Raw genomic sequence first — 72,089 nt, 5'->3', positions numbered from 1 at the left:
GGGCATCAAGGTATTTTGGGTTGTCTGAGAATTTATAGCACGACTTTTGATGCTCCTTGGTTGGGGTCTGAGCAGATTATTTGTTGCGATTGCAAACTCTAGACCCCCTCCAATTTGCATACCACCCCAACAGATCCACAGATGATGCAATCTCCATTGCACTCCACACTGCCCTTTCCCACCTGGACAAAAGGAACACCTATGTGAGAATGCTATTCATTGACTACAGCTCAGTGTTCAACACCATATTGCCCTCAAAGCTCATCATGAAGCTAAGGACCCTGGGACTAAACACCTCCCTCTGCAACTGGTTCCTGGACTGCCTGACGGGCTGACCCCAGGTGGTAGGGTAGGTAACAACACATCCGCCATGCTGATCCTCAACACAGGGACCCCTCAGGGGTGCAGGCTCAGTCCCCTCCTGTACTCCCTGTTCACTCATGACTGCATGGCCAGGCATGACTCCAACAGCATCATTAAGTTTGCATATGACACAACAGTGGTATGCCTGAACAATGACAACGATGAGACAGGCTATAGGAGGTCAGAGACCTGGCCGTGTGGTGCCAGGACAACAACCTCTTCCTCAACGTGATCAGGACAAAGGAGATGATTGTGGACTACAGGAAAAGGAGGACTGAGCATGCCCCCATTCTCATCGACAGGGCTGTAGTGGAGCAGGTTGAGAGCTTCAAGTTCCTTGGTGTCCACATCACCAAAAAACTATTGTCACAGTGCTGACTTTTGCCCAATACCTGCAGCAAAAGCCTCTACCCTCTGGCTGGGCAGAGTACTTTAGGATTTTAGTTACCTTGGTGTAACAAGGGCCTAGCTCCTATTTATTCGTAATGGCCCTTCGCGTGAGTTGGGTTTGTTCCTTTGTTCACGTTGTCACTCCCTTATTTTCCGGTCTAGTATGAGGCCTTGGATAGATATACTCCTATTTAAATATTCTAAGTCTTATGGATTCCTCCTATATTTCCTTACTTTCAAGTTTCTTTACCTCTGTATATATCAATACCTAACAATTTCTCCTATTAGTTATTATGCTCGTCAGCTAGTAGTCACTTGGAAACTAGTATTGGTATATGTTTTGACTCTCTTAAAAATATATTATTGTCCACACAATGAAATATTCTTTAGTGCAATCACTTTAACCTATAACCAGGGTCACTTTCTGTTCAGTGAGAGTGTCAAAGGTGTTTGCTCTCCAGATCGTTAATCTGGTCTAGTTGTCAAAGTTTCAAGCTTTTATTAAGTCACTCTGTTTTTTGTCCTATACACATTATTACAATTCAATGGTTATACAGTTTCTCAACACAACAATAATGCTCAATCAAACCTTAATGCTTTAAGCTATGCCAGATAATATTGCAAAACTTTAAATGCGTTAACACTTCTAACAATATTGACTAAATAGCAAAAATAGTTCAATTAGCTTAAATGCTCAGTCCCTTGGTCACTTTCCTGATATTGGTATTCTCACAGCAATGACACTAGATTCCGAATTCCAATATCTTTATACACTTCCAACTCTGTGTATGGACTCAATATATTGTAACTGGTACTTGGCTGTTTTTTCCCTTGAATTTTTAATCACCTCTGGTTCCTGGTGTCTAAAATGCGAACGCCCGCTTTGTCTGTGTGATCAAGAGGTGGTTAGACCCCTGTTTTTCGGAGACTCAGTCGGGTTCACAAAATTCAACCAGTTTCTTCAGATAGTGACCCAATAAGTACTTAAGCAAAATTATCCAGTTCTCAAAATATTAATATAATATAATATTGTTCTAGTCTATCAAAAAGCATATAGTGCAATAGTAAATTTACCTATGATGATTCTCCATATGAAGTCTTTCTCATATGTTAGTGAGGATCATACTGTCTTATGCTCTCTGTTCTCTTTATATACCTTTTTACATGGGAAGTTCCCACTGGCACTGTAGACCTACGTAACCTTAGACCTGTGTGTAAAACGGAAGCTTCCTATTATTACCCTTTAAGGTCATGCACTACTGACTCCCACATTGCTGCTTCCGTGTTACTGTTGGCTGATTCTACTCAATGATACCAGCTGGTTGTTTCTACCACTGGAGGTGGCGTAGGTGGTATGTCAAGCGTCAGCTGGGAGAAGTCTATGCTGGGTATCTCCTCTGCTTCCCCCTGCTGTCCAGTTTCTGCAGGTGCGGTCCATGGTTCCATGAGGTCCCGTGAATGCCCTGTGTTGTTGTCCCCATTGCTTGATGGAGTGGGCAGATTCTTTTCATCTCTTGTCACACCCTCTCCAGTATCTGAACACTCCTTTCTCTTAGTTCCTCGCCTCATTCTCCCCATTATAGTGTACCCCTAACATTAGCCCATCTATTCTCTGTACCATGCCATAGCTAACCTCCTGCCCATTTTCCATCTTCAACCAATACCTACTCTTGAGGTACTGACCATCACTCATTACTGACTTAATTGCTAATCTGCTGTTCAACACAATGTTTGCATATGACCCATCTTTGGGCCAGTCCTCTGTCATCTTCCGTATATTTACAGTACCCTAACTTATTACATGTTGCACCACAAAAGCAAGCTTTACAAAAATATGTAATAAGGCTATTCCCAGATCTTGTATCTCTAATTATTTTTCCTTTGGTTATGCTAAAACAACGATCGCACCGATGATTCCATCCTCCCCTGGTCCTGGCTCCATCCTGTGTAATATATTTCATTGTTTAGCCCTGATAACTCTATCTTCCCTGTTTGCCTGCCCCATTCTATTTCTTTACCATTATACACAACCCTCAACTTTACCTCTTCTCTGTCCTGGGTCATTTCCCAAGCCATCCCTCTTTTTACCATTACCCTCATTTTTGGCCAATCTCTGGCTTCCTCTAAGCAACCTAAACATACACTCTCCAAATCTTTCCCTCGCCAATTTAGCCTTCCATGTAGAGTCCCCTTCACACTAAATGCACTTCACACTAAATGCACACCCTCCACATAAGTCTAGTTCCCTGGTATCTTCCCAACACAACATATGCCCCTCGCCACAGTCATGTAGGTCAGGCCTATCCATTATTTGCCCATGTTCAATGAATGTCTCCATCCTAGCCATACACCATCCTCCTAGGATCTTTGTTTCCAGGTCTACCCGTTTTCTATCTGTTTCCCGTTGCTCTAGTCGGCCAGGAGACTTCAGATGTACTCTCTCGTATACCATAGTCCATATTATTAATCCTTTGCATATCTTCCACAAGAGTTTTAGCATTAACTTTAATAACTCTCTCAGTAGTCTAAGACTTATTTTTATTATTTTAAACAGGAATAGCCACACTTTCCTCAGTACTGCATCTACTTGGAGTCCCATTCTTTTTATGGTAATAGGGTAATCATAAGCGCTATGAATATCAAGATCCCTACTGGAATACTTATTCCTAGCCAGAATTTGTATTTTATTTCTTGCCACCATGAAGTGACCACCTTATTTACCGGTTCCACTATCATATAAATTGCCATTTTAGCCATCCCTGTGGTAAAACCTCCCCATGCTCTAGTTAACCAGTTCACTCCTAAAACATTACTCATAGTGGTGTCCTCATCTCTATAAAACGTTATGCCATCTGCTCTTTCATCCCAGAACCTTCTCTTCAATATGTTACAGTAGTTTTCCTGCCCCATAGTTTTTAACAGTTCCAAGTTTCGTTTAATTATACTGCACCCGCCTGATGCCGTACCATTGTCAAATAACTGTTTACACGTGGACATATTCCAAGTCAGGGTCATATTCTTATCCCAGTCTGACCTTTTTCCCCATGGTTCGTCCTGTTGTGGCCACATTAGTTTTATGGCCCATTCCTTATACCCTTCCATCAGCCACCGGGCGGTCATGGGTTCAAGGGTATATCTAGCCCAATCTGCTAGAGAGGGATCTGTTCTAAGGGTCTGATCCCTAGTGCTATATCCCCTTGGTTTACATGGAATGTAATGCCTCCATAGCATGCTAATTGTACCTATCCTCCTGTTAACGGAGTGGGATCTAACAGGCGTTTATCCCATCCCATTGCTCATTTTTTTAATTATTATTATTTATTTTTTTTACCTTTATTTAACCAGGCAAGTCAGTTAAGAACACATTCTTATTTTCAATGACGGCCTGGGAACAGTGGGTTAACTGCCTGTTCAGGGGCAGAATGACAGATTTGTACCTAGTCAGCTCCGGTTACTAGTCCAACGCTCTAACCACTAGGCTACGCTAACCACTAGGCTACGCTGCCGCCCTAATGGGTCAAATGTTTTGGACACCGTGGTACTCTTCATACTAGTGCTGGCTTCAAAGTTTCTAATGACTGTTTAGTTCATTATTAATGCCTTCCTAATCATTTTATCCATGGTTGTATTCCATTTTCCATCTTCCTATTGGGGGGAAACTATATCCACATTGATGCACATGTTCCATCCTGTCCTGTGCTCTTATATGCTTTATAATACCTCATCCAGCCAATACTCTGGAGTGGCACGCACCCCGTGCATTTACCATGTCTACCAACTTTTGGTTTGCTTCCTCATCCCTGCCTGAGAAGTCCGGAGCTACCCCCAGCATTCCAGGTGAAGGATAATGTCTCCCTGACCATCTATGGAAGTGGGGGATTCCTGATTCTTTCAATATGCCATGGGCTGAGATTCAATGGTATCGTGCCCAGGCCTCAGTTTTATTCGCGGGGGGGGGGGTCTAACCCATTGGTCATAATACTGTTGGGCGGCCTTCCCTCTTTTCCTATAGAACGGGTTATTTGGTTCTTGTCCCCAGTTCCATAATGGGGCTTTAGCACACATTCTTTGGGCCATCTCCAGGCTTTGTTGATCATTTTCTTTCAAACTCCTAAGGTCCAGTGTTGTCCATGGGGTTGACCTGGGTTAGGCCTACCCTGGGTTTGTATTATTCTGTGTCGTAAGGCATACCCATCCTGAGGTGGAATACGTTATCGGTTTTTCTCCTGGCCTGGCGGAGTGGGGAATGTCATGTCCCCACACTCCATATTCCATCCGGTGGAATCTATCTAATGGACCACTAGGAAATCCTGGATATCTATAGGTCCTATTTTTTGCATATGGTAAAATAATACCCTTGCTTCCTCCCAGTATTCTATTATCCCATGAGGAGGAATTACCAGTGTGTAGGTATAACACTATATCATTCAACCATTTAGTTTCAGGACTTGGTCCTGTAATTTGCTTCTGCGTGCTGCGCCTTACTCGGTACCTGGAGCTATTCCCTTTCAGGCATAGTATGTCTAGGCCTTCTTGATCCATACTCTGTTTTAGGCCTTCTGTCTGTGTTAGGTTAGTTTCTGTTTTGTCGCGCGCCAGTGTGGTCGGGGAGGCCACTTCCCTTTTAGCTCGCTATAGGGTGCAGCTAACTGTTGTGCTAGTATTATTTCCGCCTGGTTCACGGGGTGTTGTTATTGCTGCACTTGCAGATGCGTGACTTGTTGTCTATTTTCACTTATCCGAGGCCAACGTGTTGTTATTCTATTTGCTCTTCTCCGAGGCCGGGGTGTTGTTATTCTATTTGCTCTTCTCCGAGGCCGGGGTGTTGTTATTCTATTGCTCTTCTCCGAGGCCGGGGTGTTGTTATTCTATTGCTCTTCTCCGAGGCCGGGGTGTTGTTATTCTATTGCTCTTCTCCGAGGCCGGGGTGTTGTTATTCTATTTGCTCTTCTCCGAGGCCGGGGTGTTGTTATTCTATTTGCTCTTCTCCGAGGCCGGGGTGTTGTTATTCTATTTGCTCTTCTCCGAGGCCGGGGGTGTTATTCTTCTCTTCCGAGGCCGGGGTGTTGTTATTCTATTTGCTCTTCTCCGAGGCGGGGTGTTGTTATTCTATTTGCTCTTCTCCGAGGCCGGGGTGTTGTTATTCTATTTGCTCTTCTCCGAGGCCGGGGTGTTGTTATTCTATTTTTTCACTTTATTCAGAGGCCGGGGGGTGTTGTTATTCTATTGCTCTTCTCCAATTCTTTGCCGAGGGTGTTGTTATTCTATTGCTCTTCTCTTCTCCAAGGCCGGGGTGTTGTTATTCTATTTGCTCTTCTCCGAGGCCGGGGTGTTGTTATTCTATTTTCACTTCTCAGAGGCCGGGGTGTTGTTATTCTATTGCTCTTCTCCAAGGCCGGGGTGTTGTTATTCTATTTGCTCTTCTCCGAGGCCAACGTGTTGTTATTCTATTTGCTCTTCTCCGAGGCCGGGGTGTTGTTATTCTATTGCTCTTCTCCGAGGCCGGGGTGTTGTTATTCTATTTGCTCTTCTCCGAGTTATTCTATTTTTCCGAGGCCGGGCCGGGGTGTTGTTATTCTATTTGCTCTTCTCCGAGGCCGGGGTGTTGTTATTCTATTGCTCTTCTCCGAGGCCGGGGTGTTGTTATTCTATTGCTCTTCTCCGAGGCCAACGTGTTGTTATTCTATTTGCTCTTCTCCGAGGCCGGGGTGTTGTTATTCTATTTGCTCTTCTCCGAGGCCGGGGTGTTGTTATTCTATTGCTCTTCTCCGAGGCCGGGGTGTTGTTATTCTATTGCTCTTCTCCGAGGCCGGGGTGTTGTTATTCTATTTGCTCTTCTCCGAGGCCGGGGTGTTGTTATTCTATTTGCTCTTCTCCGAGGCCGGGGTGTTGTTATTCTATTTGCTCTTCTCCGAGGCCGGGGTGTTGTTATTCTATTTGCTCTTCTCCGAGGCCAGGCCATGGTGTTCAAAGCAGTCGTTAAACTGTGGCACTCAACACTCTCCCAAGGTGAACTGGCCGTACTTTGATCATAGATACATTTGATCTCCGTTATATTCTCTGCATCACCCAGCTGTCCCCTCCATTGGCTGCCTTTATATGAATTCCTATATTGTCCATTTTCACATGGTCTGATTAACCAGTACTGGTCCTTTTGTTATATTTACTATATACTGTGAGCGTACCAAGTAATTAGGCGTCACTCTAAAGCGGGAAGGTGGAATAAACGAGTCAGGAGTAGGTTTTTCTGATTGAACACGGTTCTCTATTGAGGGTATTTTGTCAACCAAAAACATTCCAACATAATCAATAAAAAATCTTCCAAGGAAAAAAACACACATCTTCTTCTCCAGATGAAACAAGAACACAATAGGATAATCTTTAAACTATAACAAACATAAATCACGGGTTTGTCACCATCTTCGTGGTTCTTTCAGCCCAGCTTCTCTCTCTCGGTGGCCATCTTCCAGAGATAGTTCTCTCTTTTATAGGGGAAGGAGAGTATCTCATTAGTACCGTCAGCTGTGCTTAATTGACTCTGGTTACCTTGTCTCCCATGCTTTGTTGGGCTACTATCCATGAGCCCAGCCTGCCCTCTAGTGGTCCTTCCACATACCTTCCCCCCCAGGACCGAACCGGAGGGTCGGGCGCCAGACGCACCGTCTTGGTCGCGTCGGGACAGCGCGTCTGCATTCCCGTTCCTCGATCCGGCCCTGTGGATGACATGGAAAGAGAACGGTTGTAAAGACAAAAACCATCTGGCTATTCTGTTGTTATTGTTTCTCTTACCAGCCATCCACGTGAGGGGCGCATGGTCAGTAACTAATGCAAACCTCCGACCCAGTAGGTAGTACCGGAGATAATCGAGGGCCCACTTGATGGCTAAGGCCTCTTTCTCTACGGTCGCATACCTCTGTTCCCGATCGCTGAGTTTCCTACTAATGAAGAGAATCGGCTTCTCTGCTTCACCTTCACTCTGAGCTAGTACGGCCCCGAGCCCTGTATCCGAGGCGTCGACCTGCACAATGAACTCTTGTGAGAAGTCCGGAGCCTGTAGAACGGGATCGGAACACAGGCCATCTTTTAACAATTGAAAGGCCTCTTCCGTCTCGTCTTTCCACTCTACCTGGTTTGGCAGGTTTTTCCTGATGAGGTTTGTGAGGGGTTGGCAATGGTTGCATATCCGGGGATAAACGGCGATAATATCCTGTTATCCCTAAGAAGGCCCGAACGTCTCGCTTGGTCCGGGGTCGAGGCCAGTCACGAATTGCCCTGGTCTTCTCTGCCTGCGGGCGTATTTTCCCATTCCCCACGGTATACCCCAGGTATTCCGCTTCGGACAGGCCCAGGCAGCATTTATTTGGATTGGCTGTCAACCCTGTGGCTTCCAAACTCACGAGCACCGCCCGTAATCGCAGGAGGTGACTATCCCAGTCCTCGCTGTGGATGACCACATCGTCTATGTACGCCGCTGCATACTCTTGATGGGGCCGTAGAATGGCATCCATGAGGCGTTGGAAGGTTGCAGCAGCTCCGTGCAGTCCGAAGGGCATCCTCACATACTGGAAAAGCCCCTCTGGGGTGGCGAAGGCAGTCTTTGGGCGATCCTCCGGAGCCACCGGCACTTGCCAATATCCCTTCGTCAAATCCAGGGTAGTGATGAACTTGGCCTTTCCTAAGCGCTCCAAGAGTTCATCCACGCGGGGCATGGGGTACGCATCGAATGTAGAGATGGCATTCACGCCCCTAAAGTCGTTGCAGAGTCTCATACTACCATCGGCTTTGGGGACCAGGACTATGGGACTGGACCACTCGCTCGTCGAGGGCTCGATCACGCCCATCCTCAACATCTCCCTCACCTCTTTCTTAGCGATGACTCGGCGAGCCTCGGGAATCCTGTAAGGGCGGATATGCACTTTCTTGCCGGGTTCAGTGTGGATATGGTGGAACAGGACATCTGTTTGTCCTGGGAATGGAGAGAATATTCGACCAAAGTTCATAATCAGCTTGTCTAGCTGTCTTGACTGCTCCGGTAGGAGAGTTTGGCCACGGCGCACCTGTGGTAGAGCCTCTTTTTTTTCTTTGCCCTCCAGGGCCATCAAAGCCACCTCCTCCTCTCGTCCATGGTACGTCTTCAGCAGGTTTATGTGATAGAGTTGGACCTTCTTCCTCCTGTCAGGTTGCTTGATGAGGTAATTGACCGGTGAGACCCTTTTCATTACCTCGTAGGGCCCCTCCACTGCGCCAGCAAGCGATGTTCGGCCGTGGGCACAAGCACCATCACTTTCTCTCCCACGGTGAACTCACGGGGGTCGCAGATTTATCATAGGTCCGGCCTTGGGTCCTTTGGGCCTTCTCCATATGCTCCTTGACTATGGGCCACACTGCTGACAGGCGGTCTCTCATCAGGGTAACGTGTTCTATTGTAGATCGAAAGGGGCATGGTTGGGTCTCCCAGGTCTCCTTGGCTAAGTCGAGGATTCCTCGACAGGGTCTGCCATAGAGCAATTCAAACGGAGAGAATCCAGTGGATGCCTGGGGTACTTCTCGCAGGGCAAACATTAAGTGTGGGAGAAGCATGTCCCAGTTTTTCCCGTCTCGGGACACCACTCTTCTCAACATGCTTTTAATTGTTTTGTTCAAGCGTTCACACAACCCATCTGTTTGAGGGTGGAATATGCTTGTACGTATCTGTTGAACCTGATATAACCGACACAAGTCCTTCATCAACCGGGACATGAACGGGGTTCCTTGATCGGTTAAGATAGTCTTGGGAAGGCCCACACGAGAGAACATCAGGAATAACTCCTTGGCAATTCCCTTTGACGACATGTTACGTAGGGGTATGGCCTCCGGGAACTTGGTAGCATAATCTATAACCACTAGGATGTACTCGTGTCCTCTGGCGGATTTTGGGAGGGGTCCTACGAGGTCCATAGCTATGCGTTCAAAGGGAGTCTCTATGATGGGGAGAGGAATCAAAGGGTTACGTAGGTGTGGCCGTGGGGCTGTACGTTGACATTGATCACACGTCTTACAATACCTGGCCACATCTCGGGTGACACGGGGCCAATAGAATCTCTGCATGATTCTGTCAATCGTCTTGTCTCGTGCCAGGTGTCCTCCTAGGACGTGGGAATGGGCTAACTGTAGAACTGTATCCCTGTATGGTCTAGGCACCATTAGTAATTCCTGGTTTTCCCCCCTTCGTCGTACGATCCAGTATAAGAGACCCCGCCTGATTGCATAGTAAGGAAGAGGGGGCTCACCTGATCCGTCGAAGTTCCTTCCGTCGATCACCTTCACCTTCCTCATGGCCTCCCTTAGGTCTGGGTCTCTATGCTGCGAGGTGCCGAACTGTCCCTTTAATTCCTGGGGCAGGTCAACCTCAGTAGAGGGATGTGGAGGTTGTTCCACATCCCCATCAGGGGAGACCGAGGAGAATCCCTTCCAGGTTCCCTCCTCGGATGGAGCTTCAAATATATCCCTTAGTGCCTGGTTGCTCCTTCCTTCCTGCGTTGTGTATAACCCTTCACAGGTGTCTTCGTCGGTGGTTTCCTGGAATATCTGTCGTAAACGTTGGGTCGCTATTTCTTCCTCTGCTGTAGAGGACGAGGACGCGGCTACGTCTCCTTGTAGTACTACTACCTCGGGCTTGGAGATTCTCTTCTTTCCTGTCCCCCTTCTTCCCGTGCATAACGTCATCTGCCGAAGCTCCTTATATAGGGGACAGTCTCTCCCGATCAATAATGGCACCTTCAGCTGGGGCACTTTCCCTGCCCTGACTGTACACCTTCCTTTTGGAGTGAGAATAGGCAGATTCACAGTGGGGTAATAGTGGGTGTCTCCATGGATACAGGATACGGCTACTTTGTCTGGTAGCAGTGTGGCGGAGGTCACCATCCGCTCCTCTACTAACGTAACCATACTTCCCGAGTCGAGAATAGCTACCACATCTTGTCCTTCAACTCGCACCGGAATCTCTGAGGCTGGGGCTATCTCTGCTAACCAACAGTGTTGATCCTGCCCCCTCACAACGGGATGTGTGGGGGTAGGCAGTGACGACTCCGTGACCATGGGCTCATCCTTGCTAGGACATTGTGGGGCATAATGGTTGGGAGACTGACACTTATAACACCGACCCGGCTGTGTGGTGGCTGACTTCTCCCACCTCCGGGGGGGGCTTGGATGTTTCGGTGGCGGGCGCGCCGGGGTGAGTCGTGGTACGGGATTGGAAGACTCCTTCCGTTCCTCCTTGTCACTTTTTAACAACTCCCCTGTAGACCGATATGTTTCCACCGCCTGGGCTATGTCATCGGCTGACAACGGGTTGGCTTGCCCCACAACCCTTTTTAAGTCACTGGGTAATTCTCTCAATATCTTGTCCACTACGAGAGTCTCTATCACATGTCCTACTCCCTTTCCAGGTTCTAGCCACTGTTTCGTCAGTCGTATTAAGGCGAAGATCTGAGCACGGACGTGTTGATCAGCTGTATAGGTCCATTGATGGAACTTTACAGCCCTATCTCTGGCAGTCAGCTGGTACCGGGACAGGATCTCGGTTTTTAGTCGCCCATAGTCCGGCTTCGCGGGAATCCAGGTCAAAATAGGCTTCCTGAGCCACCCCGGTCAAAAGAGGAGCTAATGCGCTAGCCCATTCTGTGGGCGGCCACTCTTCCAAGGTGGCCGTCCTTTCGAAGGTCATGAGAAAGGCCTCAATATCATCCTCCTTGGAGAGACGAGGTAAGATGGCGTGAGCAGCCGCTCTTGGCCTAACTGTAGGTTCTTCTCGTCGACTCAGCTGTTGTTGCAGGAGTTCTATGGTTGTCTGCTGTGCCGTGATCAATTGTTGTAGTAGGGCGTTATCCATCGTTTTTGAATGGTTCCTCCGGGTCTTCTGGAAGAATATTAATTTACTCACTTATCCTTGTCACTCGTCCACCTAGTGCCCGCATCCTCCACCAATGTGAGCGTACCAAGTAATTAGGCGTCACTCTAAAGCGGGAAGGTGGAATAAACGAGTCAGGAGTAGGTTTTTCTGATTGAACACGGTTCTCTATTGAGGGTATTTTGTCAACCAAAAACATTCCAACATAATCAATGAAAAATCTTCCAAAAAAAAAACACACATCTTCTTCTCCAGATGAAACAAGAACACAATAGGATAATCTTTAAACTATAACAAACATAAATCACGGGTTTCACCATCTTCGTGGTTCTTTCAGCCCAGCTTCTCTCTCTCGGTGGCCATCTTCCAGAGATAGTTCTCTCTTTTATAGGGGAAGGAGAGTATCTCATTAGTACCGTCAGCTGTGCTTAATTGACTCTGGTTACCTTGTCTCCCATGCTTTGTTGGGCTACTATCCAGGAGCCCAGCCTGCCCTCTAGTGGTCCTTCCACAATACCCTTGGAGTGTGTTACTGGTAACTGATTTCCACAACACCACTATGGTATTATTATGATCCCAGGTCAGATTCCAGTTCGTAATATTATATCTCGGTTTTAGCTTGACTGAAGGGTGTCCTGGACACAGTGAGTAATTTGTTATAGTGCATTGTACGGGTGTGCCCGTGGTATAGAGTTGGCACATTTTTCTTGTAGTATCTCTAGTCCATGTACTAATTCTCTCTTTTGTTTTACATACAATATCCCTAGGTTTAATCCTATTATTATGGCGGTGGGTACTAATATTATGGTGGAAAGGATACTTATCCACCAAACCCATCCTGTCTAACACTCCCTATGCCTGGTTCTATATTCCCCCAGTCTCATGCTTCCCCGTGGAGACAGAGGGGGTTCTAATTAGTTTTTTTTCTAAAGTTTTCTTTTTTTTTTTTTTTTTTTTTTTTTTTTTTTACAAATGAGGGACCTAGTATGGCCTCTATCCCTTTGTCTAGATGTGCCCTCTCCAGGGTCTTGTGTGTCTGGAGTTGGTTTCCTTTTTATTAGGTTAATAAACCTTCTCATTTTTCCTTGTGGATCAGGTGGAGCAGATTCATTTCTACCCCTTCCCTCACCAGGAGCTGCTTTCCTGTCCACCAACATGTGGCACGAGTATACACAGTCCAATTTGATCTTAGGGTCCTATGCAATGTATATTTGCCAGCCCAATTTCACCATATGCCTTTCTCTTTTGTCACCTCGGACGGGTTCTGTATCCTCTATAACCATAAGCTTAGAGACACAGCACATTGTCCTCTCTTTCCTCATTAACCTGCCCCAGTGACGTTCTCTCACTGGCTTATATGCTCCTTCCCACCAGCATCTTCTCATTACCCCTTGGTGGCCGTTTCTCTCATGGTTATTGTCGAATTCATATTCATCATCTTGTTTCCAGTCACGTCTGTTTGTCAGCATCTGACTTAGGTAATTCATTGGGTTCCATAGGGAAAATTTCCCGTCTACCATCATCCAACATTCTGGTTCTCCTTTACTGGTCCCATAAACCGTAAGGGGTACTGGATATCTTTCCCTGGCTTTTAGTCACTCTTCACTATTCCTATAGGTACTAGACCCTTTTGCCAACTGGAAAGGTCCTTGTTCCACCGGCCAGAGAGGGTCTTCTAGCCTTACTGGCGTAAGCAAGCTCCCTCTTAGTAAGACCGTATTTCCCTTAACGTGCTGATTTCTACACTCCATACAGCCTCTAGGTTGTATGATTCCCCTGTGGGTCCACATGCATAAGCATCTTTTAGGGTCCCAGGTTCCCGATACTACTTGGACTCCCCGTACACAATTCGTGAATACATGTAATCCACATGCTCTACACATGAGTATGCAGCCTACTCTTTTGTCTCTCGCCTTTCTCTCCGCTATCACTTCCTGTGGCCGATTGCCTAAGGCTAAGATTAGCCGGTCCTTGGTAATGGACCTCGGCAGTTGGTTCTCCACAGTTGTCACATGGTACAGTGCTCATATGTCCTGACCCTGTAACATCCATACACTTACGTTCTTGCCACAACACCTTTGTGTTCGCGGCCACCACCACCCCAACCTTGACTAAATCCTCATGCCAGGTGTGTGAGGCAACCCATATAGTATCTCTTTCTACTACCTTCAAATGATTAGATAAGGCCAAAACACAGCATATGTTTTCTGTACTAATGAAATCTCTCTTTTGGGAGTCCACATTTTATTTATTTTAATCATTTTAGTCAATAAGATTCTTGCTACGTAAGCTTAACTTTCTGAACATTCGAGACGTGTAGTCCACTTGTCATTCCAATCTCCTTTGCATTAGCGTAGCCTCTTCTGTAGCCTGTCAACTATGTGTCTGTCTATCCCTGTTCTCTCCTCTCTGCACAGACCATACAAACGCTCCACACCGCGTGGCCGCGGCCACCCTAATCTGGTGGTCCCAGCGCGCACGACCCACGTGGAGTTCCAGGTCTCCGGTAGCCTCTGGAACTGCCGATCTGCGGCCAACAAGGCAGAGTTCATCTCAGCCTATGCCTCCCTCCAGTCCCTCGACTTCTTGGCACTGACGGAAACATGGATCACCACAGACAACACTGCTACTCCTAATGCTCTCTCTTCGTCTGCCCACGTGTTCTCGCACACACCGAGAGCATCTGGTCAGCGGGGTGGTGGCACCGGGATCCTCATCTCTCCCAAGTGGTCATTCTCTCTTTCTCCCCTTACCCATCTGTCTATCGCCTCCTTTGAATTCCATGCTGTCACAGTTACCAGCCCTTTCAAGCTTACCATCCTTATCATTTATCGCCCTCCAGGTTCCCTCGGAGAGTTCATCAATGAGCTTGATACCTTGATAAGCTCCTTTCCTGAGGACGGCTCACCTCTCACAGTGCTGGGCGACTTTAACCTCCCCACGTCTACCTTTGACTCATTCCTCTCTGCCTCCTTCTTTCCACTCCTCTCCTCTTTTGACCTCACCCTCTCACCCTCCTTCTTTCCACTCCTCTCCTCTTTTGACCTCACCCTCTCACCTTCCCCCCCTACTCACAAGGCAGGCAATACGCTCGACCTCATCTTTACTAGATGCTGTTCTTCCACTAACCTCATTGCAACTCCCCTCCAAGTCTCCGACCACTACCTTGTATCCTTTTCCCTCTCGCTCTCATCTAACACCTCCCACACTGCCCCTACTCGGATGGTATCGCGCCGTCCCAACCTTCGCTCTCTCTCCCCCGCTACTCTCTCCTCTTCCATCCTATCATCTCTTCCCTCTGCTCAAACCTTCTCCAACCTATCTCCTGATTCTGCCTCCTCAACCCTCCTCTCCTCCCTTTCTGCATCCTTTGACTCTCTATGTCCCCTATCCTCCAGGCCGGCTCGGTCCTCCCCTCCCGCCCCGTGGCTCGACGACTCATTGCGAGCTCACAGAACAGGGCTCCGGGCAGCCGAGCGGAAATGGAGGAAAACTCGCCTCCCTGCGGACCTGGCATCCTTTCACTCCCTCCTCTCTACATTTTCCTCCTCTGTCTCTGCTGCTAAAGCCATTTTCTACCACTCTAAATTCCAAGCATCTGCCTCTAACCCTAGGAAGCTCTTTGCCACCTTCTCCTCCCTCCTGAATCCTCCTCCCCCCCCCCCTCCTCCCTCTCTGCAGATGACTTCGTCAACCATTTTGAAAAGAAGGTCGACGACATCCGATCCTCGTTTGCTAAGTCAAACGGCACCGCTGGTTCTGCTCACACTGCCCTACCCTGTGCTCTGACCTCTTTCTCCCTCTCTCTCCAGATGAAATCTCGCGTCTTGTGATGGCCGGCCGCCCAACAACCTGCCCGCTTGACCCTATCCCCTCCTCTCTTCTCCAGACCATTTCCGGAGACCTTCTCCCTTACCTCACCTCGCTCATCAACTCATCCCTGACCGCTGGCTACGTCCCTTCCGTCTTCAAGAGAGCGAGAGTTGCACCCCTTCTGAAAAAAACCTACACTCGATCCCTCCGATGTCAACAACTACAGACCAGTATCCCTTCTTTCTTTTCTCTCCAAAACTGTTGAACGTGCCGTCCTTGGCCAGCTCTCCCGCTATCTCTCTCTGAATGACCTTCTTGATCCTAATCAGTCAGGTTTCAAGACTAGTCATTCAACTGAGACTGCTCTTCTCTGTATCACGGAGGCGCTCCGCACCGCTAAAGCTAACTCTCTCTCCTCTGCTCTCATCCTTCTAGACCTATCGGCTGCCTTCGATACTGTGAACCATCAGATCCTCCTCTCCACCCTCTCCGAGTTGGGCATCTCCGGCGCGGCCCACGCTTGGATTGCGTCCTACCTGACAGGTCGCTCCTACCAGGTGGCGTGGCGAGAATCTGTCTCCTCACCACGCGCTCTCACCACTGGTGTCCCCCAGGGCTCTGTTCTAGGCCGTCTCCTATTCTCGCTATACACTAAGTCACTTGGCTCTGTCATAACCTCACATGGTCTCTCCTATCATTGCTATGCAGACGACACACAATTAATCTTCTCCTTTCCCCCTTCTGATGACCAGGTGGCGAATCGCATCTCTGCATGTCTGGCAGACATATCAGTGTGGATGACGGATCACCACCTCAAGCTGAACCTCGGCAAGACGGAGCTGCTCTTCCTCCCGGGAAGGACTGCCCGTTCCATGTTCTCGCCATCACGGTTGACAACTCCATTGTGTCCTCCTCCCAGAGCGCTAAGAACCTTGGCGTGATCCTGGACAACACCCTGTCGTTCTCAACTAACATCAAGGCGGTGGCCCGTTCCTGTAGGTTCATGCTCTACAACATCCGCAGAGTACGACCCTGCCTCACACAGGAAGCGGCGCAGGTCCTAATCCAGGCACTTGTCATCTCCCGTCTGGATTACTGCAACTCGCTGTTGGCTGGGCTCCCTGCCTGTGCCATTAAACCCCTACAACTCATCCAGAACGCCGCAGCCCGTCTGGTGTTCAACCTTCCCAAGTTCTCTCACTTCACCCCGCTCCTCCGCTCTCTCCACTGGCTTCCAGTTGAAGCTCGCATCCGCTACAAGACCATGGTGCTTGCCTACGGAGCTGTGAGGGGAACGGCACCTCAGTACCTCCAGGCTCTGATCAGGCCCTACACCCAAACAAGGGCACTGCGTTCATCCACCTCTGGCCTGCTCGCCTCCCTACCACTGAGGAAGTACAGTTCCCGCTCAGCCCAGTCAAAACTGTTCGCTGCTCTGGCCCCCCAATGGTGGAACAAACTCCCTCACGACGCCAGGACAGCGGAGTCAATCACCACCTTCCGGAGACACCTGAAACCCCACCTCTTTAAGGAATACCTAGGATAGGTTAAGTAATCCTTCTCACCACCCCCCCCCCTTTAAGATTTAGATGCACTATTGTAAAGTGACTGTTCTACTGGATGTCATAAGGTGAATGCACCAATTTGTAAGTCGCTCTGGATAAGAGCGTCTGCTAAATGACTTAAATGTAAATGTAAATCTAACAATAACCTGGGTTAATCTTAACTCAGTCTCATCAATAAAAGGCAGGTTTTAAACCACAACCATTAAACATTCTGTGTATATGTAATTCTGTGTGATTATTTAGGTATTTAGTAAATAAATAATTAAACCAAATTTTGTATTGCTGATTCAACTTGTTTGCCAGGGTTCGTGAACCAAGAATTTACAACTTTCAGATGAGACTAAACAAGGTGACGATTAATATTGACTGCCATTGAGGTAAAAGAAAACAAGGTCTTTAAGAGTTTATTCGGAAGATAACAGCTCTATAAACATTATTTCGTGGTGCCCCGACTGTCTAGTTAATTATTTACCTGATTAGCTTAATCAGGTAAAATTAATTACAGAGAAATTATTTTATAGAATAGCATATCACTATCAGCCAAAGACACGACAACCTTTACCTGCCTCTCTATACATTCCCCCCGTAATCTAGCATGGGTAGGATGGTCATCTGAATGAAACTGCAGAAAATAAACTCCACAAATACAGGTGTGCCAAGCTTGTAGTGTCATACCCAAGAATACTCGAGGCTGTAATCGCTGCTCAAGGTGTTTCAACAAAGTACTGAGCAATGGGTCGGAATACTTATGACACTTCTATTTAAAAAATAAATAATTTACCAAACATTTCTAAAAACCTGTTATTGCTTTCTTATGATGGGGTATTGTGTGTAGATTGATGAAGGGAACACACTATTTAATCCATTTAAAATCAAATCAAATCAAATTTTATTTGTCACATACACATGGTTAGCAGATGTTAATGCGAGTGTAGCGAAATGCTTGTGCTTCTAGTTCCGACAATGCAGTAATAACCAACAAGTAATCTAACTAACAATTCCAAAACTACTATCTTATACACACAAGTGTAAGGGGATAAAGAATATGTACATAAAGATATATGAATGAGTGATGGTACAGAGCAGCATAGGCAAGATACAGTAGATGGTATTGAGTGCAGTATATACATATGAGATGAGTATGTAAACAAAGTGGCATAGTTAAAGTGGCTAGTGATACATGTATTACATAAAGATGCAGTAGATGATATAGAGTACAGTATATACGTATACATATGAGATGAATAATGTAGGGTATGTAAACATTATATTAGGTAGCATTGTTTAAAGTGGCTAGTGATACATGTATTACATAAAGATGCAGTAGATGATATAGAGTACAGTATATACGTATACATATGAGATGAATAATGTAGGGTATGTAAACATTATATTAAGTAGCATTGTTTAAAGTGGCTAGTGATATATTTTACATCAATTTCCATCAATTCCCATTATTAAAGTGTCTGGAGTTGAGTCAGTGTGTTGGCAGCAGCCACTCAATGTTAGTGGTGGCTGTCTAACAGTCTGAAGGCCTTGAGATAGAAGCTGTTTTTCAGTCTCTTGGTCCCTGCTTTGATGCACCTGTACTGACCTCGCCTTCTGGATGATAGCGGGGTGAACATGCAGTGGCTCGGGTGGTTGTTGTCCTTGATGATCTTTATGGCCTTCCTGTGACATCGGGTGGTGTAGGTGTCCTGGAGGGCAGGTAGTTTGCCCCCGGTGATGCGTTGTGCAGACCTCACTACCCTCTGGAGAGCCTTACGGTTGTGGGCGGAGCAGTTGCCGTACCAGGTGGTGATACAGCCCGACAGGATGCTCTCGATTGTGCATCTGTAGAAGTTTGTGAGTGCTTTTGGTGACAAGCCGAATTTCTTCAGCCTCCTGAGGTTGAAGAGGCGCTGCTGCGCCTTCTTCACAACGCTGTCTGTGTGGGTGGACCAATTTAGTTTGTCTGTGATGTATACGCCGAGGAACTTAAAACTTACTACCCTCTCCACTACTGTCCCATCGATGTGGATAGGGGGGTGCTCCCTCTGCTGTTTCCCGAAGTCCACAATCATCTCCTTAATTTTGTTGACGTTGAGTGTGAGGTTATTTTCCTGACACCACACTCCGAGGGCCCTCACCTCCTCCCTGTAGGCCGTCTCGTCGTTGTTGGTAATCAAGCCTACCACTGTAGTGTCGTCCGCACACTTGATGATTGATTTGGTGGCGTGCATGGCCACACAGTCGTGGGTGAACAGAGAGTACAGGAGAGGGCTCAGAACGCACCCTTGTGGGGCCCCAGTGTTGAGGATCAGCGGGGTGGAGATGTTGTTACCTACCCTCACCACCTGTGGGAGGCCTGTCAGGAAGTCCAGTACCCAGTTGCACAGGGCAGGGTTGAGACCCAGGGTCTCGAGCTTGATGACGAGTTTGGAGGGTACTATGGTGTTAAATGCTGAGCTGTAGTCGATGAACAGCATTCTCACGTAGGTATTCCTCTTGTCCAGATGGGTTAGGGCAGTGTGCAGTGTAGTTGAGATTGCATCGTCTGTGGACCTATTTGGGCGGTAAGCAAATTGGAGTGGGTCGAGGGTGTCAGGTAGGGTGGAGGTGATATGGTCCTTGACTAGTCTCTCAAAGCACTTCATGATGACGGAAGTGAGTGCTACGGGGGGCGGTAGTCGTTTAGCTCAGTTACCTTAGCTTTCTTGGGAACAGGACAATGGTGGCCCTCTTGAAGCATGAGCTAAGTTGGGTCGGTTCAACCATAGGTTAACTACCCTTTCTGCTTACTTAAAAAAAAAACACTTCCAATCTTCTCCAACCTGGCTGGAATGGTATTTATTTTATTTTATTACCCCCTTTTTCAGGCTCCACAATCCCTCATTTATGAATTCATATTGTTAATCAGATATAATAAAACAGAGTATAAGTTTACTTAGTTACAGTTCTATTTATAATGGGGATATTGTTTAGTCATTTATCCATAGAATTCTGGGCACTATGAGTACCTTGTCATGCCGTACGGGTTGATGAATGTCTATCAGTCTTCCAATCATTAGTAGATGAGATTTTCAGGAACCTGCACGGGCAGGGTCTAGTGGTGAATATTAATGACATTCTGATTTATCCTGCTACACGTGCCGAGCATGTGTCCCTGGTGCGCAAGGTGCTTGGTCGACTGTTGGAGCAAGGGGTGGAGATGGAGGATGACCGCATTGCAGCCATGCGTAATTGCAGCGGTTTTTAGGGTTTGCCAACTACTACCGGAGGCTTATCTGAGGTTTTGGTCAGGTCGCAGCTCCCATTACCTCACTGCTGAAGGGGGCCCCGGTGCGCTTGCAGTGGATAGCTGAGGCGGACAGGGCTTTTAGTCACCTGAGGGCTCTGTTTACCTCGGCTCCCGTGCTGGCTGATCCGGATCCCTCTTTGGCGTTCATAGTGGAGAGTGGAGGTGGACGTGTCCGAGGCTGGGATAGGAGCGGGATAGGAGCTGTGCTCTCTCAGCGCTCAGGTACGCCACCAAAGCTACTCCCCTGTGACAGACGCACTGTCCCAGCTGTATGACACAGAGGAGCGGCCCATGGATCCCACTCCCATACTCCCGGCCTCCTGCCTGGTGGCGCTGGTAGTATGGGAGCTGAGGGTTTATGTTTCCTCCTGCTCGGTGTGCGTCCAGTGTAATGCTCTTAGGCACCTACCCAGAGGTAACTTACCTGTTCCACAGCGGCCATGGTCACACCTGTCGATCGATTTCCTGACCGATCTTCCCCCATCACAGGGAAACAATCCTGGTTGTTGTGGATCGTTTCTCTAAGTCCAGCCGTCTCCTCCCTCTGCTCGGTCTCCCTATGGCCCTACAGACTGCGGAGGCCTTGTTTACGCACGTCTTCCAGCACTATGCGGTGCCTGAGGATAATGTCTAATCGAGGTCCCCAGTTCACTTCAAGAGTCTGGAAGGTGTTCATGGAACGTCTGGGGGTCTCGTCACCTGCCCGTTACCCGAGAGTAACGGGCAGGTGGAGAGAGTAAACCAGGATGTGGGTAGGTTTCTGAGGTCCTATTTCCAGGACCGGCCGGGGGAGTGTGCAGCGTTTGTGCCCTGGGCAGAGATGGCCCAGAACCCGCTCCGCTACTCCTCCACTAACCTCACTCCCTTCCAGTGTGTATTGGGGTATCAGCCGGGTCCTTGGCATCAGAGTTAGACCGAGGCTCCTGCGGTTCCAGCGTGAGGAGGAAACATGAGACGCCGCCCATGTCCACCTTCAGTGCGCCCTGCTGCGCCAGAAAGTGGGCGCAGACCGTCACCACAGTGAGACCCTGGTGTTCGCACCGGGGGACCGGGTCTGGCTCTCGATCCGAAACCTGGCCCTCCGCCTGCCCTGATGGAAGCTGTGTCCGCGGTTTGTGGGGCCATTTAAAGTCCTGAGGAGAGTGAACGATTAGGTTAGTGATATGTTATAGGTTACAGCTTCCCCCCCGATTACGGCATTAACCCCTCGTTCCATGTGTCTCTCCTCAGGCCGGAGGTGGCTGGCCCGCTCCAGGAGTCTGAGGTGCGGGAGGTTCCTCCGCCCCCTCTGGACATCGAGGTGGCCCCGGCGTACTCCTTTCGTTCCATCCTGGATTCGAGACGTCGGGCAAGGGGCCTTCAGTACCTCGTGGACTGGGAGGGATATGGTCCGGAGGAGAGATGCTGGGTTCCGGTGGAGGACGTGTTGGATCCTTATCTGCTGCGTGAGTTCCACCGTCTCCATCCATCATATCCATGTAGACTAATAGACAGTACATAATACACTCCCACATTATATCCATGTAGACTAATAGACAGTACATAATACACTCCCACATCATATCCATGTAGACTAATAGACAGTACATAATACACTCCCATATCATATCCATGTAGACTAATAGACAGTACATAATACACTCCCACATCATATCCATGTAGACTAATAGACAGTACATAATACACTCCCACATCATATCCATGTAGACTAATAGACAGTACATAATACACTCCCACATCATATCCATGTAGACTAATAGACAGTACATAATACACTCCCACATTATATCCATGTAGACTAATAAACAGTACATAATACACTCCCACATCATATCCATGTAGACTAATAGACAGTACATAATACACTCCCACATCATATCCATGTAGACTAATAGACAGTACACAATACACTCCCACATCATATCCATGTAGACTAATAGACAGTACATAATACACTCCCACATCATATCCATGTAGACTAATAAACATAATACACTCCCACATCATATCCATGTAGACTAATAGACAGTACATAATACGGTCCCACATCATATCCATGTAGACTAATAGACAGTACATAATACACTCCCACATCATATCCATGTAGATTAATAGACAGTACATAATACACTCCCACATCATATCCATGTAGACTAATAGACAGTACATAATACACTCCCACATCATATCCATGTAGACTAATAGACAGTACATAATACGGTCCCACATCATATCCATGTAGACTAATAGACAGTACATAATACACTCCCACATCATATCCATGTAGACTAATAGACAGTACATAATACACTCCCACATCATATCCATGTAGACTAATAGACAGTACATAATACACTCCCACATCATATCCATGTAGACTAATAGACAGTACATAATACACTCCCACATCATATCCATGGAGACAAATATTTGATTTATCTTACCTTTATTTAACTAGGCAAGTCAGTTAAGAACAAATTCTTATTTTCAATGACAGCCTAGGAACAGTGGGTTAACTGCCTTGTTCAAGAGCAGAATGACAGATTTGTACATTGTCAGCTCGGGGATTCGAACTTGCAACCTTTCAGTTACTAGTCCAACGCGCTAAGACCATTTAAACAAGTGGTAATCAAAGTCTTATTGTGGAAAAAATGGGGTCCCTAATGAAAAAAGTTTTAATATCATTTAAACTGACTGTTGAATACCACTGATCTAAACTGACTGTTGAATACCACTGATCTAAACTGACTGTTGAATACCACTGATCTAAACTGACTGTTGAATACCACTGATCTAAACTGACTGTTGAATACCACTGATCTAAACTGACTGTTGAATACCACTGATCTAAACTGACTGTTGAATACCACTGATCTAAACTGACTGTTGAATACCACTGATCTAAACTGACTGTTGAATACCACTGATCTAAACTGACTGTTGAATACCACTGATCTAAACTGACTGTTGAATACCACTGATCTAAACTGACTGTTGAATACCACTGATCTAAACTGACTGTTGAATACCACTGATCTAAACTGACTGTTGAATACCACTGATCTAAACTGACTGTTGAATACCACTGATCTAAACTGACTGTTGAATACCACTGATCTAAACTGACTGTTGAATACCACTGATCTAAACTGACTGTTGAATACCACTGATCTAAACTGACTGTTGAATACCACTGATCTAAACTGACTGTTGAATACCACTGATCTAAACTGACTGTTGAATACCACTGATCTAAACTGACTGTTGAATACCACTGATCTAAACTGACTGTTGAATACCACTGATCTAAACTGACTGTTGAATACCACTGATCTAAACTGGCTGTTGAATACCACTGATCTAAACTGGCTGTTGAATACCACTGATCTAAACTGACTGTTGAATACCACTGATCTAAACTGACTGTTGAATACCACTGATCTAAACTGACTGTTGAATACCACTGATCTAAACTGACTGTTGAATACCACTGATCTAAACTGACTGTTGAATACCACTGATCTAAACTGACTGTTGAATACCACTGATCTAAACTGACTGTTGAATACCACTGATCTAAACTGACTGTTGAATACCACTGATCTAAACTGACTGTTGAATACCACTGATCTAAACTGACTGTTGAATACCACTGATCTAAACTGACCATCAATTAAATGAATACACAGTACTGTACATACAATATATATATAAAAGTATGTGGACACCCCTTCAAATTATTGGATTTTGCTACTTCAACCACACCCGTTGCTGACAGGTGTATAACATTGAGCACACAGCCATGCAATCTCCATAGATAAACATTGGCAGAAGAATGACCTTACTGAATAGCTCATTGAGTTTCAACGTGGCACCGTCATAGGATGCCACCTTTCCAACAAGTCAGTTCAAATTTTTGCTATGCTAGAGCTGCCTTGGTCAACTGTAAGTGCTGTTATTGTGGAAACGTCTAGGAACAACAACGGGTCAGCCTCGAAGTAGTAGGCCACACAAGCTCACAGAACGGGACTGCCAAGTCCTGAAGCACGTAACGCGTAGAAATCGTCTGTCCTCGGTTGCAACACTCAGTATCGAGTTCCAAACTGCCTCTAGAAGCAACGTCAGCACAATAACTGTTCATCAGGCGCCTCATGAAATGGGTTTCCATGGCCTAGTAGCCACACACAAGACTAAGATCACGTGTGCAATGCCAAGCGTCGGCTGGAGTAGTGTAAAACTTGCCACCATTGGTCTCTGAAGCAGTGGATATGCGTACTCTGGAATGATGAATCAAGCTTCACCATTTGGTAGTCCAACGGTCGAATCTGGGTTTGGCAGATGCCAGGAGAACGTTACCTGCCCCAACGCATAGTGCCAAGTATAAAGCTTGGTGGAGGAGGAATAATGGTCTGGGGCTGTTTTTCACTGTTAGGGCGAGACCTCTTAGTTCCAGTAAAGGGACATCTTAACGTTACAGCATACAATGACATTCTAGACGATTCTGTGCTTTTTGGGGAAGGCCTAATTGCCAAACATCAGTGTCGGACCTCACAAATGCTCTTGTGGCTGAATGGAAGCAAGTCCCCGCAGCAATGTTCCAACATCTAGTGGAAAGCCTTCCCAGAAGAGTGGAGGCTGTTATAGCAGCAAAGGGGGGTCCAACTCCATATTAATGCCCATGATGTTGGGAGATGTTTGACAAGCAGGGGTCCACATACTTTTGGTCATGTAGTGTAAATAAATAAACCAAGTGGAACTTCAGCTCTACAGGGGATGAAGGTAGTGTAGAGGTCACAACACTGTTTCTATGGAGGCTATTGTGGAGGAGCGTTCCATGGTGTCGTAGAATCGCAGGCAGGTCTTGTACTGCAGTAGCTTCTCTGCCAGGAGGCTGCTTCCTACTCCTCTACTCTGCACCACACTCAGGTCTAGGTACCTGGGACACAGAGAAGGAAAGACTGCTAGGGTGGATCTGTCTCAATACTGTCATCTCTCAATATCACCTGTCTCAATACTCTTAATACTGTCACCTGTCTCAATACTGTCACCTGTCTCAATACTGTCACCTGTCTCAATACTGTCACCTGTCTTAATACTGTCACCTGTCTCAATACTGTCACCTGTCTCAATACTGTCACCGGTCTCAATACTGTCACCTGTCTTAATACACTTAATACTGTCACCTGTCTCAATACTGTCACCTGTCTAAATACTGTCACCTGTCTCAATACTGTTACCTGTCTCAATACTGTTACCTGTCTCAATACTGTAACCTGTCTCAATACTGTCACCTGTCTCAATACTGTCACCTGTCTCAATACTGTCACAATACTCTTAATACTGTCACCTGTCTCAATACTGTCACAATAGTCTTAATACTGTCACCTGTCTCAATACTGTCACAATACTCTTAATACTGTCACATGTCTCAATACTCTTAATACTGTCACCTGTCTCAATACTGTCACCTGTCTCAATACTCTTAATACTGTTAATACTGTCACATGTCTCAATACTCTTAATACTGTCACCTGTCTCTACTGTCACCTGTCTCAATACTGTCACCTGTCTCAATACTGTCACCTGTCTCAATACTGTCACCTGTCTCAATACTGTCACCTGTCTCAATACTGTCACCTGTCTCAGTACTGTCACCTGTCTCAGTACTGTCACCTGTCTCAGTACTGTCATCTGTCTCAATACTGTAACCTGTCTCAATACTCTTAATACTGTCACCAGTCTCAATACTGTCACCAGTCTCAATAATGTCACCAGTCTCAATACTGTCACCTGTCTCAATACTGTCACCTGTCTCAATACTGTCACCTGTCTCAATACTGTCACCTGTCTCAATACTCTTAATACTGTCACAATACTCTTAATACTGTCACAATACTCTTAATACTGTCACCTGTCTCAATACTGTCACAATACTCTTAATACTGTCACCTGTCACAATACTGTTAATACTGTCACTTGTCTCAATACTCTTAATACTGTCACCTGTCTCAATACTGTCACCTGTCTCAATACTCTTAATACTGTCACAATACTCTTAATACTGTCACATGTCTCAATACTCTTAATACTGTCACCAGTCTCAATAATGTCACCAGTCTCAATACTGTCACCAGTCTCAATAATGTCACCAGTCTCAATACTGTCACCAGTCTCAATACTGTCACCTGTCTCAATACTGTCACCAGTATCAATATTGTCACCTGTCTCAATACTGTCACCTGTCTCAATACTGTCACCTGTCTCAATACTCTTAATACTGTCACAATACTCTTAATACTGTCACCTGTCTCAATACTGTCACAATACTCTTAATACTGTCACCTGTCTCAATACTCTTAATACTGTCACCTGTCTCAATACTCTTAATACTGTCACAATACTGTTAATACTGTCACTTGTCTCAATACTCTTAATACTGTCACCTGTCTCAATACTGTCACCTGTCTCAATACTGTCACCTGTCTCAATACTGTCACCTGTCTCAATACTGTCACCTGTCTCAATACTGTCACCTGTCTCAATACTGTCACCTGTCTCAATACTGTCACCTGTCTCAATACTCTTAATACTGTCACAATACTCTTAATACTGTCACATGTCTCAATACTCTTAATACTGTCACCAGTCTCAATACTGTCACCAGTCTCAATACTGTCACCTGTCTCAATACTGTCACCTGTCTCAATACTGTCACCTGTCTCAATACTGTCACCTGTCTCAATACTGTCACCTGTCTCAATACTGTCACCTGTCTCAATACTGTCACCTGTCTCAATACTGTCACCTGTCTCAATACTGTCACCTGTCTCAATACTGTCACCTGTCTCAATACTCTTAATACTGTCACAATACTCTTAATACTGTCACCTGTCTCAATACTGTCACATGTCTCAATACTCTTAATACTGTCACCTGTCTCAATACTGTCACCTGTCTCAATATTGTCACCTGTCTCAATACTGTCACCTGTTTCAATACGGTCACCTTTTTCAATGCTGTCACCTGTCTTAATACTGTCACCTGTCTCAACACGGTCACCTGTCTCAACACGGTCACCTGTCTCAACACGGTCACCTGTCTCAACACGGTCACCTGTCTCAACACGGTCACCTGTCTCAACACGGTCACCTGTCTCAACACGGTCACCTGTCTCAACACGGTCACCTGTCTCAACACTGTCACCTGTCTCAACACGGTCACCTGTCTCAACACTGTCACCTGTCTCAACACTGTCACCTGTCTCAACACTGTCACCTGTCTCAACACGGTCACCTGTCTCAATACTGTCACCTGTCTCAATACTGTCACCTGTCTCAATACTCTCAATACTGTCACCTGTCTCAATACTGTCACCTGTCTCAATACTGTCACCTGTCTCAATACTGTCACCTGTCTCAATACTGTCACCTGTCTCAATACTGTCACCTGTCTCAATACTGTCACCTGTCTCAATACTGTCACCTGTCTCAATACTGTCACCTGTCTCAATACTGTCACCTGTCTCAATACTGTCACCTGTCTCAATACTGTCACCTGTCTCAATACTGTCACCTGTCTCAATACTGTCCACAGTCTCAATCCTCTCCCCTGTCTCAATTCTGTCACCTGTCTAACTACTGTCACCTGTCTCAATACTGTCACCTGTCTCAATACTCTTAATACTGTCACAATACTCTTAATACTGTCACCTGTCTCAATACTCTTAATACTGTCACAATACTCTCAATACTGTCACCTGTCTCAATACTGTCACCTGTATCAATACTGTCACCTGTCTCAATACTCTTAATACTGTCACATGTCTCAATACTCTTAATACTGTCACCTGTCTCAATACTGTCACCTGTCTCAATACTGTCACCTGTCTCAATACTCTTAATACTGTCACATGTCTCAATACTCTTAATACTGTCACCAGTCTCAATACTGTCACCAGTCTCAATACTGTCACCTGTCTCAATACTGTCACCTGTCTCAATACTGTCACCTGTCTCAATACTGTCACCTGTCTCAATACTCTTAATACTGTCACATGTCTCAATACTCTTAATACTGTCACCAGTCTCAATACTGTCACCAGTCTCAATACGGTCACCTGTCTCAATACTGCCACCTGTCTCAATACTGTCACCTGTCTCAATACTGTCACCTGTCTCAATACTGTCACCTGTCTCAATACTGTCACCTGTCTCAGTACTGTCACAATACTGTAACCTGTCTCAATACTCTTAATACTGTCACAATACTCTTAATACTGTCACATGTCTCAATACTGTCACCTGTCACAATACTCTTAATACTGTCACCTCTCTCAATACTGTCACCTGTTACAATACTCTTAATACTGTCACATGTCTCAATACTCTTAATACTGTCACCTGTCTCAATACTGTCACCAGTATCAATACGGTCACCTGTCACAATACTGTCACCTGTCTCAATACTGTCACCTGTCTCAATACTGTCACCTGTCTCAGTACTGTCACAATACTGTAACCTGTCTCAATACTCTTAATACTGTCACAATACTCTTAATACTGTCACATGTCTCAATACTGTCACCTGTCACAATACTCTTAATACTGTCACCTGTCTCAATACTGTCACCTGTTACAATACTCTTAATACTGTCACATGTCTCAATACTCTTAATACTGTCACCTGTCTCAATACTGTCACCTGTCTCAATACTCTTAATACTGTCACAGTACTCTTAATACTGTCACCTGTCTCAATACTGTCACAATACTCTTAATACTGTCACCTGTCACAATACTCTTAATACTGTCACATGTCTCAATACTGTCACCTGTCTCAATACTGTCACCTGTCTCAATACTGTCACCTGTCTCAATACTGTCACCTGTCTAAATACTGTCACCTGTCTCAATACTGCCACCTGTCTCAATACTCTTAATACTGTCACAATACTCTTAATACTGTCACAATACTCTTAATACTGTCACCTGTCTCAATACTGTCACCTGTCTCAATACTGTCACCTGTCTCAATACTCTTAATACTGTCACCTGTCTCAATACTCTTAATACTGTCACCTGTCTCAATACTGTCACCTGTCTCAATACTGTCACCTGTCTCAATACTCTTAATACTGTCACAATACTCTTAATACTGTCACCTGTCTCAATACTGTCACCTGTCTCAATACTGTCACCTGTCTCAATACTCTTAATACTGTCACCTGTCTCAATACTCTTAACTGTCACCTGTCTCAATACTCTTAATACTGTCACCTGTCTCAATACTGTCACCTGTCCCAATACTGTCACCAGTATCAATACGGTCACCTGTCTCAATACCGTCACAATACTGTCACCTGTCTCAATACTCTTAATACTGTCACAGTACTCTTAATACTGTCACCTGTCTCAATACTGTCACAATACTCTTAATACTGTCACCTGTCACAATACTCTTAATACTGTCACATGTCTCAATACTGTCACCTGTCTCAATACTGTCACCTGTCTCAATACTGTCACCTGTCTCAATACTGTCACCTGTCTCAATACTCTTAATACTGTCACCTGTCTCAATACTCTTAATACTGTCACCTGTCTCAATACTGTCACCTGTCTCAATACTGTCACCTGTCTCAATACTCTTAATACTGTCACAATACTCTTAATACTGTCACATGTCCCAATACTGTCACCAGTATCAATACGGTCACCTGTCTCAATACCGTCACAATACTGTCACCTGTCTCAATACTCTTAATACTGTCACAGTACTCTTAATACTGTCACCTGTCTCAATACTGTCACCTGTCTCAATACTGTCACCTGTATCAATACTGTCACCTGTCTCAATACTCTTAATACTGTCACAATACTCTTAATACTGTCACCAGTCTCAATACTCTTAATACTGTCACAATACTCTTAATACTGTCACATGTCTCAATACTCTTAATACTGTCACCAGTCTCAATACTGTCACCTGTCTCAACACTGTCATCTCTCAATACTGTCACCTGTCTCAATACTGTCACCTGTCTCAATACTGTCACCTGTCTCAATACTGTCACCTGTCTCAATACTGTCACCTGTCTCAATACTGTCACCTGTCTCAATACTGTCACCTGTCTCAATACTGTCACCTGTCTCAATACTGTCACCTGTCTCAATACTCTTAATACTGTCACAATACTCTTAATACTGTCACATGTCTCAATACTCTTAATACTGTCACCTGTCTCAATACTGTCACCTGTCTCAATACTGTCACCTGTCTCAATACTGTCACCTGTCTCAATACGGTCACCTGTCTCAATGCTGTCACCTGTCTCAATACGGTCACCTGTCTCAACACGGTCACCTGTCTCAACACGGTCACCTGTCTCAACACGGTCACCTGTCTCAACACGGTCACCTGTCTCAACACGGTCACCTGTCTCAGCACGGTCACCTGTCTCAACACCGTCACCTGTCTCAACACCGTCACCTGTCTCAACACCGTCACCTGTCTCAACACCGTCACCTGTCTCAACACCGTCACCTGTCTCAACACGGTCACCTGTCTCAATACGGTCACCTGTCTAAATATTGTCACCTGTCTCAATACTGTCACCTGTCTCAATACTGTCACCTGTCTCAATACTCTCAATACTGTCACCTGTCTCAATACTCTCAATACTGTCACCTGTCTCAATACTGTCACCTGTCTCAATACTGTCACCTGTCTCAATACTGTCACCTGTCTCAATACTGTCACCTGTCTCAATACTCTCAATACGGTCACCTGTCTCAACACGGTCACCTGTCTAAATATTGTCACCTGTCTCAACACTGTCACCTGTCTCAATACTGTCACCTGTCTCAATACTGTCACCTGTCTCAATACTGTCACCTGTCTCAATACTGTCACCTGTCTCAATACTGTCACCTGTCTCAATACTGTCACCTGTCTCAATACTCTTAATACTGTCACAATACTCTTAATACTGTCACCTGTCTCAATACTCTTAATATTGTCACAATACTCTTAATACTGTCACCTGTCTCAATACTGTCACCTGTCTCAATACTGTCACCTGTCTCAATACTCTTAATACTGTCACATGTCTCAATACTCTTAATACTGTCACAATACTGTCACATGTCTCAATACTCTTAATACTGTCACCTGTCTCAATACTGTCACCTGTCTCAATACTCTGTTAATACTGTCACATGTCTCAATACTCTCAATACTGTCACCAGTCTCAATACTGTCACCAGTCTCAATACTGTCACCAGTCTCAATACGGTCACCTGTCTAAATACTGTCACCTGTCTCAATACTGTCACCTGTCTCAATACTGTCACCTGTCTCAGTACTGTCACAATACTGTAACCTGTCTCAATACTCTTAATACTGTCACAATACTCTTAATACTGTCACATGTCTCAATACTGTCACCTGTCACAATACTGTCACCTGTCACAATACTGTCACCTGTTACAATACTCTTAATACTGTCACATGTCTCAATACTCTTAATACTGTCACCTGTCTCAATACTGTCACCAGTATCAATACGGTCACCTGTCACAATACTGTCACCTGTCTCAATACTGTCACCTGTCTCAATACTGTCACCTGTCTCAGTACTGTCACAATACTGTAACCTGTCTCAATACTCTTAATACTGTCACAATACTCTTAATACTGTCACATGTCTCAATACTGTCACCTGTCACAATACTCTTAATACTGTCACCTCTCTCAATACTGTCACCTGTTACAATACTCTTAATACTGTCACATGTCTCAATACTCTTAATACTGTCACCTGTCTCAATACTGTCACCTGTCTCAATACTCTTAATACTGTCACAGTACTCTTAATACTGTCACCTGTCTCAATACTGTCACAATACTCTTAATACTGTCACCTGTCACAATACTCTTAATACTGTCACATGTCTCAATACTGTCACCTGTCTCAATACTGTCACCTGTCTCAATACTGTCACCTGTCTCAATACTGTCACCTGTCTAAATACTGTCACCTGTCTCAATACTGCCACCTGTCTCAATACTCTTAATACTGTCACAATACTCTTAATACTGTCACAATACTCTTAATACTGTCACCTGTCTCAATACTGTCACCTGTCTCAATACTGTCACCTGTCTCAATACTCTTAATACTGTCACCTGTCTCAATACTCTTAATACTGTCACCTGTCTCAATACTGTCACCTGTCTCAATACTCTTAATACTGTCACAATACTCTTAATACTGTCACCTGTCTCAATACTGTCACCTGTCTCAATACTGTCACCTGTCTCAATACTGTCACCTGTCTCAATACTGTCACCTGTCTCAATACTCTTAATACTGTCACCTGTCTCAATACTCTTAACTGTCACCTGTCTCAATACTCTTAATACTGTCACCTGTCTCAATACTGTCACCTGTCCCAATACTGTCACCAGTATCAATACGGTCACCTGTCTCAATACCGTCACAATACTGTCACCTGTCTCAATACTCTTAATACTGTCACAGTACTCTTAATACTGTCACCTGTCTCAATACTGTCACAATACTCTTAATACTGTCACCTGTCACAATACTCTTAATACTGTCACATGTCTCAATACTGTCACCTGTCTCAATACTGTCACCTGTCTCAATACTGTCACCTGTCTCAATACTGTCACCTGTCTCAATACTGTCACCTGTCTCAATACTCTTAATACTGTCACCTGTCTCAATACTCTTAATACTGTCACCTGTCTCAATACTGTCACCTGTCTCAATACTCTTAATACTGTCACAATACTCTTAATACTGTCACATGTCCCAATACTGTCACCAGTATCAATACGGTCACCTGTCTCAATACCGTCACAATACTGTCACCTGTCTCAATACTCTTAATACTGTCACAGTACTCTTAATACTGTCACCTGTCTCAATACTGTCACCTGTCTCAATACTGTCACCTGTATCAATACTGTCACCTGTCTCAATACTCTTAATACTGTCACAATACTCTTAATACTGTCACCAGTCTCAATACTCTTAATACTGTCACAATACTCTTAATACTGTCACATGTCTCAATACTCTTAATACTGTCACAATACTCTTAATACTGTCACATGTCCCAATACTGTCACCAGTATCAATACGGTCACCTGTCTCAATACCGTCACAATACTGTCACCTGTCTCAATACTCTTAATACTGTCACAGTACTCTTAATACTGTCACCTGTCTCAATACTGTCACCTGTCTCAATACTGTCACCTGTATCAATACTGTCACCTGTCTCAATACTCTTAATACTGTCACAATACTCTTAATACTGTCACCAGTCTCAATACTCTTAATACTGTCACAATACTCTTAATACTGTCACCTGTCTCAATACTCTTAATACTGTCACAATACTCTTAATACTGTCACCTGTCTCAATACTCTTAATACTTTCACAATACTCTTAATACTGTCACATGTCTCAATACTGTCACCTGTCTCAATACTGTCACCTGTCTCAATACTCTTAATACTGTCACAATACTCTTAATACTGTCACCTGTCTCAATACTGTCACCTGTCTCAATACTGTCACCTGTCACAATACTGTTAATACTGTCACATGTCTCAATACTCTCAATACTGTCACCTGTCTCAATACTGTCACCTGTCTCAATACTCTTAATACTGTCTCAATACTCTTAATACTGTCACAATACTCTTAATACTGTCACCTGTCTCAATACTGTCACCTGTTTCAATACTGTCACAATACTCTTAATACTGTCACCTGTCTCAATACTCTTAATACTGTCACAATACTGTTAATACTGTCACTTGTCTCAATACTCTTAATACTGTCACCTGTCTCAATACTGTCACCTGTCTCAATACTGTCACCTGTCTCAATACTCTTAATACTGTCACAATACTCTTAATACTGTCACAATACTCTTAATACTGTCACATGTCTCAATACTCTTAATACGGTCACCAGTCTCAATACTGTCACCTGTCTCAATACTGTCACCTGTCTCAATACTGTCACCTGTCTCAATACTGTCACCTGTCTCAATACTGTCACCTGTCTCAATACTGTCACCTGTCTCAATACTGTCACCTGTCTCAGTACTGTCACCTGTCTCAGTACTGTCACCTGTCTCAGTACTGTCACCTGTCTCAGTACTGTCATCTGTCTCAATACTGTCACCTGTCTCAGTACTGTCACCTGTCTCAATACTGTCACCTGTCTCAATACTGTCACCTGTCTCAATACTGTCACCTGTCTCAATACTCTTAATACTGTCACAATACTCTTAATACTGTCACATGTCTCAATACTCTTAATACTGTCACCTGTCTCAATACTGTCACCTGTCTCAATGCTGTCACCTGTCTCAATGCTGTCACCTGTCTCAATGCTGTCACCTGTCTCAATATGGTCACCTGTCTCAATATGGTCACCTGTCTCAATATGGTCACCTGTCTCAATATGGTCACCTGTCTCAACACGGTCACCTGTCTCAACACGGTCACCTGTCTCAACACGGTCACCTGTCTCAACACGGTCACCTGTCTCAACACCGTCACCTGTCTCAACACCGTCACCTGTCTCAACACCGTCACCTGTCTCAACACCGTCACCTGTCTCAACACCGTCACCTGTCTCAACACCGTCACCTGTCTCAACACCGTCACCTGTCTCAACACCGTCACCTGTCTCAACACCGTCACCTGTCTCAACACCGTCACCTGTCTCAACACCGTCACCTGTCTCAACACGGTCACCTGTCTCAATACGGTCACCTGTCTAAATATTGTCACCTGTCTCAATACTGTCACCTCTCAATACTGTCACCTGTCTCAATACTCTCAATACTGTCACCTGTCTCAATACTCTCAATACTGTCACCTGTCTCAACACTGTCACCTGTCTCAATACTGTCACCTGTCTCAATACTGTCACCTGTCTCAATACTCTCAATACGGTCACCTGTCTCAATACTCTCAATACGGTCACCTGTCTCAATACGGTCACCTGTCTCAATACTGTCACCTGTCTCAATACTGTCACCTGTCTCAATACTGTCACCTGTCTCAATACTGTCACCTGTCTCAATACTCTTAATACTGTCACAATACTCTTAATACTGTCACCTGTCTCAATACTCTTAATATTGTCACAATACTCTTAATACGGTCACCTGTCTCAATACCGTCACAATACTGTCACCTGTCTCAATACTCTTAATACTGTCACCTGTCTCAATACTCTTAATACTCTCACAATACTCTTAATACTGTCACATGTCTCAATACTGTCACCTGTCTCAATACTGTCACCTGTCTCAATACTCTTAATACTGTCACAATACTCTTAATACTGTCACATGTCTCAATACTCTTAATACTGTCACCAGTCTCAATACTGTCACCAGTCTCAATACGGTCACCTGTCTCAATACTGTCACCTGTCTCAATACTGTCACCTGTCTCAATACTGTCACCTGTCTCAATACTGTCACCTGTCTCAGTACTGTCACAATACTGTAACCTGTCTCAATACTCTTAATACTGTCACCAGTATCAATACGGTCACCAGTATCAATACGGTCACCTGTCTCAATACCGTCACAATACTGTCACCTGTCTCAATACTCTTAATACTGTCACCTGTCTCAATACTGTCACCTGTTACAATACTCTTAATACTGTCACATGTCTCAATACTCTTAATACTGTCACCTGTCTCAATACTGTCACCAGTATCAATACGGTCACCTGTCTCAATACCGTCACAATACTGTCACCTGTCTCAATACTCTTAATACTGTCACAGTACTCTTAATACTGTCACCTGTCTCAATACTGTCACAATACTCTTAATACTGTCACCTGTCTCAATACTCTTAATACTGTCACAATTGTCTCAATACTGTCACCTGTCTCAATACTGTCACCTGTCTCAATACTGTCACCTGTCTCAATACTGTCACCTGTCTAAATACTGTCACCTGTCTCAATACTGTCACCTGTCTCAATACTCTTAATACTGTCACAATACTCTTAATACTGTCACCTGTCTCAATACTGTCACCTGTCTCAATACTGTCACCTGTCTCAATACTGTCACCTGTCTCAATACTCTTAATACTGTCACCTGTCTCAATACTCTTAATACTGTCACCTGTCTCAATACTGTCACCTGTCTCAATACTGTCACCTGTCTCAATACTCTTAATACTGTCACAATACTCTTAATACTGTCACATGTCCCAATACTGTCACCAGTATCAATACGGTCACCTGTCTCAATACCGTCACAATACTGTCACCTGTCTCAATACTCTTAATACTGTCACAGTACTCTTAATACTGTCACCTGTCTCAATACTGTCACCTGTCTCAATACTGTCACCTGTCTCAATACTCTTAATACTGTCACAATACTCTTAATACTGTCACATGTCTCAATACTCTTAATACTGTCACAATACTCTTAATACTGTCACATGTCTCAATACTCTTAATACTGTCACCAGTCTCAATACTCTTAATACTGTCACCAGTCTCAATACTCTTAATACTGTCACAATACTCTTAATACTGTCACCTGTCTCAATACTCTTAATACTGTCACAATACTCTTAATACTGTCACTTGTCTCAATACTCTCAATACTGTCACCTGTCTAAATACTGTCACCTGTCTAAATACTGTCACCTGTCTCAATACTGTCACCTGTCTCAATACTGTCACCTGTCTCAATACTGTCACCTGTCTCAATACTCTTAATACTGTCACAATACTCTTAATACTGTCACCTGTCTCAATACTGTCACCTGTCTCAATACTGTCACCTGTCTCAATACTGTCACCTGTCTCAATACTCTTAATACTGTCACCTGTCTCAATACTCTTAATACTCTCACAATACTGTTAATACTGTCACATGTCTCAATACTCTCAATACTGTCACCTGTCTCAATACTGTCACCTGTCTCAATACTCTTAATACTGTCACAATACTCTTAATACTGTCACATGTCTCAATACTCTTAATACTGTCACCAGTCTCAATACTGTCACCTGTCTCAATACTGTCACCTGTCTCAATACTGTCACCTGTCTCAGTACTGTCACCTGTCTCAATACTGTCTTCTGTCTCAATACTGTCTTCTGTCTCAATACTGTAACCTGTCTCAATACTCTTAATACTGTCACAATACTCTTAATACTGTCACATGTCCCAATACTGTCACCAGTATCAATACGGTCACCTGTCTCAATACCGTCACAATACTGTCACCTGTCTCAATACTCTTAATACTGTCACAGTACTCTTAATACTGTCACCTGTCTCAATACTGTCACCTGTCTCAATACTGTCACCTGTATCAATACTGTCACCTGTCTCAATACTCTTAATACTGTCACAATACTCTTAATACTGTCACCAGTCTCAATACTCTTAATACTGTCACAATACTCTTAATACTGTCACATGTCTCAATACTCTTAATACTGTCACAATACTCTTAATACTGTCACATGTCCCAATACTGTCACCAGTATCAATACGGTCACCTGTCTCAATACCGTCACAATACTGTCACCTGTCTCAATACTCTTAATACTGTCACAGTACTCTTAATACTGTCACCTGTCTCAATACTGTCACCTGTCTCAATACTGTCACCTGTATCAATACTGTCACCTGTCTCAATACTCTTAATACTGTCACAATACTCTTAATACTGTCACCAGTCTCAATACTCTTAATACTGTCACAATACTCTTAATACTGTCACCTGTCTCAATACTCTTAATACTGTCACAATACTCTTAATACTGTCACCTGTCTCAATACTCTTAATACTGTCACAATACTTCTTAATACTGTCACATGTCTCAATACTGTCACCTGTCTCAATACTGTCACCTGTCTCAATACTCTTAATACTGTCCTGTCTTAATACTGTCACCTGTCTCAATACTGTCACCTGTCTCAATACTGTCACCTGTCACAATACTGTTAATACTGTCACATGTCTCAATACTCTCAATACTGTCACCTGTCTCAATACTGTCACCTGTCTCAATACTGTCACCTGTCTCAATACTCTTAATACTGTCTCAATACTCTTAATACTGTCACAATACTCTTAATACTGTCACCTGTCTCAATACTGTCACCTGTCTCAATACTGTCACAATACTCTTAATACTGTCACCTGTCTCAATACTCTTAATACTGTCACAATACTGTTAATACTGTCACAATACTCTTAATACTGTCACCTGTCTCAATACTGTCACCTGTCTCAATACTCTTAATACTGTCACAATACTCTTAATACTGTCACCTGTCTCAATACTGTCACATGTCTCAATACTCTTAATACTGTCACCTGTCTCAATACTGTCACCTGTCTCAATATTGTCACCTGTTTCAATACGGTCACCTTTTTCAATACGGTCACCTTTTTCAATGCTGTCACCTGTCTCAATACTGTCACCTGTCTCAATACTGTCACCTGTCTCAGTACTGTCACCTGTCTCAGTACTGTCACCTGTCTCAGTACTGTCACCTGTCTCAGTACTGTCACCAGTCTCAATACTGTCACCAGTCTCAATACTGTCACCTGTCTCAATACTGTCACCTGTCTCAATACTGTCACCTGTCTCAATACTGTAACCTGTCTCAATACTCTTAATACTGTTACAATACTCTTAATACTGTCACATGTCTCAATACTCTTAATACTGTCACCTGTCTCAATATTGTCACCTTTTTCAATGCTGTCACCTGTCTTAATACTGTCACCTGTCTCAACACGGTCACCTGTCTCAACACGGTCACCTGTCTCAACACGGTCACCTGTCTCAACACGGTCACCTGTCTCAACACCGTCACCTGTCTCAACACGGTCACCTGTCTCAACACGGTCACCTGTCTCAACACCGTCACCTGTCTCAACACGGTCACCTGTCTCAACACGGTCACCTGTCTCAACACCGTCACCTGTCTCAACACCGTCACCTGTCTCAACACCGTCACCTGTCTCAACACCGTCACCTGTCTCAACACCGTCACCTGTCTCAACACCGTCACCTGTCTCAACACCGTCACCTGTCTCAACACCGTCACCTGTCTCAACACCGTCACCTGTCTCAACACGGTCACCTGTCTCAATACGGTCACCTGTCTAAATATTGTCACCTGTCTCAATACTGTCACCTATCTCAATACTCTCAATACTGTCACCTGTCTCAATACTGTCACCTGTCTCAATACTGTCACCTGTCTCAATACTGTCACCTGTCTCAATACTGTCACCTGTCTCAATACTGTCACCTGTCTCAATACTGTCACCTGTCTCAATACTCTTAATACTGTCACATGTCTCAATACTCTTAATACTGTCACCTGTCTCAATACTGTCACCAGTATCAATATTGTCACCTGTCTCAATACTGTCACCTGTCTCAATACTGTCACCTGTCTCAATACTCTTAATACTGTCACAATACTCTTAATACTGTCACCTGTCTCAATACTGTCACAATACTCTTAATACTGTCACCTGTCTCAATACTGTCATCTGTCTCAATACTGTCACCTGTATCAATACTGTCACCTGTCTCAATACTCTTAATACTGTCACATGTCTCAATACTCTTAATACTGTCACAATACTGTTAATACTGTCACATGTCTCAATACTCTTAATACTGTCACCTGTCTCAATACTGTCACCTGTCTCAATACTCTTAATACTGTCACAATACTTCTTAATACTGTCACATGTCTCAATACTCTTAATACTGTCACCAGTCTCAATACTGTCACCAGTCTCAATACTGTCACCAGTCTCAATACTGTCACCTGTCTCAATACTGTCACCTGTCTCAATACTGTCACCTGTCTCAATACTGTCACCTGTCTCAATACTGTCACCTGTCTCAATACTGTCAAGTACTGTCACAATTGTAACCTGTCTCAATACTCTTAATACTGTCACAATACTGTCTTAATACTGTCACCTGTCTCAATACTGTCACCTGTCTCAATACTGTCACCTGTCTCAATACTCTTAATACTGTCACAATACTCTTAATACTGTCACATGTCTGTCAATACAATACTGTCACCAGTATCAATACGGTCACCTGTCTCAATACCGTCACAATACTGTCACCTGTCTCAATACTCTTAATACTGTCACAGTACTCTTAATACTGTCACCTGTCTCAATACTGTCACCTGTCTCAATACTGTCACCTGTCTCAATACTCTTAATACTGTCACAATACTCTTAATACTGTCACATGTCTCAATACTCTTAATACTGTCACAATACTCTTAATACTGTCACATGTCTCTTAATACTGTCACCAGTCTCAATACTCTTAATACTGTCACAATACTCTTAATACTGTCACCTGTCTCAATACTCTTAATACTGTCACAATACTCTTAATACTGTCACATGTCTCAATACTGTCACATGTCTCAATACTGTCACCTGTCTAAATACTGTCACCTGTCTAAATACTGTCACCTGTCTCAATACTGTCACCTGTCTCAATACTGTCACCTGTCTCAATACTCTCAATACTGTCACCTGTCTCAACACTGTCACCTGTCTCAATACTGTCACCTGTCTCAATACTGTCACCTGTCTCAATACTCTTAATACTGTCACCTGTCTCAATACTCTTAATACTTTCACAATACTGTTAATACTGTCACTTGTCTCAATACTCTTAATACTGTCACCTGTCTCAATACTCTTAATACTTTCACAATACTGTTAATACTGTCACATGTCTCAATACTCTTAATACTGTCACCAGTCTCAATACTGTCACCAGTCTCAATACTGTCACCTGTCTCAATACTGTCACCTGTCTCAATACTGTCACCTGTCTCAATACTGTCACCTGTCTCAATACTGTCACCTGTCTCAATACTGTCACCTGTCTCAATACTCTTAATACTGTTACAATACTCTTAATACTGTCACATGTCTCAATACTCTTAATACTGTCACCTGTCTCAATACTGTCACCTGTCTCAATATTGTCACCTGTTTCAATACGGTCACCTTTTTCAATGCTGTCACCTGTCTTAATACTGTCACCTGTCTCAACACGGTCACCTGTCTCAACACGGTCACCTGTCTCAACACGGTCACCTGTCTCAACACGGTCACCTGTCTCAACACCGTCACCTGTCTCAACACCGTCACCTGTCTCAACACCGTCACCTGTCTCAACACCGTCACCTGTCTCAACACCGTCACCTGTCTCAACATACCTGTCTCAATAATGTCACCTGTCTCAATACTCTTAATACTGTCACAATACTCTTAATACTGTCACCTGTCTCAATACTGTCACCTGTCTCAATACTGTCACCTGTCTCAATACTGTCACCTGTCTCAATACTGTCACCTGTCTCAATACTCTTAATACTGTCACATGTCACAATACTGTTAATACTGTCACATGTCTCAATACTCTTAATACTGTCACCTGTCTCAATACTGTCACCTGTCTCAATACTGTCACCTGTCTCAATACTGTCACCTGTCTCAATACTCTTAATACTGTCACAATACTCTTAATACTGTCACATGTCTCAATACTCTTAATACTGTCACCAGTCTCAATACTGTCACCAGTCTCAATACTGTCACCTGTCTCAATACTGTCACCTGTCTCAATACTGTCACCTGTCTCAATACTGTCACCTGTCTCAATACTGTCACCTGTCTCAATACTGTAACCTGTCTCAGTACTGTCACCTGTCTCAGTACTGTCACCTGTCTCAGTACTGTCACCTGTCTCAGTACTGTCACCTGTCTCAGTACTGTCACCTGTCTCAGTACTGTCACCTGTCTCAATACTGTCACCTGTCTCAATACTCTTAATACTGTCACAATACTCTTAATACTGTCACATGTCTCAATACTCTTAATACTGTCACCAGTCTCAATACTCTTAATACTGTCACCAGTCTCAATACTCTTAATACTGTCACCAGTCTCAATACTCTTAATACTGTCACCAGTCTCAATACTCTTAATACTGTCACAATACTCTTAATACTGTCACATGTCTCAATACTGTAATACTGTCACCAGTCTCAATACTGTCTTAATACTGTCACCAGTCTCAATACTCTTAATACTGTCACCAGTCTCAATACTCTTAATACTGTCACATGTCTCAATACTCTTAATACTGTCACAATACTCTTAATACTGTCACATGTCTCAATACTCTTAATACTGTCACCAGTCTCAATACTCTTAATACTGTCACCAGTCTCAATACTCTTAATACTGTCACCAGTCTCAATACTCTTAATACTGTCACAATACTCTTAATACTGTCACCTGTCTCAATACTCTTAATACTGTCACAATACTCTTAATACTGTCACATGTCTCAATACTGTCACCTGTCTCAATACTGTCACCTGTCTAAATACTGTCACCTGTCTAAATACTGTCACCTGTCTCAATACTGTCACCTGTCTCAACTCTTAATACTGTCACAATACTCTTAATACTGTCACCTGTCTCAATACTGTCACCTGTCTCAATACTGTCACCTGTCTCAATACTGTCACCTGTCTCAATGTTCTTAATACTGTCACCTGTCTCAATACTCTTAATACTGTCACAATACTGTTAATACTGTCACATGTCTCAATACTGTCAATACTGTCACCTGTCTCAATACTGTCACCTGTCTCAATACTGTCACCTGTATCAATACTGTCACCTGTCTCAATACTCTTAATACTGTCACATGTCTCAATACTCTTAATACTGTCACCAGTCTCAATACTGTCACCTGTCTCAATACTGTCACCTGTCTCAATACTGTCACCTGTCTCAATACTGTCACCTGTCTCAATACTGTCACCTGTCTCAATACTGTCACCTGTCTCAATACTGTCACCTGTCTCAATACTGTCACCTGTCTCAGTACTGTCACCTGTCTCAGTACTGTCACCTGTCTCAGTACTGTCACCTGTCTCAGTACTGTCACCTGTCTCAGTACTGTCACCTGTCTCAGTACTGTCACCTGTCTCAATACTGTCACCTGTCTCAATACTCTTAATACTGTCACAATACTCTTAATACTGTCACATGTCTCAATACTCTTAATACTGTCACCAGTCTCAATACTCTTAATACTGTCACCAGTCTCAATACTCTTAATACTGTCACCAGTCTCAATACTCTTAATACTGTCACCAGTCTCAATACTCTTAATACTGTCACAATACTCTTAATACTGTCACATGTCTCAATACTCTTAATACTGTCACCAGTCTCAATACTCTTAATACTGTCACCAGTCTCAATACTCTTAATACTGTCACCAGTCTCAATACTCTTAATACTGTCACATGTCTCAATACTCTTAATACTGTCACAATACTCTTAATACTGTCACATGTCTCAATACTCTTAATACTGTCACCAGTCTCAATACTCTTAATACTGTCACCAGTCTCAATACTTTAATACTGTCACAATACTCTTAATACTGTCACCTGTCTCAATACTCTTAATACTGTCACAATACTCTTAATACTGTCACATGTCTCAATACTGTCACCTGTCTCAATACTGTCACCTGTCTAAATACTGTCACCTGTCTAAATACTGTCACCTGTCTCAATACTGTCACCTGTCTCAACTCTTAATACTGTCACAATACTCTTAATACTGTCACCTGTCTCAATACTGTCACCTGTCTCAATACTGTCACCTGTCTCAATACTGTCACCTGTCTCAATACTCTTAATACTGTCACCTGTCTCAATACTCTTAATACTGTCACAATACTGTTAATACTGTCACATGTCTCAATACTCTCAATACTGTCACCTGTCTCAATACTGTCACCTGTCTCAATACTGTCACCTGTATCAATACTGTCACCTGTCTCAATACTCTTAATACTGTCACATGTCTCAATACTCTTAATACTGTCACATGTCTCAATACTCTTAATACTGTCACCAGTCTCAATACTGTCACCTGTCTCAATACTCTTAATACTGTCACAATACTCTTAATACTGTCACATGTCTCAATACTCTTAATACTGTCACATGTCTCAATACTCTTAATACTGTCACCAGTCTCAATACTGTCACCAGTCTCAATACTGTCACCAGTCTCAATACTGTCACCAGTCTCAATACTGTCACCAGTCTCAATACTGTCACCAGTCTCAATACTGTCACCTGTCTCAGTACTGTCACCTGTCTCAGTACTGTCACCTGCCTCAGTACTGTCACCTGTCTCAGTACTGTCACCTGTCTCAGTACTGTCACCTGTCTCAGTACTGTCACCTGTCTCAGTACTGTCACCTGTCTCAGTACTGTCACCTGTCTCAGTACTGTCACCTGTCTCAATACTCTTAATACTGTCACAATACTCTTAATACTGTCACATGTCTCAATACTCTTAATACTGTCACCAGTCTCAATACTCTTAATACTGTCACCAGTCTCAATACTCTTAATACTGTCACCAGTCTCAATACTCTTAATACTGTCACCAGTCTCAATACTCTTAATACTGTCACCAGTCTCAATACTCTTAATACTGTCACAATACTCTTAATACTGTCACATGTCTCAATACTCTTAATACTGTCACCAGTCTCAATACTCTTAATACTGTCACCAGTCTCAATACTCTTAATACTGTCACCAGTCTCAATACTCTTAATACTGTCACCTGTCTCAATACTCTTAATACTGTCACATGTCTCAATACTCTTAATACTGTCACCAGTCTCAATACTGTCACCAGTCTCAATACTGTCACCTGTCTCAATACTGTCACCTGTCTCAATACTGTCACCTGTCTCAATACTGTCACCTGTCTCAATACTGTCACCTGTCTCAATACTGTCACCTGTCTCAATACTGTAACCTGTCTCAATACTCTTAATACTGTCACAATACTCTTAATACTGTCACCTGTCTCAATACTGTCACCAGTATCAATATTGTCACCTGTCTCAATACTGTCACCTGTCTCAATACTCTTAATACTGTCACCTGTCTCAATACTCTTAATACTGTCACAATACTGTTAATACTGTCACCTGTCTCAATACTGTCACCTGTCTCAATACTGTCACCTGTCTCAATACTGTCACCTGTCTCAATACTGTCACCTGTCTCAATACTCTTAATACTGTCACAATACTCTTAATACTGTCACAATACTCTTAATACTGTCACCAGTCTCAATACTGTCACCAGTCTCAATACTGTCACCAGTCTCAATACTGTCACAATACTGTCACCTGTCTCAATACTGTCAACTGTCTCAATACTGTCACCTGTCTCAATACTGTCACCTGTCTCAATACTCTTAATACTGTCACAATACTCTTAATACTGTCACATGTCTCAATACTCTTAATACTGTCACCTGTCTCAATACTGTCACCTGTCTCAATATGGTCACCTGTCTCAACACGGTCACCTGTCTCAACACGGTCACCTGTCTCAACACCGTCACCTGTCTCAACACCGTCACCTGTCTCAACACCGTCACCTGTCTCAATAATGTCACCTGTCTCAATAATGTCACCTGTCTCAATAATGTCACCTGTCTCAATACTCTTAATACTGTCACAATACTCTTAATACTGTCACCTGTCTCAATACTGTCACATGTCTCAATACTCTTAATACTGTCACATGTCTCAATACTCTTAATACTGTCACATGTCTCAATACTCTTAATACTGTCACCTGTCTCAATACTGTCACCTGTCTCAATACTGTCACCTGTCTCAATACTGTCACCTGTCTCAATACTGTCACCTGTCTCAATACTCTTAATACTGTCACAATACTCTTAATACTGTCACATGTCTCAATACTCTTAATACTGTCACCAGTCTCAATACTCTTAATACTGTCACCAGTCTCAATACTGTCACCAGTCTCAATACTGTCACCAGTCTCAATACTGTCACCAGTCTCAATACTGTCACCAGTCTCAATACTGTCACCTGTCTCAATACTGTCACCTGTCTCAATACTGTCACCTGTCTCAGTACTGTCACCTGTCTCAGTACTGTCACCTGTCTCAGTACTGTCACCTGTCTCAGTACTGTCACCTGTCTCAGTACTGTCACCTGTCTCAGTACTGTCACCTGTCTCAATACTCTTAATACTGTCTCAATACTCTTAATACTGTCACAATACTCTTAATACTGTCACAATACTCTTAATACTGTCACCTGTCTCAATGCTCTTAATACTGTCACAATACTCTTAATACTGTCACCTGTCTCAATACTGTCACCAGTATCAATATTGTCACCTGTCTCAATACTGTCACCTGTCTCAATACTCTTAATACTGTCACAATACTCTTAATACTGTCACCTGTCTCAATACTGTCACAATACTCTTAATACTGTCACCTGTCTCAATACTCTTAATACTTTCACAATACTGTTAATACTGTCACTTGTCTCAAAACTCTTAATACTGTCACCTGTCTCAATACTCTTAATACTGTCACAATACTCTTAATACTGTCACATGTCTCAATACTCTTAATACTGTCACCAGTCTCAATACTGTCACCTGTCTCAATACTGTCACCTGTCTCAATACTGTCACCTGTCTCAATACTGTCACCTGTCTCAATACTGTCACCTGTCTCAGTACTGTCACCTGTCTCAGTACTGTCACCTGTCTCAGTACTGTCATCTGTCTCAATACTGTCACCTGTCTCAATACTGTCACCTGTCTCAATACTGTCACAATACTCTTAATACTGTCACAATACTCTTAATACTGTCACCTGTCTCAATACTGTCACCTGTCTCAATATTGTCACCTGTTTCAATACGGTCACCTGTTTCAATGCTGTCACCTTTTTCAATGCTGTCACCTGTCTCAACACGGTCACCTGTCTCAACACAGTCACCTGTCTCAAAACCGTCACCTGTCTCAACACCGTCACCTGTCTCAATACCGTCACCTGTCTCAATACGGTCACCTGTCTAAATATTGTCACCTGTCTCAATACTGTCACCTGTCTCAATACTGTCACCTGTCTCAATACTCTCAATACTGTCACCTGTCTCAATACTGTCACCTGTCTCAATACTCTCAATACGGTCACCTGTCTCAACACTGTCACCTGTCTCAATATTGTCACCTGTCTCAACACTGTCACCTGTCTCACTACTGTCATGTCTCAATACTGTCACCTGTCTCAATACTGTCACCTGTCTCAATACTGTCACCTGTCTCAATACTGTCACCTGTCTCAATACTGTCACCTGTCTCAATACTGTCACCTGTCTCAATACTGTCACCTGTCTCAATACTGTCACCTGTCTCAATACTGTCACCTGTCTCAATACTGTCACCTGTCTCAGTACTGTCACCTGTCTCAATATCACCTGTCTCAATACTGTCACCTGTCTCATCTGCACAGAGTATATTGATACTTTGCTCAGGTCACCTCAAGGTGTCAAGGAAATTCTCAAATTTGTATCACTGAAAATCTTGAACACAAGATTTAAAGAAATAAAATGGCTTCCTCATCTCCTTTGACTCATCTGCAATGACTATATTTATAGATGAGAGAATCTCATACTGCACCTGTAAGATATCCACCAGAACACCAGAGTGTTTATGGTCATCAACAAGGCTAAGAAGAAGAAAAAATGCTCCAGATTCCCTTCATGCAGGGTGTTTGGGTACCAGTTACCTGTAGTTGGACAGGAGAACAGTACTATCAGTGGCCATAGGACTTAATCCCAATAATGCAGACAGACCCACATCAACCATTCCAACATGAATGTATGTTCCTCTTCAGTTTCTATGGTTACGATTATGCATCTGATAGAGAAGCCTTTACCTCCAGAGAGTTGGTAGACCAGCTGGATGATGAGGGCTCCCAGGAAACAGCCCCCTCCGTAGGACAGGGTGAGGAAGTGCAGGGAGATGCCTCTGATATGACTGGGTGTCAGGTGGAAGGAGATCACAGAGCCTGGAACAGAGAAGAGAGGAAGGCTGGGAAGAGGAATACGCCTTCATTCGGTTCAAACATCCCTTGTCTGTCTGGAATACACCAGTAGAGGTCATCCTAACCGTAGCTTCCAGAGTTCACAATACTATCCTCCATGTTGGCAGTTGGTTCCTGACTCTCCAGATTCTAATGTCATCCCAACGACATACAGTTGAAGTCAAAATATTACATACACTTAGGTTGGAGTCATTAAAACTCATTTTTCAATCAACAAATTTCTTGTTAACAAACCATAGTTTTGACAAATCGGTTAGGACATCTACTTTGTGCATGACACAAGTAATTTTTCCAACAATTGTTTACAGACAGATTATTTCACTTATAATTCACTGTATCACAATTCCAGTGGGTCAGAAGTTTACATACACTAAGTTGACTGTGCATTAAAACAGCTTGGAAAATTCCAGAAAATGATGTCATGGCTTCAGAAGCTTCTGATAGGCTAATTGACATCATTTGAATCAATTGGAGGTGTACCTGAGGATGCATTTCAAGGCATATCTTCAAACTCAGTGTCGCTATGCTTGACATCATGGGAAAATCAAAAGAAATCAGTCAAGACCTCAGAAAAAATTGTAGACCTCCACAAGTCTGGTTCATCATTGGGAGCAATTTCCAAATGCCTGAAGGTACCACATTCATCTGTACAAACAATAGTACGCAAGTATAAACACCATGGGACAACACAGCCGTCATACTACTCAGGAAGTCAATGCGTTTTGTCTCCTAGAGATGAACATACTTTGGTGCGAGAAGTGCAAATCAATCCCAGAACAACAGCAAAGGACCTTGTGAAGATGTTGGAGGAGCCTGGTACAAAAGTATCTATATCCACAGCAAAACAAGTCCTATATCGACATAACCTGAAAGGCCGCTCAGCAAGGAAGAAGCCACTGCTCCAAAACCGCCATAAAAAAGCCAGACTACAGTTTGTAACTGCACATGGGGACAATGATCATACTTTTTGGAGAAATGCCCTCTGGTCTGATGAAGCAAAAATAGAACTTGTTTGGCCATAATGACCATTGTTATGTTTGGAGGAAAAAGGGGGAAGCTTGCAAGCTGAAGAACACCATCCCAACCTTGAAGCACGGTGGTGGCAGTATCATGTTGTGGGGGTGGTGCACTTCACAAAATAGATGGCATCATGAGGTAGGAAAATTACGTGGATATATTGAAGCAACATCTCAAGACAATAGTCACGAAGTTAAAGCTTCGTCGCAAATGGGTCTTCCAAATAGACAATGATGCCAAGCATACTTCCAAAGTTGTGGCAAAATGGCTAAAGGACAACAAAGTCAAGGTATTGGAGTGGCCATCACAAAGCCCTGACCTCAGTCCTATAGAAAATGTGTGGGCAGAACTGAAAAAGCGTGTGCGAGCAAGGAGGCCTACAAACTCGACTTAGTTACACCTGCTCTGTCAGGAGGAATGGGCCAAAATTCACCCAACTTATTGTGGGAAGCTTGTGGAAGGCTACCCGAAACATTTAACCCAAGTTCAACAATTTAAAGGCAATGGTACCAAATACTAATTGAGTGTATGTAAACTTCTGACCCACTGGGAATGTGATGAAAGAAATAAAAGCTGAAATAAATAATTCTCTACTATTATTTCCAACATTTCACATTCTTAAAATAAAGTGGTGATCCTAACTGACCTAAGACAGGGAATTTTTACTTGGATTTAAAGTCAGGAATTGTGAAAAACTGAGTTTAAATGTATTTGGCTAAGGTGTATGTAAACATCCGACTTCAAATGTCCATTGACATTATAAATGTTACACCCAGTTTGTCTCTGTGTACGAACAGTGTAGCAGCAATAGGTGTGTCAGAAATACATGCTGGCTCTCCATCACTCACAGGAAGGGGTGACAAGGGCCTCAGCCAGACCCAGTAGGATGTACTGGGGAGCCAGCTGGATGCAGGCCATGGAGGACACCTGGAGCACCTTCCCTGACAGGGCCTGCTCCGTCAGAGGATAGCCCTTCCTGTGGACCTCAAACAGGCCAGCTACCAGGACAGACAGAGCTGCAAAGGCATGACCCAGTGCTGAGAGAGGAGAGGAGGGAGGGGAGAGGCAGAGAAACAGAGAGAGATATGGAGAGAGAGACATTAACATTGACTGAGTCACTGATGAGGGTGGTATTTGTGCATGTGTGTGCATGCTTGTGTGCCTTGTGTATCTGTGTGTGTGCCGTGTATGTACGCCATGTGTGCATGCCTACTGATGACTCTGGCGGGGGTGAAGGGTGTTTTCTCCATGGACAGGTAGCAGGAGGTGACACACTCCATGAGAGGGGCTAGCAGCAGCAGAGGTAGGATGCTGATGAGGTTCATGGCACCGATGGGCAGGAGGAAGCCATTCAGGTGCAGGTTAGAGTTCATGGTCTGAATGTAGTAACCTGATGGAATCTGTGGAAGAGGTCAGGCTAATAACAGATTCTATGGCATCTTTTTTGATCATAAATAAGCATTATAGATTTGCCTTTTTTACCCCGTATATCTGAAAAATGATGTATTTGCACTTTCCACTGAAATTAAACAAGGACCTGAAAATGTTGTAAATATCTCATGTGAAGCATGTTAGTGAAGAGGCCTGATGTTCTCCATTACATTGACCTGCCTGAGTGATGCAGGCGCGGTACAGTATCTGCAAGCCGTACAGAGGGAAGAGCCTTGCCAGGACCTTGACGTTCTCCACGTGTGTCTCACTGTAGCACCCCCCGTTGTTCTCCTTGGCGCGGTCCAGCCAGCTGGCTACGTCTCCACTCAGGTGGCGGTAGTGCAGGCAGCACATCTTCAGAGAGTTCAGGAACACCCCCAGAGTGGTCAGCAGGGAACTGCCTGCACAACAACCAAAATGTAAGGTTCTAAATAAACAGAGTAAAAACTAACTGACAACTAGGGAAAGCTCAAACCAAGTTTTTTCACCCAATGGGTCAGACAGCTGAACAGACAAAAACATGTTCCCAACAGCACAAGTATATATAGTCGGGCTTCCCGGGTGGCGCAGTGGTTAAGGGTGCTGTACTGCAGCGCCAGCTGTGCCACCAGAGACTCTGGGTTCGGGTTCCGGGTTGGATGCGTGCTGTGTTAAGAAGCAGTGCGGCTTTGTTGGGTTGTGTATCGGATGACGCATGACTTTCAACCTTCGTCTCTCCTGAGCCCGTACGGGAGTTGTAGTGATGAGACAAGACAGTAGCTACTAACAATTGGATACCATGAAAATGGGGAGAAAAAGGGGTAAAATTTAAAAATTTATCCATAGCAATAACAATGAGCCAATGAGGCACTTTTTTCACCTGACATAGAGAATGTGCTCTCTCGTCAGGACAATGTTGTTCAGAGGAGCTAGCCAACAATCACTTCAAACTGTGACTACACTTTGTTTTGTTTGACCTTTTTTCAAATGACATTTCTTTGTATTCTGTGTATACATAAATAATTTTGCTAGCTGATTCGTGATTTCGACTGGCTGAGAAACTCCGCCTGTCTGTCTGTCATGTTCCGACTCCCTACATGTTCATTACTATGGGACAGCTGGAGATTGAATTTGAATATTGAAACAAAGTTGCAAATGTCGCAGAGGCAGACAGCAAGGTTTATACAAATCCCCGTTGTTGAAAACTAAATGTTAGTCTAAAATAAAATGGGAGATAATGTCTAGATGCATTTAATAGTGGAGATCAAGTTTATAAATTGCTTGGCTGGGCTGATGAGAAAGTGGATTGCGCAGTCAGATGGAACACAGTAAATAGGCATTTTAACATAATAGATTTAGCCAGTGGTAACTTGTGGAATAGACACCGGCTGGAAAGCGGTTTTAACCAATCAGCATTCAGGATAAGACCCCCCCCCCCGTTGTATAATAGACCGCAACAACCACATCAATACTAGAATAGACCACAACAACCACATCAATACTAGAATAGACCACAACAACCACATCAACACTAGAATAGACCACAACAACCACATCAATACTAGAATAGGCCACATCAATACTAGAATAGACCACAACAACCACATCAATACTAAAATAGACCACAACAATCACATCAAAACTAGAATAGACCACATCAATACTAGAATAGGTCACATAAACATAGGTACATACATACACTGTAACACAAAGGTGAGACTGTCTGAGGTTGTGTTAACCTTTCTTGGGCCTGAAGGTGAGGTTAAGGTTGTGTTACCTTTCTTGGGCCTGAAGATAAGGTTGTTGCGGACCATGTGTATGGCGATGAGCATCAGCAGCACAGACATGAAGGGGATGAGGAATCCCAGGTTGTTGGCCACTGACTGCTGGATGTAGGCGATACCCAAAAACACTATCGTCGAGTTCAGGTTCACCAGCCAGTAGAACCTTAGAGGACAACATTACAACCAGGCTTGAGGGGAAACGTTTTGGAATGAAATGCAGGCCCTGTGATCTCCACATTAATCTTGGTACCCTTAACCAAATCAGCTAGTCACTGAGAGACTATATATCATCACAGAGACTGGCAAAAGATATATCAAAATTGATCTTGTTACAAATACAATATACTCTAAAGAGCGATGTATCAAACTAAAATACAAAATACTTTTGTAGTTGTAGTTAGATAAACTACAAATACATACAGGTAAATACATTTGCATGTACACACCTTCACTACAACATTCTCAGTAATGTTAACATTTAGTTGTTTTACGTGCTTTGACTGTAATATGTGGTTGTTTATCTACTGTACCTTAGTTGAATGCCTTGTAAGATGCTCTGGTTATGAGTGTCTGCTAAACGACAAACATTAACATTTAAATTTGAAAAAATTATCAATCACAAAGCACACTGGGTATTATTATTGGCCTTCTTATGGGTGCGGAGGTCATTATTTTAATACCCAGCATGCTTTTCAACTGTTCTTTTTTACTTTGACATTTTTTACATTTAGCACAGTGATTCTCAACTGGGGGTATATATATATACATGTTTTTAAAATAAAACATTATGTTGAAAGGTAAACGGTGCACGGCTTATTGTTGCTGACTTTACACATGCAGCTTGTCCAGCAGTGGTGAGCTAGCTACGTTCGGCCTCTTGAGGGTTTTCGCGCTGCACACACTCACTGAACAAAACAATAACGTTCTCACCCCCCCCACACACACACTGATGCAAAGAAATTACAGATTTCTCAACACACACGATACAAGAAAGGCACATTGCGCATCATACCTTGCGGCACAGCACATTGCTAAGCGCAAAAAAGCCCACACCAGCAGAGAAGATCTCATACTCCCTGCTGATTTATATCTGCACTGGTATCTTGGGAGAGTCAGCCACCAACAAACTTAAAACCATACCCCTATCCAGTAGCAATTTTAGCATGTAAATATTGGTGGGGCAAACATCCTCCCCCAAAATGTTTTGATGCATGCCAGCAAACACACAACACAACACTAAACAATACATTAATTGCACTATAACGGGGACCAACAGTGCCCACACAATTAAAGCTGTCCCAACAGCAGAGTCCCAACAGCAGTCCCTACACCTTACCACTGCTACACTTGGCTATCAGCGGAGCCTTGTCTGGCAGCGAACCAGTTCATTCCTTTTAAAAAACATAGCTGGTATGACTGACTTGCTTAAACAAATGTGGTTTTAACTGACAATTGAGATGTACAAAGTATGGCATAAGGGGACGACGAGCGGATAAGAGGCAATCCGTAATTTAGATAAAGACATTAATGAGCGAGCTAGGACGGACGTAGTCGTTATAACTATTTTTTCAGCACTTTTGAAATGTACAGCGACAGAATTCAGAACATTGGTCATTCTTATAGTATTCTCCTTGTACACCAAGTCAGAACCGTAGGATAGATAAAGGGGGCATATAAGTAGACAATGAAAGCTCTTACGATATTCAATGATTAATGTTACATTTCTCTAAAACATGTTATAGGCTACATGTGCACCACCAAGTCAGAACATTAGGCAGAATTAGGAGGGCACACGGGACCAAATGATTAGGGTGAGGCACATGGGCTACTAACAGCTTACTACACAACATACAATTAGTATTACTTTCTTATCTACAGTATACATAACTCCCTGGCATATTACATCATTTATGCAGCAGCATACAATACATTTTTGGACTCACCTTATTGTGCTGTGCTCACTTGAACAGGAAGGTAGCGCTGTGGTCCTTTGTGGGCAAATTTTGTCATCAAACTTTGTCATCAAAGTCCAGCATTCTCTGGATTTATGGTGCTTTCAAGACAACTGGGAACTCTGAAAAAAACAAGTTTGAATCATGATGACGTCAGTGATCTTCATGTCGGCGCTCTAGAAAGAGGCCCAAGTTTCCGACTTGCAATTCCGAGTTGGATGACTGTTCAAAAACCTATTTGCCCAGTCGGAGATCGTTTTTTTTCAGAGTTACCAGTTGTCTTGAACTCACTGAAGTAAGATTTCTCAGTTCTGATTTTCAGGTTGTTTTGAGTGCTGCAGAAGTCATGCTCGATTGACACCATGGCCGATATTGATTGTTTATTCATTTAAGGTAGGAAAAGAGACCCTTAAACCAAGATTTGGACCACACACCCACTCCACTGAATAACAGGCTAATGATTGCTTTGCAATGCTTGCAGTTAGCCACTGACTCCTTCCAAACCACTCACTGTTGAATTTGCGATTTCAACTTGTTGTGTAATGTTTATGTCCAATGGTCGGTGAGCACAGATACGTTTTTCTCTACATTATTTCTCTTCATATGACAAGGATTAAAAAGGATTTGCCAAAAGTTTGTCGACTTGATTCATGATGATGACTGATAGCCTGCTAGCTAAGAATTTGAGCCTTCTTGGATGGGCACTTCTAATGTAACTCTATGGCAGCACCCAAGGGGCTTAAACTTTCGAGCTTGAAAATACAAATGACATTGGAGTGTAGTTCAGTGTTATTAAAATTACAATATACATATTTCAAATACATGTAACAGAAATACTGTGTGTGTGTGTGTGTGTGTGTGTGTGTGTGTGTGTGTGTGTGTGTGTGTGTGTGTGTGTGTGTGTGTGTGTGTGTGTGTGTGTGTGTGTGTGTGTGTGTGTGTGACCACCATGACTGCTAACACACCTACCTCCTCACCAGTCAAATCCATCAAGTATGCTAGGGCTTCTGTGTTTGATTATTGAATAGCTGAATTGTTGAATGGCTCTAGGGTGCATTAGGTAATACTGTATATTTGTAACTAATTGACCTTATGTTTTCATATTTTCATTCATTTCTCTACTGAGACTCTAGCAGGGTTGAATTACTCATGCAATATTATAGAGATGTCTTTGTATTCCATTTGTGAATTTGAGAGCAGTTACATTTCCCCAGACCCAGTCCTCAGCGTTATACTGGACCAAGCAATTCAGTCTGCGATAAGAAAGGTTTCCATTGGGTTGAAACACCAACTCAGGATTTTTTACATTTTTTATGTATTGTCAAGCCGGTCCAGCAATTCATTCCGTGGTAAGAAAGCATTGCAGGGGCTGGCTTTCCCTGAAATGGGTTTTAGAAAATCAGGTGGAAACAAGCACTGTCATTATCTGGGCACAGGGGAACTAACAGAATATTCTAGACACCCTGCATGTGCAGAAAAATCGACTTGGCAAAGCCAGAGCCACTTTCAATTGGTGCATTAGTATATTACCTTAAGATAGCCACGTGAGACAGCAACATATTACAATCGTATTAAGTATATTTTCCATCAACAAAGTATTTATAAAAAAATTACATCTACATTTAGATTTAGTTAATTTAGCAGACACTCTTATCACACCATAGTTCTACCAGACTTCTGATACCATTGCAGGGTGAAAGGGTGAATGGGTTCACAAGATGTGAACCATGATAAAAAAGATAGCATAGAAAAGTATTTTGAATTTTGAAAATACAAATTACAGTAGTGTAGTTCAGCCCAGCATAATTCAAGTGAACTAAGTAATTCAAAAACGTATTTCAAATATGTAACATAAACACTGGCATAAATATCTGCCTACTACCCAACACTGTTACATTTCCTTATCAAAGAAACCACACCCCCTGTAGATACAGAGTACACAGTCAAGTAGGAAGCCACCCCCTGTAGATACAGAGTACACAGTCAAGTAGGAAGCCACCCCCTGTAGATACAGAGTACACAGTCAAGTAGGAAGCCACTCCCTCTCCTCTGGTGTAGAGCTCAATGAAACAGAAAGTCATCTTTGACACTGCCATTGCTTAACCTATGAGAGAGAGCACCAAAATGGCTGAAAATCTAGAACTGAAGGATCCGGTTACTTTTCCCTTCAGACACAGCTGTATGCAACGTCATCTTCTTAGTTTGACTTCCATCCAAACCACATCCCTGTAGACACAGAGTTTCACAGCCCAGTAGGAAGCCACTCCCACAATGAAACAGAAAATAATATTTGACAAGCTGTTGCTCATCTTTCGGGTGAAAGCACTAAAATGGCTGACAATCAGGAACTGTTCTGTTGCTCCGTCTGTCTGGATCTACTGAAGGATCCGGTGACTACTGCCTGTGGACACAGTTACTGTATGGGCTGTATTAAAGAAAGCTGGGATCAGGATGATCTGAAAGGTGTCTACAGATGTCCCCAGTGCAGACAGACCTTCACTCCAAGGCCTACTCTGAAGAGAAACACCGTGCTGGCTGAAGTGTTGGAGAATTTGAAAATGGCAGATTTCCAAGGTACCACTCCTGCACACTGTTTTGCTGAACCTGAAGATGTGGAGTGTGATGTCTGCACTAGGAAAAAACTCAAAGCTGTCAAGTCCTGTCTGGTGTGTCTGGCCTCTTACTGTGAGACTCATCTCCAGCCTCACTACTATGTGTCCCCACTAAAGAAGCATAAGCTTGTCAATGCAGTGACAGATCTACAGGAGAAGATTTGCCCAAACCATGACAAACTGCTGGAGGTTTACTGTCGTACCGATCAGCAGTGTATCTGTCTGCTGTGTTTGATGGATGAACATAAAGGCCATGATACAGTGGAAGCTGCAGCAGAGAGGACTGAGAAACAGGTAAAATGCTGAATATTACTCTCCCATTATATGCAGTATACTTGTTTACATAAAGACTTGCATCATTATTGGACGGATCAAACCACATGACATTAATGTCAACCGATTCAACAAAAAATGTAATCTATTAGCATGCCTTCAATGTAATATCCACCATTATAGAGTAGCAAGTGCAATATAACCCAGGCCAAAAACTAGAATCTATTAGCATGCCTTCAATGTAATATCCACCATTATAGAGTAGCAAGTGCAATATAACCCAGGCCCAAAACTAGAATCTATTAGCATGCCTTCAATGTAATATCCACCATTATAGAGTAGCAAGTGCAATATAACCCAGGCCCAAAACTAGAATCTATTAGCATGCCTTCAATGTAATATCCACCATTATAGAGTAGCAAGTGCAACATAACCCAGGCCCAAAACTAGAATCTATTAGCATGCCTTCAATGTAATATCCACCATTATAGAGTAGCAAGTGCAACATAACCCAGGCCCAAAACTAGAATCTATTAGCATGCCTTCAATGTAATATCCACCATTATAGAGTAGCAAGTGCAATATAACCCAGGCCCAAAACTAGAATCTATTAGCATGCCTTCAATGTAATATCCACCATTATAGAGTAGCAAGTGTAACATAACCCAGGCCCAAAACTAGAATCTATTAGCATGCCTTCAATGTAATATCCACCATTATAGAGTAGCAAGTGTAACATAACCCAGGCCCAAAACTAGAATCTATTAGCATGCCTTCAATGTAATATCTGCCATTATAGAGTAGCAAGTGCAACATAACCCAGGCCCAAAACTAGAATCTATTAGCATGCCTTCAATATAATATCCACCATTATAGAGTAGCAAGTGTAACATAACCCAGGCCCAAAACTAGAATCTATTAGCATGCCTTCAATGTAATATCCACCATTATAGAGTAGCAAGTGTAACATAACCCAGGCCCAATACTAGAATCTATTAGCATGCCTTCAATGTAATATCCACCATTATAGAGTAGCAAGTGCAACATAACCCAGGCCCAAAACTAGAATATATTAGCATGCCTTCAATGTAATATCCACCATTATAGAGTAGCAAGTGCAACATAACCCAGGCCCAATACTAGAATCTATTAGCATGCCTTCAATGTAATATCCACCATTATAGAGTAGCAAGTGTAACATAACCCAGGCCCAAAACTAGAATCTATTAGTATGCCTTCCATGTAATATCTGCCATCATAGAGTAGCAAGTGCAACATAACCCAGGCCCAAAACTAGAATCTATTAGCATGCCTTCAATGTAATATCCACCATTATAGAGTAGCAAGTGAAACATAACCCAGGCCCAAAACTAGAATCTATTAGCATGCCTTCAATGTAATATCCACCATTATAGAGTAGCAAGTGCAACATAACCCAGGCCAAAAACTAGAATCTATTAGCATGCCTTCAATGTAATATCCGCCATTATAGAGTAGCAAGTGCAACATAACCCAGGCCCAAAACTAGAATCTATTAGCATGCCTTCAATGTAATATCCGCCATTATAGAGTAGCAAGTGCAATATAACCCAGGCCCAAAACTAGAATCTATTAGCATGCCTTCAATGTAATATCCACCATTATAGAGTAGCAAGTGCAACATAACTAGAATCTATTAGCATGCCTTCAATGTAATATCCGCCATTATAGAGTAGCAAGTGCAACATAACTATAATCTATTAGCATGCCTTCAATGTAATATCCGCCATTATAGAGTAGCAAGTGCAACATAACCCAGGCCCAAAACTAGAATCTATTAGCATGCCTTCAATGTAATATCTGCCATTATAGAGTAGCAAGTGCAACATAACCCAGGCCCAAAACTAGAATCTATTAGCATGCCTTCAATGTAATATCCGCCATTATAGAGTAGCAAGTGCAACATAACCCAGGCCCAAAACTAGAATCTATTAGCATGCCTTCAATGTAATATCCGCCATTATAGAGTAGCAAGTGCAATATAACCCAGGCCCAAAACTAGAATCTATTAGCATGCCTTCAATGTAATATCCACCATTATAGAGTAGCAAGTGCAACATAACTAGAATCTATTAGCATGCCTTCAATGTAATATCCGCCATTATAGAGTAGCAAGTGCAACATAACTATAATCTATTAGCATGCCTTCAATGTAATATCCGCCATTATAGAGTAGCAAGTGCAACATAACCCAGGCCCAAAACTAGAATCTATTAGCATGCCTTCAATGTAATATCCACCATTATAGAGTAGCAAGTGCAACATAACCCAGGCCCAAAACTAGAATATATTAGCATGCCTTCAATGTAATATCCACCATTATAGAGTAGCAAGTGCAACATAACCCAGGCCCAATACTAGAATCTATTAGCATGCCTTCAATGTAATATCCGCCATTATAGAGTAGCAAGTGCAACATAACCCAGGCAGGTTCATCTCTCACTAAAACATAAAGGGTGGGTTTCCCAGACACCAATTAAACCTAGTCCTGGACTAAAAACAAGCATTAAGTGGCAATATGTAACTTTTTGTGCAACCTGACCAAAGTAACATAGAAATGTGAGTTATAGATCTGTCATTCTACTTGAAAGCAAGTCTAAGAAGCCGTATATATGTTCTATATGCGCTATTTCTATGCTTCCCGTTCTTAAATTATTTTACTTTCGTTTTTGTTCACCAGCTTCAAACAGCTGAAACAACAATATTTTTGGTTATGGAAAATATATTTCCAGCGGTTTAGAGGGTACAATGACTCTCTACACTCTACTTACACTCTACACTCTACTACACTCTGTCACATAAACTGAAATTAGGCAAACCTTTAGAGTTTTAGCAACCAGGAAAAGGCTGAGCGATTTCTCCACAGTGCAACTTTAATAGAGAATCTCAATTTAAAATGCTGTCCAGGTTGAGGCTTGATCCGTGTCTGGGCAACCACCCCAACATGCTGTTCAGGTTGAGGCTTGATCCGTGTCTGGGCAACCACCCCAACATGCTGTCCAGGTTGAGGCTTGATCCGTGTCTGGGCAACCACCCCAACATGCTGTTCAGGTTGAGGCTTGATCCGTGTCTGGGCAACCACCCCAACATGCTGTTCAGGTTGAGGCTTGATCCGTGTCTGGGAAACCACCCCAACATGCTGTCCAGGTTGAGGCTTGATCTGTGTCTGGGCAACCACCCCAACATGCTGTCCAGGTTTAGGCTTGATCTGTGTCTGGGCAACCACCCCAACATGCTGTTCAGTCTGGGATTAGGCTTGATCCGTGTCTGGGAAACCACCCAAACATGTAGGCAATTTAGATAAGTATGCTGAACTCTCAAAGAGATTTCCTTTTGGTATGGCAGAGTTTCTACTAGTAAAATATGTTATGTGATGTTTGGTATGGCAGAGTTTCTACTAGTAAAGTATGTAATGTGATGTGTTTTTGAGAAGCAACAGTTGGGAGAAACACAGAAGGAAGGGAAGCAGAGAGCCCAGAGGAAAGAGAAGGAGGTGCAGGAGCTGAGACAGGCTGTAGATGCCATTAAGGTGAGTTTAAATCAAGGTTGAAATGATGTGGGTGTCAATGGTGCTGGGGCTCTGGGTTTGGGGAGCCAAGAGGAACAGGGGGTTCACAGTCCTTGTGAGAGCTGTTTTTCGGTCCTAACAGGAGTCTTCATGGGTAGCCGTGGATGACTTTGAGAGAATGTGTACCATGCACATCCTTTCATATATCCGCTCCATTGAGAGAAGGCGTTCTGAGGTGAAGGAGCAGATCAGAGCCCAGGAGAAGGCTGGAGTGAGTCAGGCTGAAGGACTCCTGGAGCAACTGGTGCAGGAGGTTGCTGAGTTCAAGAGGAGAGATTCTGAGCTGGAGCAGCTCTCACACACAGAGGATCACATCCATTTCCTCCAGGTGACCTTACTCTCTGTCTTAGACAATGTTGTCAGTGAATTGTGTTTGAGCTCCAGAAGTCTTTGACTCAATTCATTCTGAATTTATTTTCAGAGTATCGATTCTCTCTGTGACCCTCCTGGACCAAAGGCATTTCCTAGCAGTTTGGAAGCAGTGAAGAAATTTGTCTCTGAACAGAAAGAGAGAATGGAAAATACATGCAAGGAGGAAACCGACAAGATGTTGAATTGTCTCGAAAAAAATATGTGTATGGCTAATAGAATCTTATCTACACTGAACCAAAATATAAACGCAGCATGTGTTGATCCCATGTTTCACGAGCTAAAATATAAGATCCCAGAAACGTTCCATATTAAAAAATAGAGTATTTATCTCAAATTTTGTGCAAAACTTTGTTTACATCCCTGTTAGTGAACATTTCTCATTTTCCAAGATAATCCATCCAACTGACATGTGTGGCATATCAAGAAGCTGATTAAACAGCATGATCATTACACAGGTGCACCTTGTGCCTGGGGACAATAAGAGGCCACTCTAAAATGTGCAGTTTTGTCACAACACAATGCCACAGATGTCTCAAGTTTGGAGGGTGTGTGTAATTGGCATACTGACTGCAGGAATGTCCACCAGAACTGTTGCCAGAGAATTGAATGTTAATTTCTCAACCATAAGCTACCTCCAACAGTGTTTTAGAGAATTTGGCAGTACATCCAACCAGCCCCACAACCTCAGACCACATGTATGGCATTGTGTGGCCAGGCGGTTTTCTGATGTCAACGTTGTGAACAGAGTGCCCCATGGTGGCGGTGGTGTTATGGTATGGGCAGGCATAAGCTACGGACAATGAACACAATTGCATTTTATCGATGGCAATTTGAATGTACAGAAATACCGTGTCTGTGAACAACATATGCATTACATCTGTAATTCCCAGTCATGTGAAATACATAGAATAGGGCCTAATGAATTTATTTCAATGTATTTATATTTTGGTTCAGTGTAATTTATACATATAGCATGTCAAGTGAAAAATCATAAAATCATTATTAAGGTGGTTGAATTGCAGTGAGAAGTAATACATAATGGTTGAACTTTCTCTTGGTACGTTTCTGGTTAAAGTAATAAGAGTTTAATTCTCAGGTAAAAGTTTTGTGAATGACTCTAACTCTACCTGTCTTCACAGTGACAAAACCATCTTCACCACCTGTGCAAGAGTACAGTACGAGAATTGGATTTCTGAAAGGTGAGTAATTAGCGCCTCTGGCGCTCTTCTTCTTCTTTGGTATAATGGTGTTCCACAACAATTACATGTGCATTCCACCACCTACTGTGCGGCTGGATAATAAACCTCCCAAAAATGAAATATTGAGGGACTCATTCAAGGGTTTTTCTTTAATTTTACAATTTTCTTTCACACTCTTGGCATTCTCTCAACCAGCTTCATGAGGTAGTCACCTGCTATGCATTTCATTTAACACGTGTGCCTTGTTAAATGTTCATTTGTGGAATGTATTAATGCGTTTGAGCCAATCAGTTGTGTTGTGACAATGTAGGGGTGGTATACAGAAGATAACCCTATTTGATAAAAGACCAAGTGCACATTATGGCAAGAACAGCTCAAATAAGCAAAGAGAAACGACAGTCCATCATTACCTTAAGACATGAAGGTCAGTCAATCAAGTGCAGTCAACAAAATAACAAACGCTATGATGAAGCTGGCTCTCGTGAGGACCGCCACAGGAAAGGAAGACCCAGAGTTACCTCTGCTGCAGAGGATAAGTTCATTAGAGTTACCAGCCTCAGAAATTGTAGCCCAAATAAATGCTTCACAGAGTTCAAGTAACAGACACTTCTCAACATCAACTGTTCAGGGGAGACTGGGTGAAGCAGGCCTTCATGGTCGGAATCAAAAGGGGTTTGTTAGGCTGATACAGTCCTCTCTACAAGATCTCAGTGCAGTTCATTGCAGCAATGAAACTACAACTAAAGGACACCAATAAGAAGAAGAGACTTGCTTGGGCCAAGAAACACGAGCAATGGACATTAGACCGGTGGAAATCTGTTCTTTTGTCTGATGAGTCGGTTCCGACCTAGAATATGTGGACAACTATAAATACCTAGGTGTCTGGTTAGACTGTAAACTCTCCTTCCAGACTCAAATTAAACATCTCCAATCCAAAATCATAGGCATCTGATTTCTCAACAAAGCCTCCTTCATTCAAGCCGCCAAACTTACCCTTGTAAAACTGACTATCCTACCGATCCTCGACTTCGGCGAGGTCCTCTACAAAATAGCTTCCAATACTCTACTTAGCAAACTGGATGCAGTATATTACAGTGCCATCCGTTTTGTTCCCAAATCACCTTATACCACCCACCACTGCGACCTGTTTGCTCTAGTCGGCTGGCTCTCGCTACATATTCGTCGCCAGACCCACTGACTCCAGGTCATCTATAAGTCTATGCTAGGTAAAGCTCCGCCTTATCTCAGTTCACTGGTCACGATAACAACACCCACCCGTAGCACACATTCCAGCAGGTATATCTCACTGATCATCCCCAAAGCCGACACCTCATTTGGCCGCCTTTCCTTCCATTTCTCTGCTGCCAGTGACTGGAACGAATTGCAAAAATCGCTGAAGTTGAAGACAGCTAACCGATCGCTGCAGCTGTACATAGTCCATCTGTAAATAGCCCACCCAATCTACCTACCTCATCCCCATTCTGTTTTTATTTACTTTTCTGCTCTTTTGCACACCAGTATCTCTACTTGCACATCATCATCTGCTCATTTATCACTCCAGTGTTAATCTGCTAAATTGTAATTATTAGATCCTATGGCCTATTTATTGCATACCTCCTCATGCCTTTTGCACACACTGTATGTAGACTTTTTCACCTAGTTGGCGGAGATTAGACATGATATCAACACCATACCACTCCTGGTTACTTTGACAGCATCCACTTTTCCCCGTGCCTTCTTCACCATCCTTGTGACTTCTAAAGGGTTTCCCAAATAAACATCCTTATTCAAAAAACATACTCCAACAAGCAACGATTCATCAGAATCCATTTTTGCCCCTTTTTGTTCCATTCTTCGATGTCACTATTGTCCACACATCTTCAAACACTTCTGCTTCCTCCATCTCAACCTCTCTCTCCGTAGCTTCTGTTCTTCTTAATCTCCAATCACCGCCTTGTTTCTCCATGCCCACAATATTGCTACGCACCCAGTCTTTTTTCACTACCGCCTCGCTCTCTCAACCTTCCCCTTTCTCTCTCTCTTTCGCACTCTCTTTGCCTCCTCCCATCACACACACACACACACACACACACACACACACACACACACACACACACACACACACACACACACACACACACACACACACACACACACACACACACACACACACACACACACACACACACACACACACACACACACACACACACACACAGCACTGACCTAGTATGTTTTACGACCTCTTTTGCAGACTATCGCACCATAGAAGTGGATCCCAACACCGCATGTGCAACTCTCTCTCTGTCAAACAGAAACAAGGAGATAGCATGGAGTGACAAGGCCCGGGCCTATTCAGACCATCTAGACAGGTTTACTTACTATCACCAGGCTCTGTGCAAAGTGGGTCTGTCTGACACCTGCTACTGGGAGGTAGAGTGGAGCGGGGGCATCGTTGATGTGGCAGTCTCATACAGAGGGATCAGCAGGAAGGGTTGGGGCAATGACTGTTGTTTTGGACACAATGATCAGTCCTGGAGTTTGGTCTGCTCTCCCTCCAGTTGTTCATTCTGGCACAATAATAACAACAAAACCAACATTCCTGTCCCCCGCGCCTCCAGAGTAGGAGTGTACCTGGAACACAAGGCAGGTACTCTGTCCTTCTACAGCATCTCTAACACAATGGTCCTCCTCCACAGAGTCCAGACTATATTCACTGAGCCCCTATATCCTGGGTTTGGAGTTGATTTAGGATCATCTCTAAAGATATGCCACCTGCCAGTATGACAATGCTCTAACAACACTCAAACCCCTCCTAACATGTTATGGTCCTGGTACACTAACCCTAGGCTTGCTCTGCTGGCGTTTTACTCACTTTTTTGGGGTTAAATATGCTGTGCCAGATCCTTTTATAAAAAGCATTGCACTGTTTAAAAAGGAGTGCCAATATTTTGGTTAAGGGCTTGTAAGCATTTCATGGCGCATGTAACAACTACAATTGTATTTTTTATTTCGATTTTTGATTCCAGATATTGACCAATCAATTTCAGCTTGTCTATATTAGTAGATGGTCATGCACTCATGGCTTCATATGTGTTTTTGATTCATGTCAGATTAATCCAATTAAAGTAAGAATGGTATGACCTTGACTCCGTTTTTGATTACTTTTTTTGTCCAATACAACAGGTTAAATGTGTATAGTACCGTTTAGTTACTGTTTCAAGGCATCATCTCTACACTGTTGAGCACATACACACCCCTCTATAATACAACAACCCACCAGTTGAAGAAGGAGAGTAGCTGGTGCTGGTCGTAGCCCTGTAGTTTGTATGGCCCCATGGGACAGAGGATGGCACGGATGCCCCCGATGCCCAGGGCAGCTGCAAGCAGGCCAGTGTAGAACAGGATGTGCTGCTCCCGGTGCTCCATCTGGTGAATCATGTTGTGCGTGTCGATGTAGAAGTCCTCGAACGGGAACGCCACCACTGGGAGCATGGCTGTGCCTGAGGGGGGACGGGGGAGTGGAATCAGAATTTCATTAGAGGGATTTGATATGGATTGGGAAAATGTCAATAGTATGGGGCAAAGAAGGGATCTGAGAAGTAGAGAGCTCAGGGGTAATTCAGTCCTAATGTGTCAATTATTTAGAAGGTATGATCCATAAATTAATTGTATTTTATAAAGCCCTTTTCCCAACACAAGTTGTCACAGAGTAAGACAAATGGTGGTAGAAGTGGGTACGCATTTGAAAGTTCAGCCATGTATAACATGACAGAGTTGGTAAACACGGAAACCAAAGGAAGTTAGAGTATAAGATAAAGAAAAGTCTACGTTTTTTTGCATCATCTAAGATGCAAGTTTTTTGTACTAAGATGCTAGCTCCATGATTTTCAAATATCTCGATACGACCCGTCAGACTCAGATCAGTCAGTTTAAGAATAACATAATCAGTTAAATTCCAGGATGATGAAGTACTTTGCCATCTGGACAAATTTAGTTAAAATTTCAAACTGTCTGAAAATCCAAACTTGCTAAATCAAGGTAGATAATTGCTAACTAACTAGTTAGCAATTAACTAGTAGCTAGCAACTAGGCTAACTAGCTAGCAACTAGGCTAGTTGATCTGAACCACAAATCTATGACAAACAAAAACAAACAAACATGTACTGATAATTAATGTACTGCAATCAATATGCCATTGTAAGTGGCATGTTAGCTTTCAAGACTTAGACCTCAATACATAGCTAGCTAGACGATTTTGTCTACTTGGCGGCATTCATAATTCCCTTATGTTATGTGTTAAGACTCATTGGATCTAAAGTTATTGAGATGCTAGTCAGGTAGACTGAGGCTAGTTAGATAGGCTGTGTGGGGGTAATCCAGGACACAGAGAACACCCATAAGGTGTTGTGGTATAATAAACAGTCCTTTTTACAAGCATGCATGGTCCTTAGAGATGGAGCTAGAGAGGGTGGACTCCCATGGTCAGTTGGCATAGGCCTGCACTGGGGCTCAACTGTAGTTACACCACTATCTCTAATATTCCAGAACTTATTTCCTCAGAACCTTTTAATTTTCAGTTGTCTAACTCTGACAACTGCTGTTGGAAAAAGGGCTTTATAAAATACCTTTGATTGATAGATCTTCCCTTCTAAATAATTGACACATTAGGGCCGAATTACCTCTGAGCGCTCTACTTCTCAGATCCCTACTTTGCCCCATACTATTACTGTGTGTCGGGCTGCTACTCTGAGGTGAGACAGAAAATTCAAATAATGAGTCATCATAAGTAATGGGGTTGGTTTGAGCTCAAATCCAGGGTCCAACTGCTAGCATTGAGCACATGCAATCCTCTGATGCATTTGTCACCCACAGCACTCAGACCCATGTACATAATAATATAATATATGCCATTTAGCAGACGCTTTTATCCAAAGCGACTTACAGTCATGTGTGCATACATTCTACGTATGGGTGGTCCCGGGGATCGAACCCACTACCCTGGCGTTACAAGCGCCATGCTCTACCAAGTGAGCTACAGAACCCACTACCCTACCACTTCAACTGTACATCTACAGTTGAAGTCAGAAGTTCACAAACACCTTAGCCAAATACATTTAAACTCAGTTTTTCACAATTCCGGACATTTTATCCTAGTAAAAATTCCCTGTCTTAGGTCAGTTAGGATCACCACTTTATTTTAAGAATGTGAAATGTCAGAATAATAGTAGAGATAATGATTTATTTCAGTTTTCATTTTTTTTCATCACATTCCCAGTCGGTCAGAAGTTTACATACACTCAATTAGTATTTGGTACCATTGCCTTTAAATTGTTGAACTTGGGTCAAATGTTTTGGGTAGCCTTCCACAAGCCTCCCACAAAAAGTTGGGTGAAATTTGGCCCATTCCTCCTGACAGAGCTGGTGTAACTGAGTCAGGTTTGTAGGGCTTCTTGCTCGCACATGCTTTTTCAGTTCTGCCCACAAATATTCTATAGGATTGAAGTCAGGGCTTTGTGATGGCCACTCCAATACCTTGACTTTGTTGTCTTTAAGCCATTTTGCCACAACTTTGGAAGTATGTTTGGCCTCATTGTCCATTTGGAAGACCCATTTGCGACCAAGCTTTAACTTCCTGACTGATGTCTTGAGATGTTGCTTCAATACAGCCACACAATTTTCCTACCTCATGATGCCATCCCAGTGCTTCACGGATGGGATGGTGTTCTTCGGCTTACAAGCCTCCCCCTTTTTCCTCGAAATATAAAGATGGTCATTATGGACAAACAGTTCTATTTTTGTTTCATCAGACCAGAGGACATTTCTCCAAAAGGTACACTCTTTGTCCCCATGTGCAGTTGCACACCGTAGTCTGACTTTTTTATGGCGGTTTTGGAGCAGTAGCTTCTTCCTTGCTAAGAGGCCTTTCAGGTTACGTTGATGTAGGACTCGTTTTACTGTGGATATATTGATTTGCACTTCTCGCACCAAAGTACATTCATCTCTAGGAGACAGAACGTGTCTCCTTCCTGAGCGGTATGATGGCTACGTGATCCCATGGTGTTTATACTTGCGTACTATTGTTTGTACAGATGAACGTGGTACCTTCAGGCATTTGGAAATTGCTGCCAATGAAGAGCCAGACTTGTGGAGGTCCACTATTTGTGTTCTGAGGTCTTGGCTAATTTATTTTGATTTTCCCATGATGTCAAGCAAAGAGGCACTGAGTTTGAAGGTCGGCCTTGAAATACATCCACAGGTACACCTCCAATTGACTCAAATTATGTAAATTAGCCTATCAGAAGCTTCTAAAGCACTCACATCCTTTTCTGGCATTTTCCAAGATGTTTAAAGGCGCAGTCAACTTCATGTATTTAAATTTCTGACCCACTGGAATTGCGATACAGTGAATTATAAGTGAAATAATCTGTCTGTAAAAAATTGCTGGAAAAATGACTTGTGTCATGCACAAAGTGGATGTCCTAACTGACTTAAACTATAGTTTGTTAACAAGAAATTTGAGGGGTGGTTGAAAAACGTGTACATGTATCTATGTCTCTAGACAAAGGCCGGCGAGGTCCTTTTTACTTTATAAAAATGTTTTGCCCTTTTTTCTCCCCAATTTCATGGTATCCAATTGGTAGTTACAGTGTTGTCCCATCACTTCAACTCCCGTACGGACTCGGGAGAGGCGAAGGTCGAAACACGACCCAGGCAAGCCGCACTGCATTTTGACACAAATGCCCGCTTAACCCTGAAGCCAGCTGCATCAGTGTGCATGCACTCGGCCCACCACAGGAGTCACTAGAATGCAACGGGACAAGGAAATCTCAGCCTAACCCGGACAAATTGTGCACCGCCTCATGGGTCTCCCAGTCACAGTGCAGTGTCCTGGACCGCAGAGTTTTGCAGTGCAATATAATGCAGTGCAGTCCACACATCCTCTCCTTCAATGCAAATGTCATGTAAACTCAGAACGTTAATCTCTCTCCCTCCACCGTGTAGTTTCTCGAAGAGACTATAATCCATAGAGATCATTCCGCATTAAGAGATAGATTAGGCATTGAGAAAATAAAGCAGTGAAAATGATGTTCCATGAATTAAATCAGTTTGAACAATAAGTACTCCCTATACCAATATACAAGGATGAGTGTTCAACATCAATGTTCCACTCATCCCCCTCCCCTTGAAAACAAACAGGAGCACCTTACCAAAGAGATGGAGCAGAGTACACAAGTAGAGCACCTTGGTTCTCCCAAGGCAGGTATCAGCAAACCATCCCACCATCACAGGAGTGAGTGTACTGGCCCCCACAAAGCACAGGTTAACGGTAGCAGCCTGGTAGTGATCATAGCCCAGCTTCACCGTACAGAACAGGATCATGTTACACACAATCCCAAAGAAGGTGAACCTCTCAAACAGCTCCACCAGCAGGATGAAGATGATGACTTGGAGCTTTTTGCGTGTCTGCTGGGGACGGTTCTGGGGCAGCCCCCTGCTCGGGCACGGGGTCATGGAGGGCCGACATGGCTGGTGGTGCCCGCCTTCCATGGAGGGCCGACGCAACTGATGGTAGTTCCGCCCCTCTTCAGGCAGCTCTTGGAGGTCCACTGCCACCATACTGCCTGCCTGGTTATCTGGCTGCCTGGCTGGCTGAATGTGTCTAGAGAATATAACAACAGAGAGAGAACACTGGGACGGAGCACCTTCCTTCTCAGAAGAGGAGTTGCTGTAGAATCCAGGGCTGGAATTATACACCTTTCTGTGAGTGGGTCTGGAACCGGAATGGGGGTGTCAGTGATCAAAGTGTCCGCACTGGGTGCTCTGTAATTGATTGTGTTGTGGCTCAGATGTGTCTGCTGATTATGCTGTGCCATATGTTCCCTGTGACCCATACGCAGGTGTGAGTGGTAGGAGATATTTAGGAAGTGTCCCTGACATATTTTCTAAATGAGCTTCAGGGTATTCTGAGGGTATACTAATATTGTTGTTTTGAGGGCTCCTCTGTTACAAGACAGAGGTAATGATAAAGGGATCATGGGCTTCGATGGTTTCTGTAATGTTTATAGTATATTGATAAAAAATAATGGAGTTATAAATAATTGATAGTTTAATGAATCATATTTTTCTATATTGATTTTTTAAAAAGCCCTAAATTGTTTTCTAAAATAGCAAAGACTATAATTCTGGGTGCTGTGTTTTGTTATAAAACCCTTTGGACAACTGAGTTCTCTGGCTGTGCCCTCATCTCCACCAAAAAAGACTACCCCAAAAAATGTTACATGCTTATATCAAATCAAATTACAGACAATTGAAATAGAGGCCAACACCATTACCGACACCTAAATTATGTTACACTCAACTGCTAGAGCAGTCTTCCAAAGTGAAAGTTAATTTAAGTTCACCCTGAAGAGGTGCTGCCACAATTAGACAGCTTGTGTGAAGTGTGAGACCTTGAAGAGTCAGCAGATCTCCAAACTGTTTGCATCTCTCCTCTGTCAAGCAAGGCTGGCTCTGATAATCTAGTCATCCTGGAATTATGCTGCATTCATGTAGGCTGCCTGCTGACACCATCATCATAGGAACACCACATGGACAAACCCATATAATTACATTAGAACTTAATATAGGATCTCCCTAATGGTTTGCCGGGCCCATAGAAAAATAACAGCATTGTACATTTTCCAATATTTAAGGTTACCCCTTAAGGAAATTATTCTACAGTCTATTTCCATGTCAATCAATTTTCTAGTGGTCGTCACTAGTTACCACAGCCACAAAGTCAGAATTATGACTAAACCCCGCCTATTTCTACAATTTATCTTCTTAATATATGATTTGACACCTAACCTTAACTCTAACTTTAACCACACTGCTAACCATATGCTCTAGCCTTAAATTAAGATCGAAAATCACATTTTTACTATAGCTAATTTGAACTTTGTGGTTGTGGTAACAACCCTTGCTTCATGATGTCGCTGTGGTTACCGCACAGCGTCTACACGGAGCGTCGCGTTCCGCGTTGGTGATTGGCTAGACATTACAAAAATGTTTGTAATCACAACCAACTAATCAGACGGAAAGAGAAACATCCAAATGTTTCTTAGATAGTCCTCGATGTCATTTCAGATTAAATAAAATGTATTTATAAAGCCCTTTTTACACCAGCAGATGTCAAAGTGTTTTTACAGAAATCCAGCCTAAAACCCCAAACAGCAAGCAATGCAGATGTTGAACAACAGTGGCTAGATTTCTAGAAAGGTAACCTAGAGTGGAAATAGACTGAGGGGTGGCCAGTCCTCTTCTGGCTATGCCTGGTGGAGATTATAAAAGCAGAGGCGACTCGTCATTCAGGGCAGGTGAGAGCCCCACCGGTTTTGAGCCCTATTGCATGTTTTGCATGTTATTTAGGCATTAATACATGTCTCATATATTT

The 72,089-nt window shown here is 43.3% G+C and overlaps 3 protein-coding genes and 1 long non-coding RNA gene across 26 annotated transcripts; 1 reads left to right on the top strand and 3 right to left on the bottom strand.

The window, feature by feature from the left end:
- Positions 1-24,832: 24,832 nt before the first annotated feature.
- On the bottom strand, positions 24,833-70,273 carry slc15a5 (solute carrier family 15 member 5). The gene is made up of 9 exons (XM_035736709.2): positions 69,865-70,273; positions 65,934-66,156; positions 52,632-52,801; positions 51,056-51,276; positions 50,658-50,844; positions 50,293-50,481; positions 48,260-48,391; positions 48,001-48,109; positions 24,833-25,235 (listed from the first exon to the last, which is right to left on the bottom strand). The coding sequence occupies exons 1-9, from the start codon at positions 70,271-70,273 to the stop codon at positions 25,091-25,093; spliced, it is 1,785 nt and encodes a 594-aa protein (XP_035592602.1). The 3' UTR covers positions 24,833-25,090.
- LOC127912064 (uncharacterized) lies at positions 26,310-47,943 on the bottom strand. 23 transcript variants are annotated; one of them, XR_008080401.1, is made up of 10 exons: positions 40,946-41,628; positions 39,325-39,585; positions 39,109-39,252; positions 38,619-38,782; positions 38,109-38,175; positions 37,887-37,998; positions 37,315-37,406; positions 31,925-31,953; positions 28,326-28,487; positions 26,310-26,340 (listed from the first exon to the last, which is right to left on the bottom strand). XR_008080401.1 is itself a non-coding variant. In XM_052480699.1 (6 exons), exons 1-6 carry the CDS (start codon positions 47,585-47,587, stop codon positions 26,892-26,894), a joined length of 960 nt encoding a protein of 319 aa, XP_052336659.1. In that variant the 5' UTR covers positions 47,588-47,943; the 3' UTR covers positions 26,476-26,891. The 23 variants fall into 23 exon arrangements, 1 of the variants encoding a protein (XP_052336659.1); XR_008080400.1 differs by lacking the exon at positions 37,887-37,998 and adding an exon at positions 37,580-37,691; XR_008080397.1 differs by lacking the exons at positions 37,315-37,406; positions 37,887-37,998; positions 38,109-38,175 and adding exons at positions 33,458-33,551; positions 35,578-35,660; positions 37,095-37,159 and having other exon boundaries at positions 31,925-32,135; positions 38,637-38,782.
- LOC127912067 (uncharacterized) lies at positions 44,480-45,907 on the bottom strand. Its single transcript, XR_008080469.1, has 3 exons — positions 45,773-45,907; positions 45,185-45,339; positions 44,480-44,595 (listed from the first exon to the last, which is right to left on the bottom strand). It is a non-coding gene; the product is annotated as an uncharacterized LOC127912067 (long non-coding RNA).
- LOC118359340 (tripartite motif-containing protein 16-like) lies at positions 55,552-65,802 on the top strand. The gene is made up of 6 exons (XM_035737858.2): positions 55,552-57,496; positions 60,948-61,043; positions 61,165-61,410; positions 61,504-61,657; positions 62,594-62,653; positions 64,908-65,802. Exons 1-6 carry the CDS (start codon positions 56,921-56,923, stop codon positions 65,438-65,440), a joined length of 1,665 nt encoding a protein of 554 aa, XP_035593751.1. The 5' UTR covers positions 55,552-56,920; the 3' UTR covers positions 65,441-65,802.
- Positions 70,274-72,089: the final 1,816 nt, after the last annotated feature.

The sequence above is a fragment of the Oncorhynchus keta genome, chromosome 26 (genome assembly GCF_023373465.1).
Source record: "Oncorhynchus keta strain PuntledgeMale-10-30-2019 chromosome 26, Oket_V2, whole genome shotgun sequence".
Classification (NCBI taxonomy): domain Eukaryota; kingdom Metazoa; phylum Chordata; class Actinopteri; order Salmoniformes; family Salmonidae; genus Oncorhynchus; species Oncorhynchus keta.
The sequence above is the reverse complement of the archived record's forward strand: the minus strand, read 5'-3'. Positions and strand labels throughout refer to the sequence as shown.

Excerpts from the sequence above, each read along its gene's own strand:
- LOC127912064 (XM_052480699.1), bottom strand. The coding sequence starts at position 47,587 with ATGACAGTAGTGAGACAGGTGACAGTGTTGAGACAGGTGACAATATTG. Across the intron at positions 35,088-35,141 it reads AGGTGACAGTATTGAGACAG|GTGACGGTGTTGAGACAGGT; the intron begins GTGACAATATTT and ends GTGTTGAGACAG.
- LOC118359340 (XM_035737858.2), top strand. The coding sequence starts at position 56,921 with ATGGCTGACAATCAGGAACTGTTCTGTTGCTCCGTCTGTCTGGATCTA. Across the intron at positions 57,497-60,947 it reads CAGAGAGGACTGAGAAACAG|CAACAGTTGGGAGAAACACA; the intron begins GTAAAATGCTGA and ends GTTTTTGAGAAG. Across the intron at positions 61,044-61,164 it reads AGGCTGTAGATGCCATTAAG|GAGTCTTCATGGGTAGCCGT; the intron begins GTGAGTTTAAAT and ends CGGTCCTAACAG.
- slc15a5 (XM_035736709.2), bottom strand. The coding sequence starts at position 70,273 with ATGGTGGCAGTGGACCTCCAAGAGCTGCCTGAAGAGGGGCGGAACTAC. Across the intron at positions 52,802-65,933 it reads CTACTCTCCTTCTTCAACTG|GTTCTACTGGCTGGTGAACC; the intron begins GTGGGTTGTTGT and ends TTGTCCTCTAAG. Across the intron at positions 48,110-48,259 it reads GGTCTACCAACTCTCTGGAG|GTAACTGGTACCCAAACACC; the intron begins GTAAAGGCTTCT and ends GTCCAACTACAG.